The following is a 72,089-nucleotide window of genomic DNA, read 5'->3' as shown; positions in this document are numbered from 1 at the left end:
CGTACATGAGAAATATCTCATTTGACGGGGTCCTTGGTTGTTCCAACCAACCTTAATTAATAAATAATAAACAAATTTAAATTACAACAATATAGCTATTACTTCGGGATATTTGAGAGATTTCCGCAGCAGTTACAAATGATTCGGGTTGAAGCTGTTACTGAGGCTTTACAGAAGAGTATAGTTAACTGCTAAGATTCTGATCCGTCAATTGACCAAATTCATTCCCCGAAATGACTAGTCAGCCAAAGCCACCACTGGTCGGGCATGGCACATGATTGGTCGAGCATGACACATCACTGGTCAGCCAAAGCACACCACTGGTCGGGCATGGCACATCATTGGTGGGGCATGACACATCACTGGTCGGCCAAAGCACACCACTGGTCGGGCATGGCACATCACTGGTCGGCCAAAGCACACCACTGGTGGGGCATGTCACATCACTGGTCAAGCAAATCACTTCTAACCAGCTGAATTTATTTCCTGGCCAATAATATCACAACTCCCTATGTCAACTCTCAACCTTTTTATTTCTTTAAATAACACATTTATTGACTATTAATGTATCATTTACTGACCAGCCATTGCCACTTGTCTATTCGATTGTCACGTCATTGAACAAAATTTTGGGGATAACACTCTACACAAGTCAATGTCAGAAATTCATGAAAAGAATTTTGAGTGTAATTGAGCTTTGATAAAATCAAGTATTGTTTTATTTATTTCTTTATTTTCACTATATGTTGCTAATAGATTCACACGTTTGAAAATTATTATCAAATTACCCAATTAAGATCTCATTGATTGATCCAAATGATCTTTTATAACCATATCTTTATTGTACTATTTAATCTATCGTTTAGAGTAATCGTGTTAATTTTATCGTTTGGAGCCTAACCTAAACATTTGTGTTTCGTGTTGTACTAGTTACAGTGAATTACTACTAATTACATAGTGCAAATCCAATACAACATACTTAGCACACTTGAGAAACATAAATAGAAATAAACTAAGAATGAGAAAAACAAGAGAAAAAAAGTTAAGTGAAAGCTTGTGCTCACAAAGTCTTGGGTGTTATATTCAATATATATAAGAAAAGCTTATAAAACGAATTGTTACATAACTAACTTAACTGCTTAAAGAAACCTAGTTCTAAACCATTGTTAGAAATATATGTGTAATATTGTAAATAAAATAGAATATAACATAGTAATTATAATAACAAAAATTATGGGGTTTTATCTAAATATTAATTGCTATTAGTGAAGTTACTCATACTTTTATGAATGACTTAATATTATTATAATTGTTCTATGTGCATATCATACTCCAATACTTTTTTTTTTTGCTAACTTTCGTTTTATCCTTTTCTATGGACTCTCTCTTACGTCGTTTGTACTTTGTAGTAATCTCCCCTTCTGTATTGTGTGGATGCCCCAATTTTTATGATAATCATCTATCTCTCTCTTCCTATGGATATTCCATTCTTACAGTAATCATCTATGTCTTCTATATTTTTCCTTCATTTTTCTATAATATAAAAATTAATATTTTTATTTTCAGGAACCTAAACCCAAGAATTTGATCTTTAATATTCATTCAGTTGGTTAATGGGTTTTTAATTTTGGTTTGGGTTCTTGCTGGTTCAAGCATTTCTTCCAATCTATTGCTCAACTTAATCACAAAGGCAGAATTCTCGTACTATGTTTGCCCCTATTTGTGGTTTGGCAGGTTTATTTAATGTTTTTCTAGTTTTGTGGCTTAGTGTGTAATTGTCGTTTTGTATTTCTACTATGATTAATTTTGGTTTTCTGTATTATTATTGCTATGGTTTGAATGATTTTGTGGTTTTGCATTGCATCTATGATTTGGGGTTTCGTAATATTAGCATTGAGAGAAACAGAGAAAAAGATTGTTTATTGATTGAATCAAGGCTTGCATTCCCGGTATTTATACAACTAGTAAAACATTGTAAATGGAAAATAATTGTTACACTAGCTGGATAAGTACCATAACAGATTAAACTAAGGTGTGAGTACTGTAATGACTACTTAGAGTCTATGTTTTTATTTATATTAAATAAAAAACTATGATCTAGAAACTAGCCCAAAATAAAGAGATTTGTCCTTTTGATTTAATGTTATGCCATACGTCAGTCTAAAAAGATAAAGGTTGTAATCAAGATCTCTGAATTCCAACGAAGAAAAAGTCGCACATAATCTGTTACGATATTTTGGGAGATATTTTTGAATCATAATATTAATTTGTGGGATACAATTGGGATACCAATTTGATATTAGGAGTGTCTCCTAATTTAGCATATATGTATCGTTGAATGATTCTTCCTTAGGTTGTATATATAAAATTATAACATCAATATACGACAACCTTTTTGGCTTAATCTTTGCATGGCACCAGAGTCGTTGATCCACAACCATGGTCGGTGATGACATGCCATTGTCACAGACCATAACCATGGCCGGCAACGAAACACCACTACAACCACCACCACCTAAAATCGAAATGAATTCCCCTTTTTTCCTTGGTCCTCAAGATCGTCTAGGCGATTTCATCACTCCCGCCCACTTTACCGGTGAGAATTATGACGATTGGGCAGGCGAAATCGAAACCACTCTTCAAGTGCGTCGTAAATTTGGTTTTATTGATGGCACAATCACCTCACCGGAGCCTCCTTGCACGCAAGATGATTGAATTACTATTGATGCTATGCTCGTTTCAAGAATTATGAACACCATTGCTCCCGAGGTAAAAAGTACTCTCTCAAAATACAAAGAAGCAAAACGTTTGTGGGATACTCTCCGAGAGAGATTTTCTCTTGTTAATGGTCCACGGATTCAATAATTAAAAACTGCCCTTGGTAGCTGTCGACAAAATAAAACTATGACGATTGCCACCTATTACAGAAAATTGACCGCTTTGTGGGAAGAATTGCATACCCACGAACCTTTGATTACTTTCTCTTGTTGTATACGATGTACCACTGGCCGAGACCATGAAATCCACCGTCAAAAAGATATGCTTCACCAATTTTTGATGGGATTATACATCGAGTATTACGGTCGATTGTGATCAAGTATTCTTGCTCAAGATCCGCTGCCTTCTCTTAATCGTGCTTACCAATTAGCGATTCAAGATGAGCATGTTCGAATGGCATCAGATGTACCTAATGAGAAGCCAAAAGTAGTCAGTTTTGCTGTTCGTCCCGTTGGAAGAGGACGAGGCAGATCCGAGAAGTCTGATAAATTGCATCTTTCTTGCACCCACTGTAAGAAAACCGGTCATGAAGTGACCACATGCTTCGAGAAAATCAGATATCCCGATTGGTGGGAGGATCGTACGAAGAATGATGGTGGGGCAGACCGAGGGAATTCAACCTCTTCCTTGGTTCCGGCTGGCCGTGGTCGAGGGGGACGGGGGGCAGTGGCGTTCATTATAATGCAGCAACGACTGAATGTCTTGGCGCACCCTCTTCTCAAGTGTTTTTCGCGGATCAATGGAAGGCACTTGCAAGTGTGTTCGGTAATATGACTATTTCTAACGATCGTTTGAGTGGTAAGTTTAATGGTAATTTGTGGATTATTGACAACGGTGCATCCAATCATATAACTGGCAATATTTCTCTCTTATGTGATGTGAAAAATATCTTGTGTCCCGTCGGCCTTCCTAATGGCAAGAAGGTTGTAGCAACCAAGGAGGGTTCAGTAAGATTGTCGGCTGCTACAACTCTTCAACATGTTCTTTATGCCCCTCAATTAACTTGCAACTTACTTGCCGTGTGGCAATTGTGTGACCATTTGAACAGTGTTGTCATTTTTAACTCTTATATGTGTGTTGTACAGGATCAAACGAGGAAGCTAATTGGAACGGGAAGTAAGCATGATGGACTCCACTACTTCAAGGAACCAAGCTCAATTCAGGCAGTCACAGTTCATGGAGAGACCTCTTCTTTGGCACTCTGGCATAATAGAATGGGGTATCCTTCTGAGAAAGTAGTAAAGTTGCTTCCTCCCATTCGTAATTTTAGGGGTAGTTTGAATAAAGCATGTGAAGTGTGCTTTCGTGCCAAACATCCTAGAGATAGATTTCCTTTGAGTGAAAAGAAAGCTAGTCGCATTTTTGAATTAATTCATGTTGATTTGTAGGGTTCTTATAGACATAAATCCTCTTGTGGTGCTCGATATTTTTTAATTATTGTGGATGATTTTTCTAGAGCTGTGTGGGTTTATTTGATGATTGATAAAACAGAGGATTTTTGAATTTTTTTATCCTTTGTCGCCATGGTTGAACGACAATTTTCTCAAACTATCAAAACAGTACGGAGTGATAACAAAACATAATTTAATTGTTTGCTCGATTATTTTTCTACTTCTGACATTTTGTTTCAAACTTCATGTGTCAAAACTCCTCAACAAAATGGAAGGGTTGAGAGAAAACACAAACACCTCTTAAACGTTGCACGTGCTTTACGATTTCAAGCAAATTTTCCAATTTATTTTTGGGGGAGAGTGTTTTGGCAGCCGCACACTTAATAAATAGAACCCCATTTGTCGTTCTTGATAACTTAACCCCCTTTGAAAAATTGTTTGCTCACACTCCATCTTATGATGAAATTCGTGTCTTTGGTTCCTTGGTGTTTTGCTCACAATCAACAATCTAAGGGAGATAAATTTGAAAGTCGTAGTCGTAAGTGTATCTTTGTTGGGTATGCGTTTGGCAAGAAGGATTGGAGACTTTATGATCTTGACAAGAATGAGTTTTTCTTAACGAGACATAAAAATTTTTGAAGAAACTTTTCCTTGTAGTGATACAGAGGCTCGTAATAATTTTGAGTTGGATGTGGATGTTGATTAAGATTTTGCGGAATTTCAATATGAAGTCCCTGACAACCAATACTCTACGACAGCCCAACCGACTGCCAAGCCCACTAGTACTGAGCCCATTTCTACCGAGCTCCTTGTGGTTAAGCCCACTGCAGCTGTTCCAGCGGACGCAGACCAGGAAGAATTTGAAACCGCAACAAACACGACTCCTTCTATTTCAGATGTGGTCTCTAGCTCTAATGGAAATACCCCTGCTATTGTTGATTTAGTTGACAATGGTTCAAAGGAAGTTCTAGGTCGTGGCATGAGACCTAAAATTCCTTTGGTGCTTCTACAAGATTATGTCACACACAATATTGTCAAAGAGAGTCCATCTACCATTGCTACTTCCCCTCCACAGCATACCTCAGGTACTCCTTTTCCTATAGCACATTATATAAATCGTGTCAATTTTTCTACGACATATCAAAAGTTTCTTGCAGCTATTATTGCTGGAGATGAACCCCGGTATTTTAAAGAGGCCATGAAGGATGAAGGGTGGAAGCAGGCTATGCAAGAAGAGATCAAAGCGTTGGAAGATAATGGCAATTAGACTCTCAAACATCTTCCTCCTGGAAAATGAGTTTTGGGTAACCAATGGATTTATAAAAGGAAATATCACTCCAATGGTGCTCTTGAGTGATTAAAGGCTCGACTAGTTGTTTGTGGTAATCATCAGATTGAAGGTTTGGATTACGTTGAGACTTTTGCTCCGGTTGCAAAGATGGCAACGGTTCGTGCTTTTCTCGCCATTGTTGCTTCAAAAAATTAGGACCTTCACCAAATGGATGTACACAATGCATTTCTTCATGGTGATCTTGATGAGGAGGTTTACATGAAATTACCCCCTGGGTTTGAATGTTTGGATCCTAATTTGGTTTGTCGACTTAGAAAATCTTTATATGGGTTGATACAAGCACCTCGTTGTTGGTTTGCAAAGCTAGTTACAACTTTGAAAGGGTATGGTTTTCTTTAGTATTATTCTGATTATTCCTTGTTTACTTACACCAAAGATGGAGTGCAGCTTAATGTGGTGGTGTATGTTGATAATTTGATTGTTTCTAGCAATAATTCCGATGCGTTACACGCTTTTAAAGCCTACTTGAGTGATTGGTTTCGTATGAAAGATTTTGGCACACTTAAGTACTTCCTTGGTATCGAGGTCGCTCGCAGTTCATCTGGTTTGTTTCTGTGTCAACGCAAGTATACTCTTGACATCATTACAGAGGCTAGCCTTTTAGGAACCAAACCGGCAGATTTTCCTATTGAGCAGAATCATATGCTCGACCTTGCAACAAGTGATAAACTTTCTGATCCAGAATCGTATCGGCATCTTGTAGGTCGTCTTGTATACTTTTCTGTCATGCACCCTTACTTGGCTTATTATGTTCATATATTATCACAATTTATGAAAGATCCTAGATGCAAGCACTGGGAGGCCGCTCTCCGCGTTGTGAGATATTTAAAAGGTACTCCGGATCAAGGCATTTTATTACGAGCAGGCAGTGACTTGTCGTTACAAGGGTGGTGCGATTCAGACTGGATCGCATGTGCTTTCAAATGTCGGTCATTGACAGGTGGGCTCGTCTTTCTCAGAAAATCACCTATTTCATGGAAAACAAAAAAGCAACACACCATCTCCAAGTCTTCGGCTGAGGCAGAATATCATTCTATGGCGGCCATCACTTGTGAACTTAAATGGCTCAAAGGCCTATTGTTGAGTTTAAGGGTTCACCATCCTAGAGCTATTCCATTGTTTTGTGATAGTCAGTTAGCTTTACATATTTCTCGGAATCTAGTTTATCATGAACGAACATAGCATAATGAAGTTGATTGTCATTTTGTTCGTGATGCTATTACAGAGGGATTGATTAATCCCTCCTATGTTCCAACAACAGTTCAATTGGCAGATATCTTTACAAAGGCTCTAGGCAAGAAAAAAATTGATTTTTTCCTTAGCAAGTTGGGCATCTTGAACCCACATGCTCCAACTTGAGGGGGGGTGTTACGATATTTTGGGAGATATTTTAGGATCATAATATTAATTTGTGGGATACAATTGGGATACCCATTTGATGTATATTAGGGGTGTTTCCTAATTTAGCAGATATGTATCATTGAATGATTCTTGCTTAGGTTGTATATATACAAAGTATAACATTAATATACGGCAACCTTTTTGGCTTAATCTTTGCATAATCTCTACTCTGCAAAGACACAAATTATACTTTTAAAGCTCTCTAATTTATTTGCTCTTCTCTTTGTAATCCACAGTATGCAGCCCCATCCATGGATTGTGGTTTTGAAAAGCTTTACACTAGTAATAATTCTTATACAACCAATATTATTGTTGAATAAAGACTTTATTTCAGGGCTGCCAAAATCGCAACCATTTTAGGGTAACCACTAGTCTATTTTCAACACTATTCAGGCTACATAATTGTGAATGTGAATTATGTAACTACGTTGTTGAAGCTGATGCTACCCTGGTCTGAATTCAAGGTACTGGTTTTATGGTCAAATGGAGGTAAAGTGTTTGCTCTCTTAATTTTTTTTTTCATCTGGCTAATTATCTAAGGTTGTAACTTCTACTTTCATAAGTTTGAGAAGATATTGAGTGGTAAACTAAGCCTTTTTTTTTTAAGTAAACTACTCTTTTTTTTCCAAGTAAATTATAAAGTTGTCATATATAGCTTTGTCTTAAAAACAATCAATTTCAGTTTTAAATGTTGTATGTGTTTCATTTTTAGATGATTGACGGTCAAGAATTCGTGCAGAGTTTGGAACTTGTATTTTCTTTTATATGTTTTCTAGTGAATTATAAACTCTTTGATCCGAATGGAAAGAAAGTGTTTCCGACAGCAATAGCTAGTACCAATTATGGTACTAGTGTTTCATTGCTAGAGGAACCATATCTGCAGATTGTTTTGTGCCATTCTTTTGGCTCTCTAAAGTTACAATTTCCATGAGTTTCCGGAAATAGGTTGGCTCACATATTTAGCTAGCTTAAGAGTATTTTATTTATTTTTATTTGTATCGATGATCCTTGTTCTAATAAATGTATTTTTTAATAAAGAAGAACAAACATTAGCTAAATTTTTAATTTAATCTTGCACTTATGGTTGAAAAACAGTTATAGTAGTGGATAAATAAATTTCATTTATCTGTTAGAGGTCAACCACAACATTCCCTAGATCCTCAACTACTCATTTGAAACAAATAATTTGCTAGTTGTCGGTACTTGTCATGAACTCCTTTAGCCAAATTGTGTAACTTAGATTATTAATTCATATTGGTTTACTTGTTATGTTATATGCCTTTTACTACATTCTATCAGACTGATATTTTATTGTTGTAAGATATATAGTATGACAGGTTTTGAAATTAGAATTTGGATTTAATTTAATGATAACTCTAGAATATAAAGTTATCTTAGGCACTTTAAGGCTTATAAAATAAAGAAATTAGAGTGATATTTGTTCTTTTTGTATTTAATTTAATTTAAATTTGTGTGTTACTTCATGTTGACTTGTTTAGTTTCTTCATGGGTCAAAATAATTGAGAGAGTTACTTTGTTGGCGTACGACTCTATTGCTTGTAAGTTTATGTAGCATCCTGAAAATTCAGAAAGAGAATTTTAGCTTTGGTTAGTGTGTCAGAGGGCAAGATTTAAATAATGGTGTATTATATGCTTAATTTTGAATATAAATATGATTATGTGAATTGAATTGTGTTATATGTGAATTTACTTGTGGTTAAAGCCCCATGCTTTGTGACCATGGACATTTCTGTAAATTGTACCCATTGAGGGTATGCCTTTTGAACTATGTACAGTGCTTTCGACATTGGGAGATCCTGTCTCGTGGTATTAGCGGAGAGTCACAAATATGGTATTTGTTATCTATTGAGATTGGTAACTATTACTAACTTGAGGTTAGAGTTGTTACTGAAATAAGAGTAAAACGGTGGCATTTTTTACAAAAGGGTGAGAGGACCTAGAAACCCTTAAGGGTTAGCCTAGAACTAAGTTAGATGGAGGGGTAGAATGGTATTTTGGGCATTAATTAGACAACCCTTAGCTGAAGGAAAGCCATACACATATAAACACTCTCCCATTCACAATCACTTAGTTCTTAAGAGCTCTAGAAGGAAAAAGGCCAAGAACAAGCTTTAAGATTCTGGTTGTTGAAGAATTTGTGAGCGAATTCAAGTTGTAGAAAGGGATTTACAACCATCTACACCGATGAATTATAGATTTTGGAGAAAGAGGTAAAGTTTCATTTTTCTGGTTTTAGGTCATTTTACTTGTTCTTGGGAGTTGATTTTGTTTGTTGAAAATTGGATTTTTTGGGTTGATGTTTGTGAAGATAAACTTGAGAATTTGAGGATTTGATGCTTGGGAATGGAATTATAGGCAGCCTAGGGTCGAATTTCTCTTTAAGGTAAGGATTCCTTTGAGTTTTTAAGAAAAGTTCTGGTTTGGTTTATGTTTTGTGAAATTTTAAACCATTGATTTAACTAGAGTTTATATGTGAGTTTGGGTTGATTTTTTATGCATATTTGTTATTTATGTTGTTTATTTGGAGTTTTGGGTTCAATTGGAACTTGGGTACACTTGGGGAATGGTTTGGGCAAGCTTAGGATTGGAAAAATAGTGTAAAAATCAGTGTTCTTTTCTGGGTTCTGGAAGGAGCGCTAAGCGCTGCTCCTTGGGCGCTACAACGCTAGTTGTTCTTTTGGGTTCTCAAAGTAGCGCTAGGCAAAATTTAGGAAGGCCAATTTTTCAATTTTGGAGAATTTAGTCCACTGGCTCGGGGGTTGATTCCACCACCTTGTTTGGTGGAATTGGAGGTCCCGATAGCATGGGATTGGCTTATGGAATCAAATTGTAATGAGGATGCTATTTATTGTTTGTGACTAGGTGAACGCTTGGGCTTCGGGGACAGGATCATGCACGAGGGTCATCTCTTGTAATCTAGTGCTTGAACAAAAGGTAAGAAAACTGTGTATGCACATAGAGCAGGGCTTGGCCCAAATACTTTTGATTTATTTATGCTAAGTTGATAGACTATGAATGCTAATTGTCATGATTATGCCTGAATTGCCTGTTATTGATTGGTGTGAGCCGGAATCGGCAATATGCATTATGAATGCGGTCGTAATGGCAGGGCCACCTTGGGTTACTGCTTACCCTTGCTCAGCTTAGGCCGGAATGAAACGCCCAGGATAACCAAGATCGTTACACTGTGTTCAAAATAGTGCAAGACTTGCTAATCAAGTCATAAACAGATTAGGATTAAAAGATTTTTGTCATAAACAAGTTATTTTCATTAAAATGAAATGTTTAGTACATGGGATTCCCAAATAGGGTTTAAAGGACATATTTACAGAATTTCCAGAAGCTATAAATAACCAAAGCCACTCTAATGGAAAAATATACGTTCTAGGTAACCGTCCCTGCACAATCCCTCAACCGTGGCGGCAAAGCAGCTGACAATGTACACCTCGCCCCCAGAGCACTCCAACTCATGGTTGAATCATCGTACTCTTGCCTTTACCTGCACCACGTAGCACCCGTGAGCTGAGGCCCAGCAAGAAAACCATAACATCATAGCATGATCAATATGAATAATCAAAATAATTCATTAAGCATAACCAAATATTCAGCAGTTCATAGCATTCACATAATCAGTGATAACAATCGATAATTCCACAATCTAACATCCAGATATTCAGCATATCATATCCATCAAATTAACAATAGCACACATAACATTCAACTACTAGGGTCGACGCCCTTAGGTCGCACCCTCTGATTAAGTCACTATCTTCAACTCACTTAGGCTGAGCCCAGTGTTCAACCCACTGACTCTGGCTCGCTTAGGCCAAGCTCAGTGATTATTTAATTAACCTCAACTTCCATTGGCCGAGCCGCGTCTTGTGCACACATATTGATTTCAGCACTCTTAGGTCGTTTATCACATGTCCCCATGGCATACTACCATCTTATGACATCACATACAAGTATAGGGACTCTTAGTCCTAACATAACCACATAACTGGGTCTAGTGTCTTACCATTGATTTCGAGCGGAGAAAGTGAACTGATTTTGAGCACGGTCCTTAGCTCCGAGCCTTAGCGATGAACCTAGTCACAATCCATAAATGGTACGTTGATGAGTTTAAATTCCAAAGGACAATCCCGGGACCAAACTGATGCTCTCGGGACCTCTAATTCCACTAAATGAAGTGGTGAAACCGTCCCCCCGAGCCCCCAAGTAAAACCCTAAAAGGTACCTAAAAACCCAGTTCTGGAGCCAGGGTAGCGCTATAGCGCCACCAGAGTGGCGCAAAAGTGCTACAAACAAAGACCTAAGCCTCCTAGAAACGCAGGCTAGCGCAGTAGCGCTCTAAACCTAGCGCTACAACACTAACACTAGAAATGACAAATTATTGGTTTCTTCCTTCGATCTTTCCCGAGCCAAAGCTCTACAAACCCACTCCAAACCTCAACTAAACTCAAAATTGATCCTACAATTCATTATAGCTCAACCAAACAGCCTAATGACATCAAAAGCTTAGCTAAAATCATCACTAAACATAGAAATCAAAATTGAGCCTTGAAGCTCAAGAACATCATCTGAAAACCAGAATTCCAGATAATAAAAGTCAGAAATTGTTACCTTTGAATACTGAATCTGACCCTAGGCTGCCTTCACTATTTCCCCCCCAGCTTTGATTCCTCCAATTCACAAGTTTAAAATCTTTAACTCAAATACAACCTTAAACTTTACCTTAAATTAGCAACTAATCCCAACTGAATTCTTTAGCTACTCTAGGGATCAAAGTCCCAAAACCAAGCCCAGGCTTTCCCTTGAGTTCTCAGTTTCAAATTTCTCAAGGCCGAGTGAGAGAAAGAAAATCGTGAAGGAGAGAGAAAGAGGTGAGTTGAGTGTTTCTGTTTTCTTCTTTACCTTCCTCTACTTCTATTACTTTCTACTAAAGTCTAAGGAACAACAGAGTAAATCCGTTTTCTTTCCTAATTACCAAAAGATTCTTTTACCCTCCCAATTAAAACTATGCCTTTTATTCAACCTAAGGGTATTTTGGTCATTTGCTCCCAATTCCCGCTAATCTCTCAAGTCTTCCTAATATTTATCACTTAATTCCTATCATCCAATTAATCTCCAATTATTTTTTTTCCCAATGTCCAAAAATCTCCAATATATTTCCCAAATTCCCAAAAATACCCCCAGGCTCTCCCGAGCCGGGTATAAATCCCCGCTGTGACTATTTCGCCAATCTGCTCACTAAGACCGTATCGAGCCACATGCTGCAAATATATCCACATAATAATGTGGTCTAAACAATTAATCACATATAATTACATTTATGCCCCTAACGGGCCAAAATTACAAATATGCCCCATCTAAGCAGAATAGGGCCAACATACATATTTAATACTCATAAACATGCATTTCACATATCAATATAATCATAGGATCATGCATATCACATAATATGCATTTTATCAGCAATTCACATAAATACCAATTATGCCCTCGTGGCACACTAATCAAGGTCCTTAAGTCTTAATAGTAATTTTGGGGCGTTACACGGAATCTTGGTGCTTGGTAATGCACCTCTCGACATAGGTCGCTCATTTGATTTAGTAACGACTATGATAATTTATTAATTTCTTTGGGTATTTAACTGAGTTGTTATCATATGTTATGCTTATACAATTTTCCTGTTGGGCCTTGGCTCACAGGTTCTCTATGGTGCAAGTAAGGGCAAAGAAAATGTCAACCAACCATGATTTCGAGGGCTTAGGAGCGGCGTGTACATGTCTGGCCTACCTGGCCGCCACAGTTGGGGCATTTTGAGGGACTTTACATTGATGTCCAATTTTGTCGCTTAGGTTGACTGTATTACGAGCTCTTTATTTTGTAAATATGTTCTAAACATCGTTTTGGGATCCCAATGTAAATTTTCGTACTCTAATGAAAGTTTAAGTCCTTTGTGAGAATTTTTTATCAAGTGTGTTTTAAGTTAAATTAATTACACTTTCGAATTTAATACCTCGATTAGAGAGTCGAGCACATTTTAAAATCACATGGTAACGACTCTAGGATAGTGGGCGTTATAACTTGGAATCAAAGCATGCCAAGGTTTATGGTTCCTGAAGATTGAGTGGACATGTACACTCAATGCCAAAGACAAGCTCGACTCACAGTTTGATTGGTAATAAGTGAATTACTTATTTCATTTCTTATTTGAGTTAAATGCCCTATTTGCACACTAATATAAGAGCATGATTAATATATATATGCATATATGATGCCAGGGCATGGCCCCTTTGATTGTTATATGTTTATGTGATGTGTGCATTATGTTTACTTGATGTTTGTGTTTGAAGGATTGGATTGGGAGGTGGTTTTCGGATGTTGTTATCGTGCCTGATGTGTGACATCATTGATTGTAGGCATATTCAAGTTATGCCTCGGTGATCGATTAGACTTTGCAGGAATACGACTGAAGTTGACAACCAGGGTCAGGACACTCCACCTGCCCCACAGATCTGACAACAAATGTTTGCCAAAATGCAAGTGAGACTTCACCAAACGGAAGACGGCCTTTGAGAACTGAGGAAACATGCCCCTCCTCGAAGTGTCGGGTTACAAATTCCACAGGTTGTGGCAGCAGTGTCAACCCAGCCTGTGAGGGAGAATAGGTGGGAGCCTTTGTATGAAAGTTTAAAAAAAAAAGCACCTTCCCACCATTGTGGGCAGTCTAGGCCCACTGCGGGCAGAGTAGTCGATGAATATGATTTCTTCCATATTGGACTTCATGAGGGTGGAAGGAAATGAAAAGGTGGTGTGTTCCAGCTACATGTTAAGAGATGACGCCCGCATCTTGTGGGAGGTAGTGTCACTAAGAGAAAATGTTGCTGCTATGACCCAGGATGAGTTCAGGGAAGTCTTTAATGAGAAACATTACTGTGTGGTAGTTCGAACTGCAAAGGCAGATGAATTTACTAATTTGGCTCAGAACAGAATGATCGTAACAGAATATACTCTGAAGTTTGATCGACTAGCGAAGTTTGCACCTAACCTTGTGCCCATTGATATGGCTGGAAGGGATCGTTTTGTGCGAGGGCTGAATGTGATGATGGCCTATGTGTTGGATAAGCTTATACAGGTTCTTTATTTATTTTCATGTATATCTAATATTAAAAAAATTAATACGAGATAGCCTAAAACATGTTTCTAAAATTGAATTCAAAGAGAAACAAATAATATCATACTTACAGTATACGCAGCAGAATTAAGAGTCCTTCCTTCAGTTTCTCTAACTCTTGTATCCTCTCTGTCGCAGAGTATTACCAAGAAACTGAAGCGATCTTCTATTTTCTTCACGATCTTCCAATGTATCCTTAGAACCACCTAGACTAGTGTGGGCAATTCTCAACACATGAGATAGATATAGAGAGAAGAAGAGAAAATAACAAAGTGGCTTAGAAAAGGACTTGTGTTTAGAGAGAATATAAAACTATCAGAAAATCTGACTTGTGACTTATCGGCCGTCTCTGAAATCTTCTCTCTAAGCACTCCTTTTATAGACTCAATTAGGCCATTTAATTTAATTAAAAAATCAATAAAATAACAGCCATTTTGAAGCCCTAGGTCGAAATTATCATGGGCTATAGGCCCGTGAAATTTCCCATTTGATTATAAGCCCATTGGACTTAAAATCAAGGCCTGTATTATTTTCTATTTATTTAATTAATTAAATAATTATTTAAATCCTTTATCAAATTAATTATTTATAATTTGAACCTTGATTTAAATTTATTTATTAATTTAGATACCAATTTATCTTAATTAATAAATCTGCCATAATTTCTCTTTTCTTCTCAAAATTACACATCTCTGTGAAACTATCCAAAATTGACCTGGTCAACTTTGATAATTCTAATTGATGATTAAATCAATTAATTGAGACTATCTAGATGATTTTATCCAAGGTACAATGGGGACCATGGGCCTATGAAATCAAACTCCAATAAGTTATCATAAATTTAACAAATAAATTTACTAACTTATTAATTCCTCGTGACTCCACTATAGACTTGGAATTGCACTCTTGAATTCATAGAACGCTCTATAACAAATATAGATACGCTATTAATTATCCATTGTTACAACCATAATTGTCACTCAATCCTCTATAGACGGTCTACAATGAGATAGGACTAAAATATCGTTTTACCCCTCATTGTATTTTATCCTTAAAACACTTAGTTCCTTGTAAATGATATTTCAGTAAACTAATTTAATTACTGAAATGAGATCTCTATCATTTAACACCTTGAACCAAACTAAAAGGAAACCATCATTTCACTTCTTCATTTGAAGCTATAGATGTTCATATCTATGATTAACACTCCCACTCAATTATACTACCGAGTTCCCATGATGTAAGTATGGGCTAGTCCGTAGGGTAAGCTGGTAACGAACAAGTCAAAGAACTCAAATAATACAATCAGTTAGAATACTAACCACTCAGAATTGAGATTGAATTGACCTATGGTCAACTATATGATATGACTAGAATAGATAATAACGGTATGTTTACTTATCTTATCAACTGTCAATATCGGTCCAGTCCGATGTAACAAATACATCCGATCTTATCTACTTTGCTAATGTTCTGGAAAGAACATAACACTATAATGTGTAAGTAGATCATATCGTAGATTGGCAAGTTAGTGTAAATCCAGTGCACTGACTAATCTTAGGACTAACTTATTTTGAACATATAATCATATTTATATTCCACTGTGATTACGTCACTATAAATAAGATTAGCTATATGCTCGGGATTTAATAGAATTTTATATTAAACAAATAATCATGAAAATAAAACATGTGTGCAAAGTGATTAACCAAGTCAAAAAATGATTTCTATTCTTTTATTGATAATAAAATGAGATTACAAAGAATTTGGGTTTTAATTAGGGCATAAAACCCCAACACTATGATGTTAAGATAACACTGGATCTGAGGACTACCAGTTATGCTCAGGTAGTGAAGAAAGCCCTTATAGCTAATGGGCCTGAAGATCAGATATGGAGAGAAGGCACCACAATGCGTGATGCTTCGAGGATGATGCCTCCTTTCACTAGTTCTAGCCGGGGTAGTGGCCCCAATGAGCAGAAGAGAAAGGCCCGAGATTCTTTTGTTCCGCCTGGTCCAGATAGGAGGGCATGGGGTGCTTTCAGTGGCCGTTAAGGTGGGGGAGAGAACTGGAGAAACTTCCTAGAGTGTCCACAGTTTAGGCGACGACATCTGGGGGATTGCAGAGTCAGAGCATGCTTCATCTGTGGGAGTGTCAGTCATTTGAGGAAGGACTGCCCACAAGCCAGAAAAGAAGAACTGAAGAAGGGTGATAGCCTCACTCTAGTCATAGTGTTTACCTTGACCCACACTAAGGATGAGGCTAGTCCCCCAATCGTGACAGGTCAGATTTCTAGTGCTGGTTCTTCATTTACTGCATTGATTGATTTAGGAGCTACTCATTTGTCTATATCTGCTAGAGTGATAGATCATTTGTGTAGACCTAGTGATTTGTATGTTAGGGGATTCAGGACTTTGTTGCCAACAAGGGAACTGGTAGTCTCTAAGAGATGGATTAGAGCCTTACCAATAGAGATTGACAGTAAGGAGTTATCGTTGGATCTGATTGAACTGGTAATGGATGACTTCCATATGATTCTGGGGATGCACTGGTTATCAAAGTATGGAGCGATGATAGACTGCAAGTGAAGAATGGTGGCCTTTGTACTAGAAGGGAAGGAACCCTTTGTGTTTGTGGGGACAGTGAGTGGGCCACGAGTACCTATGATCTCTGCACTGAAGGCTAGAGACCTAATGCAAGAAGGTTGCATAGGATTCCTAGCAAACATAGTGGATACCTCTAGAATCCTTTCAGTTGGACCGAATGAGACCAGACTAGTGTGTCAATTTCTTGATGTGTTTCCAGCAGACCTGCCAAGGTTTCCACCACATCGAGAGATTGAGTTCGTCATAGAGTTGGCGCCAGGGGCAGAGCCAGTATCTAGGACATCTTATAGAATTGCTCCAGCAGAGTTGAAGAAACTGAAGATCCAATTACAGGAGTTACTAGATCTAGGATTCATTAGACCCAATTTTTCGCCATAGGGTGCTCTAATGTTGTTCGTCAAGAAGAAGGATGGAACCTTAAGAATGTGCATCGACTACAGAGAGCTGAATAAGTTAACTATTAAGAATAAATATTCACTGCCTAGGATTGATTACTTGTTTGATCAGCTACAGGGGAAGACAGTGTTCTCTAAGATTGACCTTCCGTTTGGCTACCATTAGTTGAGGATTAAGGAGGAGGATGTACCTAAGACCGCATTTTGTACGAGGTATGGGCATTATGAATTCTTGGTCATCTCCTTTGGATTAACCTATGCCCCAGTAAATTTTATCGATTTGATGAATAGGGTCTTCAGAGATTATTTGGATAAGTTTGTGATCGTATTCATCGATGATATAGTAGTGTAATCCCAATCAGAGACAGAGCACGAGAAACATCTTCGTTTGGTACTAAAATAGTTGAGAGAGCATAGGCTATATGATAAGTTCAATAAATGTGAGTTTTGGTTACCCCAAGTAACATTTCTGGGCCACATTATTAGTAAGGAGGGGATTCTATTGGACCCAACAAAGATTGAGGCAGTGAGAGATTGGCCTAGGCTAAGTAGTGTACTAGAGGTTAGGAGATTTTTGGGATTAGAAAGGTACTATCAGCGGTTCGTTGAGTGATTCTTTAAAATAGCTACCCATTGACTGAGCTCATGCATAAGAAGAATAAGAATATCTGGACAGATAGATGTGAAAGTAGTTTCAAGGAGTTGAAGCGACGACTGATCATCGCTCTAGTACTGAGTCTTCCATCAGGCAATGAAAAGTTTGTAGTCTGCTACGATGCTTCAAAGGCAAGGTTTGGGGTGTGTATTGATGCAAACTGGAAAGGTGATAACCTACACGTCTAGACAGTTGAAGGAGTATGAGCAGAGGTATTCCACTCACGATCTAGAACTAGCAGCAGTGGTATTCGCACTGAAGCTATGGATGCATTATCTGTATGGATAGAAGTGTGAAATATACACCAACCATAAAAAATTAAAGTATTTCTTTAATCAGAAGGATTTGAATATGCTCCAAAAGTGTTGGCTAGAGTTGGTGAAGGACTACGATTGCCAGATCTTGTATCATCCAGGAAAGGCCAATGTGGTGGCTGATGCATTGAGTCGGAGGGGCCTAGGGCAGTTATTCAGTGTGAGATAGATATCAAGAGTTAGCTGAGGAGATGACCAGGGGAGGAATTGAATTGGTAGTTGGTCAGCTATCAAATATCACACTCTAGTCTACGCTCCTCGAGAGGATCAAGGAAGTGCAAGAGGAGGACACCCGGTTGAGGAAACACAGGGAGGATATCTTAGCTGGATTGGCTAAAGACTTTTCTATTTCAGAAGTGGGTTTAGTGAGGTATAAAGGTCAGATTTGCATTTCGACGGTGTCCATTATCAAACGAGAGATTGTAGAAGAGTCTCATACCACTCCCTATTCTCTACATCCACGTAGGATGAAGATGTACCAAGACTTGAGAACTTTGTATTGGTGGTGAGGGATGAAAAGGGACGTAGTGGATTATGTGGCCAAGTGTTTGACTTGCCAGCAGGTGATGGCTGAACATCAAAGGCCAGAAGGGTTGTTGCAGCCTTTAGGGATTACAGAGTGGAAGTAGGAGGGTATCACCATGGACTTCATGGCTGGATTGCTGAGGACGGTGGGGCAACAAGATTCTATGTGGGTGATTGTGGATAGGTACACCAAATCAGCCAACTTTTTGCATGTCCAGACAACTTACATGGTAGAGCAGTAAGTTGAGTTGTATGTAAAGGAGATTGTGTGACTCCATGGGGGTCCAAGGTCGATAGTATCCGACAGGGACCCCACCTTCACCTCTATGTTCTGGGAGAGCTTGCAGAAGGCTATGGGCATGCAACTTTTGTTTAGTACCGCCTATCATCCTCAGACGAATGGACAGTCTGAGAGGATGATTCAGATACTGGAGGACATGTTAGGGGCCTGTGTGCTGGATTTTGGGGGATCTTGGAGTAAGTATCTCCCTTTGATTTAGTTTCTATATAATAACAACTATTAGGAGACTATCGGAGTGGCTCTGTGTGAAATGTTGTATGGGAGGAAGTGTAGATCGTTCATCCATTGGAATGAGATGGGCGAAAGGAAGTACTTAGGTCCAGAGGTTGTCAGAGGACCAATGAGGCGATTGAAAAGATTAGAGCTCCAATGCTTGCCTTCCAGAGTAGACAGAAGAGTTACTCAAACTTGAGACACAGGAGTGTAGAGTTTCAACTTGTTGATTATGTGTTCCTTAGAGTTGCTCCTTTGAGAGGAGTGTAGCGATTTGGAATGAAAGGCAAGTTAAGTCCAAGGTTTGTTGGACCGTTTGAGATTCTGGAATGAATTAGAGATGTAGCTTATAGATTAGCTATGCCTCCAGCATTATCAGGATTCCATAACGTATTGCACATTATGAGAACCTGGAGTTGGATCAATATTTATCGTATGAAAATAAACAGGTTCAGATTTTGGACAGAAAAGATAAGGTCTTGCAGAACAAGACTATTGCCTTAGTAAAAGTACAATGGAGGAATAGCAAGGTGGAAAAGGATACATGGGAACTTGAATCAAACATGCGGGATCGGTACCACTAGTTGTTCAAATAAATTTTGTGGACAAAACTTCTATAAGGCAGGGATTGTTCTAGTGTCCCTAAAATTCAGAAAGAGAATTTTAGCTTTCCTTATTGTTCCAGGAGGGCAACAATGGTGTATTATATGCTTAATTATGAATATAAATGTGATTATGTGAATTTACTAGTGTTTAAAGCCCCATGCTTGGTCCAATTGGAACTTGGATACACTTAAGGATTGGTTTGGGGAAGCTTAGGTTTGGAGAAATGGTGGAAAAACTAGTGTTCTTTTCTGGGTTCTGGAAGGAGCGCTACAACACTACTCCTTAGGCGCTGCAGTGCTAGGTGTTCTTCTGGGTTCTGTAAGTAACACTACAACACTACTTCTTGGGCACTACAATGCTAGGAAAAATTCAGGAAGCCAAATTTTTAGTTTTAGAGAATTTGGTTCAGGGGCTTGGGGGTCGATTCCACCACCCCGTTTGGTGGAATTGGAGGTCCTGAGAGCATGGGATTGGTTTATGGAATCGAATTGTAATGAGGATGCTATTTATAGTTTGTTACTAGGTGACTACTTGGGCCTTGGGGACAGGATCATGCTCAGGGGTCGTCTTTTGTAATCTAGTGCTTGAATAAAAGGTAAGAAAACTATGTATGCACATAGAGCAGGGCTTAGCCCGAATACTTGTGATTTATTTATGCTAAGTTGATATACTATGCATGCTAATTGTAATGATTATGCCTGAATTTTCTGTGATTGATGAATGCATTATAATTGCAGTGCCACCTAGGGTTATCGCTTACCCTTGCTCGGCTAAGGCCGAAAACTTGGTGCCTGGTAATGCACCTCTTGGGATAGGCTGCTCGTTTCATTTAGTAACAACTTGTTATAGTTGTTTAATTGCTTTGGGTAATAAACTGAGTTGTTATCATATGCTATACTTGTATAGTTTTGTGGCTGGGCCTTGGCTCACAGGTGCTCTATGGTGTAGGTAAGGGCAAAGAAAAGGTCTACCAACCATAAGTTGGAGGGCTTACGAGCGGCGTGTACATGTCTTGCCTACCTGGAATCCACAGTCGGGGCATTTTGAGGGACATTGTACATATGTCTAGTTTTGTCGCTTAGGTCGACTGTATTACGAACTCTTTATTTTGTAAATATGTTCGAATTATCGTTTTGGGATCCCAATGTAACTTTTAGTACTTTAATGAAAGTTTAAGTCCTGCTAATTTTTTTATCAAGTGTGTTTTAAGTTAAATTAATTACACTTTTGAATTTAACACCTTGATTCGCGTGTCGAGCACATTTGAAAATCACATGGTAATGACTCTACGGTAGTAGGGCGTTACAGTTTAATTTCACTTGTCTTAGTTCCTCTAAGGCAGAAAAAAAAACCCAAGTATGGAGTTGCATTTGATTTTTGCAGCATTGGCTGGTGGCAAGTGAAGTTGATGTGGAATAGACTTAAGTGGGGCAGAGTCAAAGGTTGAGGTGGCGATTTTAAAGTGGAAATTTTGGCTTTATTTTATAACATCATATTTGGGTCCCTCAAGAGCCTTGAAGGTCAGAGAGAAGGAATTTTTCTCAAAAGAGATAAAAAAAAAACCCTAAAACGAAAAAAGGAATGAACTCATCTCATTCTCTCTTACCCTAAATTCACAATATACACAATTAGAGGAGAGAACCAGCCAGCTGGTACACAAAGTACAAACCTTTTTGGAGAATAAAACAAGAGTCGCAAAAGGAAAGGATAAAAATACAAGGAGGGGAGAAGGAGGATCACTTTGGGAGCAACTATGCTTGATTTATCTACTCTCTCTATTTGTGGGTAAATTTAATGGTTGAATTGATTACTGTTGTTATTTCTTTTAAGTTAGACTAAGGAGCCTAATATATAATTTATGGTATTTGTGGGTAAATTTAATGCTTAAAGTAATTTTGAGATTTTGTTGAAAGTGGAATAAAAGTGAATGCTTGCTTTTGTTTTGCCAACTTTAGTAGGTGATTAAATTAGTATTAATGATGGAAAGATTAATATATAATGGATGTAAAACTTGATTGATGCAAGTTCTAGGTTTTCAGACTTTGATTTGTGAGAAAATAGGAATGTAGGATCACCTTGCATAATTTAGAAGGATTAAGCTAAAATTGGTATTTTTGACATTAATTAGACATGGGAATATGTTAATTATTTAATTAGCATGTTTGTAACTACCCAAAAATGCTAATAGGGTTTAGTGCCTTGATTAGCGTGCAGGGAGGGCATAATTGGATATGTATGTGCTTACGTGATTTAAATGCGTGACAATGTGGCATGCATGATATATATGATGATGTGAATATGTTTATATGCATGTTTATGAGTATTATAATATGCATGTTGGCCCTTTATTGATTATAAGGGCATATCTATAATTTTGGCCCGTCAAGGGCATAAACGTGATTATATGTGTTAAATGGAAGACACCACAATATTATGTGGATATATTTGGAGTATATGGCTCGAGACGATCCTAGTGAGCGAATTAGCGAAATAGTCACATCAGGATATAATACCCGACTAGGGTGAGCTTAGGGGTATTTTGGGAAGTTAAGTGTATATTTGGGATCTATTGAGTAACGAGTAAGTATTTGGTGATTAATGGGGCATGTCGGGATTAATTGCAAATTGGTCGGATGACTTGAGAAATTAGCGGGAATCGAGAAAATGACTATTTTACCCATTAGAAGTAATTATAGGTTTGGGTTAGAGTCAAGGGCAGATTGGTCTTTTGGTTAGGGGATAAGGCTGATTAACTTAGTGGAAAACTTAGGATGAGACTAGAATTACCACAGAAAGACTCTCAACTCTCTCTCTCTCACACACTCACGATTTTTCTCTCTCTCTCTCTCTCTTTCCCCCTCTCTTATGCCTTAAAGATAAGGAAACTCAAGGAGTCAAACTGGAGGATTTGAGCTGGGAACTAGGGGGAATTAAAGCTAGGAAAAACTAAGTGATCACTGAAGATTGAGGCTTCAAATTGAGGTAAGGGTCCTATTTGTGTTTTGCTGGGAATTTAGATGAATAGGATGAATTTGACTAGGTTTTGAGTAATGATTTATAGCTAGAATGAGATGAGAGTTTCAGTAGATTTTTTGGGTGTTTTATGCCTAAGATATATGATGAAGAGTACTAGACTTTTATCTGAACCTATTTTTGGATAGGATGCATGTTATGGTTGGATTTTTGGGCCTGAAGGATGGGTAAACACACTGGAAACCCAGGGATTTCTGGGTACGCGGGGGCGCGTCGCGACCCAGTTCATGGGCACTGCGACCCTCGTACCTAGAAGGCCCTGGGAGGGCTTACTATTTTGAGGGCGCACCACGACCCTGGGGGGCAAGACGCAACTTTCCTCCCCACCCCCCCCCCTCCTAATGCAGAGGCTGTGCCTTTGACTTGAGATGCGTCGTGACCCCCAAGGCCAGGTCGCGACCTGCCTAGACAGTTTTGGCCTAGATTAGTTTTTAGGCTCAAGGATTTAAGCCTAAGTGCTCGGTACGAATTCTACTACCCAGATTAGTAGAATTCGAGGTCTTCGAGGCTAATACATTTTTCCAAAACATTTAATTGGATTAGAGTTTGATCGTTATCCATTGTTGATTGTAACTAGGATTACAGTTAAGGCTCAGGACTTAGGATAGTGCTCGGGACCGCTCTTTATCGATCGCTCAAGATTAAGGGTAAGAAAACTGCACTTGTGTGGTTGTTCTTGGGGCTGAGATTCCCTATAATTGAACAAATGTACTATGTAATTGTCTAGCTATTATGTGCAATATAAAAGTACTACCTAAAGGTGCCGGGGCTGATGATGAGCGTATTGAATGCAGCTCGGCCTAAGCGAGCCGAGATCAGCTAAATAACCAGATGGCTCAGCCTAAGGGCACCGACACCTAATTTCTTGTATTACTAATCAAGATATATGTTTGAAAGTATATTTTTTTCATTGTCTAACTTTATATCTGTATTCTGCTGATTAATTGAAATGATTGGATTGAAGTTGAATATATGCTCTTGTTGCTATCTATGCTTTTTTATTATGGTTTTCATGGTGGGCCTTGGCTCACGGGTGCTACGTGGTGCTGGTAAAGACAAAGGAAAGCTAGACCAAGCATTAGTTAGAGAGCTTTGGGGGCAGAGTGTACATTGTTTGCTGCTTGAGCACCACGGCTAAGGGAATTTTACAGGAATTAGAGCTCTTAAACTGTATTTTGCCGTTACACTGGCTTTTGTTATATCAGTCTTTAAGAGTTGTATTGCCATGTAAACCCTATTTTTGGGATACCACGTATCAAACATTTGTTTTAATGAAAATTAAACTTTTATGATCAAAATCATTTAACCCTAACCTATTAGTATACTTTAGAATCACATTTATGTTAAAACAACTTGATTAGCAAGTCCTTCACTATTTTAAACACACAATGTATCTGTTTGGGTTATCCAGGGCATTACAACTTGGTATCAGAGCCGTCTAGGTTTAAGGGTTCCTGAAGACTGGCTGGGCATGTACACTCACTGCTAAAGACCAGCTCGACTCAGGGTTGGGTAACCAAATATGTGACTATATGCTTAAATGATTAAATGAAATATAAATGCTTTATCTGTATGATTAATATGGAGCATGAGATATACTGATAGGGCCTAGCCCTTGACTCCTATGAGAATATGTTAAGGCGTGCTTATTAGCATTGCTACTGTATGTGAATAATTGTTATTTGTATCGTGATTGTGCATTGTGGCCTGGATATTTTTGTTGGACCATGGAATGAATATGAACATGTTATCATTGCCTTACCAGCCGAGTCATTGATTATAGATAAACTTGGATAGTTATGCGTCCAAGGTGATCAATACGACTAGCCGGCAACAGGGTCGAGGCTAGAGATGATGAGCAGGGCCAGAACCCTCCGCCAGTCCCTGAGAACTGGCAGCAATTGCTTGCTGATATGCAAGCCAGACTTTAGAGTCAAGAAGAGCAGATTCACCTTCTGAGGCAACAGGCTCCATCAGGGATTATTGTACCTAACTTGCCACCTGCTGTGGCACCGAATGTACAACAACCTGAGATTGGAAACAGGTGGGAGCCATTTTATGAATGATTCAGGAGACAGCATCCTCCAATCTTTGAGGGAGGACCAGATCCACTGAAGGCTGAACAGGGGATGAGTATGATCACCTCCTTCCTGGACTTTATGAGGGTGGAAGGTGGTGACAAGGTGACCTATGCCACCTACATTCTTAGAGAGGATGCCCGTATTTGGTGGGAGGTGGCATCACAAACTTGAGATGTTTCTACTATGAGTTGGGATGGGTTCAAAGATCTGTTCAACCAAAAATATTATAATGGTCGTCAGGGTTTCGAAGGTGAATGAGTTCATTGGGTTTGTTCAGGGCAACATGATAGTTACTGAGTATACCCTAAAGTTTAACAGGCGAGCAAAGTTTGCACCAGATTTAGTGCCTGCAGATGCAGCTAGGCAGGACAAGTTCGTTCGAGGGATTAATGCTATGATAGCCCGAGATGTGAGGATCACATCAGTACCTGGGGAGACGACTTATGGCCATGTGGTTGAGAAGGCCCTCATTGCTAAGGAGGCAGAGAGCAAGATTTGGAGGGAGAACCCTGTGAGATGGGATGTTGGCAGGGCAGTGCATCCATATACAGGGTTTGGTAGGGGCGGAGGCCCCAGTGATCAGAACAGGAAGATCCAAGACACATCGACCACTGCTGGGAGGGGCTGGGGTGTCCAGGGTGGTCACCAGGGTGGTCACCAGGGAGGCGGCGAGACGTGGAGGAATTATCCAGAGTGCACTAGATCCAGGATGCGCCATCTGGGTGAGTGTCGGCCCAAGGCTTGCTCCTTGTGCGGGGTGGTTGGACACCTAAAGAAAGATTCCCCGCCACTGAAAAAAGAGAAACCAGGGAAGGTGGACAGCTTGACTCCAGCTTGAGTGTTCACCTTGACGCAGGCAGAGGTCGAGGCTAGTCCCTCGGTAGTGACAGGTCAGCTTTCTAGCACTGGCTCTTCATATACTGTATTGATTGACTCTGGTGCCACAGATTCTATTATTTCTAGCAAGATGATTGATAGATTGTGTAGCCCCAGCGAGTATTATACTGCAGGGTTTAGGACTATATTGCCTATAGTGGAGCTGGTAGTTTCTAGGAGATGGATTATAGCACTGCCAGTGATGGTGCATAGTAGGGTTCCATGAGTAGATTTGATTGAGGTGAGTATGGGTGATTTCGATATGATTATGGGGATGGATTGGCTAGTCAGATACGGGGCCACTATAGATTGCAAGAAGAAGATGGTGAATTTTGAGCCTGAGGGTGAGGAACCCTTTGTCTTTGTGGGTGCTGTGCATGGACCCCGCGTTCTTATTATATCATGGTTGAGGGCTAGGGACCTACTTCAAGGAGGTTGTATATGTTTTCTTGCTAGCGTGGTGGATACCACTAGAGTTATGCCAGTGGGGTCGGAAGAGACTAGATTGGTATGCGAGTTTCTGCATGTGTCTCCTGAGGATTTACCAGGATTGTCGCCGCATAAGGAGATTCAATTTGTTATTGAGTTAACGCTAGGTACGGAGCCAGTATTGAGGGCACCATATAGGATGGCATTGTCAGAGTTAAAGGAATTGAAGATACAGTTGTAGGAGCTTCTAGACTTGGGATTTATCAGACCTAGCTTCTCGCCATGGGTTGCTCCAGTATTATTTGGGAAGAAGAATGATGGGACTTGAGAATATGTATAGACTATTGGGAGTTGAACAAGTTGACCATCAATAACAAGTACCCCCTACCGAGAATAGATGACCTGTTCGATCAGCTGCAGGGTAAGACGGTATTCTCAAAGATTGATCTTCGATCTGGTTATCACCAGCTGAGGATCAAGGACGAGGATATTTGAAAGACGGCCTTCCGTACAAGGTATGGGCATTATGATTTCTTGGTCATGTCATTTGGTCTGACCAATGCCCCAGTAGCATTTATGGATTTGATGAACAGGGTGTTCAAGGATTTCTTTGATCAGTTTATGTGATAGTCAGAATCTCGTGATCCATAAGGGGAAAGACTGAGTAAGCTGTGCAATCGCACACCGCCTGGGGAAGGTCAAGTGTGATGATTCTAATGCTGTGTAGGTATGGGACTACACAGTTGAAGATGGCTTAAATGGATTGATGGGTACTACCTATATCAACAAGATGCATCTTCTTTTCGGTAGCCGTCACTTGAGAACTCCAAAGTTAAGCGTGCTTGACTTGGAATAATCACAAGATGGGTGACCTCCTGGAAATTTTTCCCAGGAAGCGTGCGAGTGAGGACAAAGCACGCTAGAAAGACTCGTGTTGGTTTGTAGGGCCAGTCATCATTCCAGGAAGAAGCCATAGTGACGTGGGGCGTTACAATAACAAGCGCATAGAGCAGTGAATGGCTTGTTGCAGAAATGACTTCCTCTGTCACTAATAATTTCCCTTGGAGTACCGAACCTAGAAAACATATTTTTATGGAGAAATTTAAGTACCTCTTTACCATCACAAAACTGAGTTGCCTTACCTTCGACCCATTTAGAAACATAATCTATTGCCAACAAAATGTACTTGTTATTATAAGATGATGGGGAAGGTCCCATAGAATCTATTCCCCACACATCAAACAACTTAACTTTCATAATTCCAGTCATCGACATTTGATCTCTTCTTGATATTTTATCAGTCCTTTGGAAACGATCACAACTCTTGAAAAAGGCACTAGCATCTTTAAATAACGTAGGCTAATAAAACCCACATTGCAAAACTTTTTTTGTTGACCTTGTTCCTCAAAAGTGATCGCCACAATGTAAGTATGGAAATGAGTAATAATGGAAATCATCTCCTCTTCCAAGACACATCTTCTAATTACTAGATCAGCATAATGGCGAAAGAGAATGGGCTCATCCCAATAATAATGCTTGACTTCAGAATATAACATTTTAAGTTACTGCCTTGACATGTCCGGAGGCACAACTTTAGCTACCAAATAATTGACATAATCAACAAACCACATCAACTTTTCTTCACTTTCAATGGAAAATAATTGTTCATCCAGAAAGTTTTCATCGATTTGTTCCTCTTTCTCATTAGGCTCTTCTCCTTTTTCCAATCTAGATAAATGATCTACAACTAGATTTTCTGTCCCCTTTTTGTCACGAATTTCCATATCAAACTCTTCCAATAATAGAGCCATCGAATCAAACGGGGTTTAGCATCCTTCTTGGTCATAAGGTATTTAATAGCAAAATGATCTGTGTAGACAATCACCTTATTACCAATTAAATATGGCCTGAACTTATCGAACGCAAAGACAATTGCAAGTAATTCCTTCTCAATAGTTGCATAATTTAATTGAGCATCATTCAAGGTTCAACTAGCATAATAAATCGTTCGGAATACCTTGTCAACTCGTTGTCCCAAAACCGCTCCTAATGCATAATCGCTCACATCGCACATCAATTCAAAAGAAAGTTCCCAATTCAGAGATACAACAATCGGAGCAGATACCAATTTCTCCTTCAGCGTGTTAAATGCCCTTACATATTCAGCATCAAAATCTAACACCACACCATTCATAAGTAGAGTGGATAAGGGCTTCAAAATCTTCGAAAAATCCTTTATAAACCTCCTATAAAATCTAGCATGGCCCAAAAAACTACGAACCCCCTTAACAGACACCAGTGGAGGTAAGTTTTCTATTATAGATATCTTGGCCTTTTCTACCTCAATACCATAGTGTGAAATTTTGTGGCCCAAGACTATTCCTTCTGTCACCATAATGTGGCATTTCTCCCAATTTAATATAGCCAAACATCCATAAAAAGAGGCCCCAAAGACTGAAAAGTCACTCATAAAGATCTCTATACCTTTTTCAACCATGTCTGAGAAGATAGACATCATACATCACTGAAAAGTTGCTGGAGCATTACATAACCCAAACAGAATTCTTCGAATTGCAAATGTTCCATAAGGGCACATGAAGGTGGTCTTTTCTTGATCCTCTGGTGCAATGGGAATTTTATTGTAACCCGAATACCCATCCAAGAACCAGTAATCCGGATGGCCTGCCAATCTGTCCAACATCTGATCTACAAAAGGCAAGGGAAAATGGTCCTTCCTTGTTTCCTTATTCTGTTTACGGTAGTCTATACAAATTCTCCACCACGTCAACGTACGAGTTGGAATCAATTCATTATTATCGTTCTTAACCACCATCATGCCACCTTTCTTTGAAACTACCTAAACAGGACTAACTCATGCACTGTCATATATTGGGTAAATCACCCATGCATCCAACCATTTAAGGATTTCCTTCCTTATCACCTCCTTCATTAAAGGATTAAGCCTCCTCTGAGCATCAATACTAGGCTTACTATCCTCCTCCATTAATATACAGTGCATCATCTTTGAAGGGCTTATACCCTTGATATCTGCCAAAGTCCACCCAATTGCTAGCTTGTGAGCCCTCAACATCCTAAGTAACTTCTCTTCTTCTATCGGAGACAACGAAGCTAAAATAATAACCGGCAGTGTGTTGTTCTCACCCAAATATGCATACCGAAGGCGCTCAGGCAATGTCTTTAACTCAAGAACTGGTGGCTTCTTAATAGATGGGAGCGGTCTCTCAATCACTTGCCCTAATTCCTCATATTTCTTTTTATAAACTTGCCCCTCTGAGATCAACCACTTAACATATTCGTTGGCTTCAGTACCATCACACTCTTCTGGACTTACAACCAAACTTGTAACACCCTGGGTAGCCAAGACCACTACACTGTGTATTTATAAAGGTACAGGACTTGCTAATCAAGTCAATTGGTTAAAAACTTGTCACATAAACCATTAGTGTGCTAGGGTTAAAAGGTTTTGGTCTTAAAATGGTATATTTCATAAAACTAAACATTCTTACACATGGGATCCCAAAAGAAGTAGCGTTTAAAAGTCTGTTTACAAAATTTCCAGTGTACAGACAACCATTAGCCTTTCTAAAGGCAAAACAGATGTTTATGGTTCTCCTGTCCCAGTCTCCCCTCAACCGTGGCGGCTGAGCCGCTGTTCATGTACGTTCTGCTCCCAAAGCTCTCTAAATCAGGGCGGATCAACCTTGCCCTAGCCTTTACCTACACCACGAAGCACCCATGAGCCAAGGCCCAGCAAGAAAACATAGCATCATATATCGAGCAATGATAACAGTTGAATAACCCTTTAAGCATGATCATATACTTAACATATCACATTAATCACATAGCACGTATATACAATCAAAGATTCAGCTAATCAACACTCAAATATACAGTACAACTAACTCACCAACCAATAACAACAATCAAATCACATATTAATCAGGGTCGACACCTTAGGTCGCACCCTCGATTTACCCCACTGACTCCGGCCCGCTTAAACCGAGCTCAGTGCATAATAAGCTGTCTTCAGCTACCAATGGCCGAGCCGCGCCCTATGCGCTAATGTAAACTCCGGCACTCTTAGGCCGTTTGTTTACTATTTGCATGTCATAGTACCATCCTCTATAGAGGACACAGATTAGGGAACCCTTAGTCCCATAGTAAATCCACAACCGGGTGCAGTTTTCTTACCTTCAATTTCCAAGTTTACTGATTGCGAGCGACGCCTCTTGGGCACGATCCGCTTCACGAGCCCTAGCTTAATACCTAGTCACAACCAAGACAGGGAACACCATTAATAATCGCGTTAATATTTCCGGATGGAGTTCTAGCTTCCGGGACATCGAATTCCACCAAACACGGTGGTGGAATCAATCCCGAGCACCCTAGGTTAGGTTCCCGTGCTTAAAACCTCCAAAAGAACAAAAATACCCTTAAAGGCCGCAACCCTTGAAATCAATGCTGTGGCCTGCCCCTGAAACGATGGCTAGGCCTCTCTGAAGACAGACACGCGCCGCGGCCCTGCCCTGTGGTGCCGTGGCGCTTCCCCACTGCAGAGCCTCCTTGGCTCTTCTTTGCTTCGTAGGCCCACGACACTCTAGAACAGAGCTGTGGCCCAGCCCTTCGTGCCCAGAAAATCCACCATTCCTAACATCCTAACCTTGCTCAAAACCACCCCAAAGCAACCTAATTCCAAAATCCATTAATCACAAAACTTCTAGCATGATTCTAGAAATTTAATCCAGCATAAACCTAGTTTAAGAACTCATTAAAATCCCATTTTGATTTCTGAAACCCAGTAGCTCAAGAACATGAAAAACCAGCAATGAAACATCAGAATTCAACCATTAGATCATAGTTCCAAGCTTACCTCCACTGCAGAATTAACTCCCTTAATAATTTCTGAGCTAAACCCAAGCTTTCCAGCTTCAATTCAGTCCTTAAATTCCAAAACCATAAACACTTTAGAACCCAGTCAAAACACAGAATCCTAATGGTCAAGAGTGTAATTCAGTTCTTACCTTAGTTCTGATTGAATTCCCTTAGTTAGAACTGAGCTAATCCCTCAAAACTTCAGCTCACATCACAGAATTCCAACTGAATCTCCTTTGGTTTCAATAGTTTTCTTGAGAGAGAAAATAGAAGGAAGAAAGGAGAAAAAGGGTCGGTTTTGGGTTTTTTTTTTTGCTCTACTAGTTTCTATTTTACTTAGTCTAACCTTGACTAATTAAGGCAATCCCGAGGCTCGGGGTACTGGAAACGTCCTCGAGGGAAAAATGGTAAAATTCCCCAATATTCCTGCCTAAGCTTCCTAACCTCAAATATATCTCCAATTATTTATTTCCTTAAGCCGATAACCCAAATAATCATCTAATACCCTAAATACCCCTTGACTTGCCCTAAGTCAAGTATTAAGCCCCATTGTGACTTTCCCGCTAGCTAGCTCCCTAGGATCGCCTCAAGTCGCACGCTGCAGATTTACCGACATAATAATGTGGTTCTCACAATTAAAGCATATAACCACATTTATATTCATATAACCAAACTTGCATGCATATCATATAATCATCCATTTAAATTAATAAATTCACATATAAGCCAATTATGCCCTCCCGACACACTAATCAAGGCCCTTAAGCCATATTAGTGATTTTGGGTCGTTACAAAACTCAACTCAAGTGGATCCTCAATAAACTTGACCCCTTCCTCTTGTTCCTCCAATACACTAACACTAAAACAACTGTCACTAGCTGAAGGATATTTTAAGCCTTTAAAAACATTAAAAACTACTTCATCACGTTGTACTCTAAGCCTTAACTCACCCATCTGGACATCTATCAAAGCTTGCCCTGTGGCTAAAAAGGGTCTTCCCAATATAATAGGCACATCCTCATCTTCCTCCATATCTAATACAATGAAATTCACTAGAAAGATGAATTTATCTACCTTCACTAGAACGTCCTCTATAATACCTCGTGGGTGTGTTAACGAACGGTCAACCAATTGAAGAGTAACTATAGTGGGTCTAGCTTCCCCCAAACCAAATCTTCTAAATACGAACATCGACATTAAAATAATGCTTGCACCCAAATCACATAAGCCCTCTCACAATGAAAGTTTCCAATGGTGCAAGGTATAGTAAGCTACCTGGATCTCTTAACTTTTGAGGAAGTTTCTTTTGAATAATTGCACTACACTCTTCAGTCAATGTCAAAGTTTCATAATCCTCCATTTTTCTCTTATTAGACAATATCTCTTTCATAAACTTCACATAGTTAGGCATTTGTTCAAGAGCCTCTGCAAAAGGAATGTTAATGTGAAGTTTCTTAAATACTTCAAGAAATTTAAAGAATTATTTTTCAAGATTGGCCTTCTGAAAATGTTGAGGATAAGGAATCTTTGGTATAGGCTCAGTGTATTTTGGCTTCTCTTTCTTTGGAAGGTCTTCAGTAACCTCCTCTTGTCCTGGACTTATAGCATGTTGATCCTCTATATTTTTTTCCCTTTTCATCCACCGTAGGCCCATCATACTTAGTCCCACTCCTTAAAGTGACAGCTTGACATTGCTCTTTAGGATTTACCTCTGTGGAACTAGGCAAATTTCCTTGCAGTCTACTAGAAAGTAGTTTAGCCAACTGACCCATTTGTGTCTCCAAATTCATGATTGAAGACCTTGTCTCTGTCATGAATTGATTTAACTGGTCAGGTTGAGTTTCTGGTAAGTTCTTTGAAGGATGTGGTAGTGGATGAGATGGGAGTGGGTTTTGATCATAATAAGGTCTAGAGTGTAGTCCATAAGTCAGTTGATGAGGTGGGTGTTGAAGTGGATACTGTGGTTGTAAACCTTGGTTATTTTTTCAAGACAGGTTGAGGTGATTCTTCCACGCAGGAGTATATGTATTTGAGTAAGTGTTGAGTGCAGGTCTTGGAAAATTACCAATAGACAGTGCCTATTCCAAAGGCATACTATTCATGTCTATTGAGCAACTAGCAGTGCTCGGGCATTGTTCATAAGAATACGGACCCCCACAAATCTCACAACTCATTACATTCTATACTTTTATTGCTTGGGCGGCGAGGTTATTCTACCGCAATTGCTTGGTTAGAGATGCCACTTGAGCGGTCAATAAAGCAATAGGATTGACCTCTAAGACTTCTGCCACCTTCTTATTCTCACGCTCAGTGGGCCAATTGTAGTTATTCATGGCCATCTCTTCTAGCAATTCAAAATCTTCATTAGCATTTTTTCTCATAAACGCTCCTCCCAATACTGCATCAATAATTGTCCTTGTATTTCCCCCCAAACCATTGTAAAACGTGTGCACCAGCAGCCACTTCTCTATTCCATGATGTGGGCACTTCCTTTGCAACTCTTTAAATCGTTCCCAAGCATCATATAAAGACTCCCCGTCTAACTGATGAAAGTTATTAATGTCTCCTCTATATCAGGCTGACTTCGCAGGAGGAAAATATTTACCAAGGAATTTCTGAGCCAAGTCTTCCCAAATGACTATATAATTGGCTTGTAATGAATTCAACCAACTCTTAGCTGTCTCTTAACGAAAACAGGAATAATCTTAATCTGATAGCATCGTTACTCACCTCGTTCATTTTGAATGTTACACACAGCTCTAAAAAGATGGTGATGTGGAGATTTGGATCCACATTTGTTAATCCCCCGAATTGTACACAATTTTGTTCCATCTGAATGATCGAGGGTTTTATCTTAAAATTATTTTCCTCTACAGTAGGAGGACAAATACTTGAATGTATCCCCGTAATAGTAGGGAGTACATAATTTTTCAATGGCGGGTCAACCTCAGCTGCTGTGTTAACCTCGTTACCCATATTTATATTGTAGTTGACACTATTATTCGCATTCTCAGCCATGGCGAAATCCAGCCTTTTCTTTATCTTTCGGTTTTGTCTGCATGTTCTCTCAATTTCAAGATCTACCGATATGAGTTCCCTTTGTCTACTTCCCCACATATACCAATAAATCTTGAAACACGATACAATCACATCCAAATGAGTACTTAAAGTAAAAACACAACTAGAACAAAAAAGCAATTAATTTTGATATTGGATATTAGTCCCCAGCAACGACGCTAAAAACTTGATCAGTAAAATATGATGTGCAAGTATACGCAATCGATTCATGTAATATATATAGTAAATAAGAATCGTTCCCACTAAGACTATAGCCCAATTACCATTAATTGCTTTTTACTTTTGATTTGGCAAGTAAAATTAAGATGAATAAATCTAACTACAGACACAATTTAAATAATTGTAAACAAAACAATTAATTAAAGGATAAATATTAATATTAAGAAAAACTAGGGTATTAACTTCATCAACTTTTCATTCTGTTAATTTTACTAATCAGTTCTAAATCTCTTTTTCCTATTCTAATAGCACGTTAACAAAAATCGATTTCTATTCTTTTTCAAAATATTAGATATCAACCTATTTGCAAGTTTCTACATTTTTGTGATAAACTTGAACATAGCATCCATTAAGCATAGAAACCTAATTCCTACACAAGCCATACAGGTACATTCGTCCAATATGTAACCTATGTCTATATAACGATAGCATATTCAATTAGCATCTTTCGAATTTTGAATCAAAATCATAAATCAAGAAAATATTTATCAGATATTTACTACCATTAGGTAAACATTATATATATATTAGAATAAAGAAGAAGAATCAATAGAACTTCATATTAACAATAAATAAAAATTCAAGCGACTACATTAACCCCTAGATAGAGGATTTAGTTCTTATCAGACATGACTAAAATAACAAAATAATTATTCAAAAACATAAAATTCGAAAGCATGAAGAAGAAATATAAATATGAAAGTGCATAAAATAATGTCTCAAAATAAAAATTGCTCTTTAAATTTGTAATTAAAAATCTGACCACCCCCTAATTAAACCCTAAAATCTAAATTTATATAAAATAAACAACTGAATACCTCTTTTTTTCAAAGGCGGGCCACGACTTGGCCTTTCTTAAGTCGTGGCCCATGTCTTCTTTAAAACACTTCAAACAAGACCATGAAGGCGAGCATGAAGAAATGATTAGATGAAGCCAAGGGATTATGGCCAGAGCAACTATCGCAGGTACTCTTAGCCTATCGAACCTCACATCGAACCTCCACGGGACATACCTGTTTTACTCTAACCTTTGGAAGCGAGGCTATGCTCCCAATTGAGGCACCGGTGAAGACCCACAGACAGAAGACCTTTGATCAAGACCAGAACCATGAGCTACTCAATTCATCCCTTGATTGAATCTAGGAAAAACAAGAAGTGTCACAATTGTAGCTCGCTTATTATCAGCAAAAAATCACTCGTTACTTCAACTTGAAGGAAAAAGGACGCATACTCGGACTAGGTGATTTGGTTCTCCGGGTGTTTTTGGCAAGTAAAGATCCCATGGACGGTGTGCTAGGGCCGAACTGGGAAGGACCATACCAAATTGTGAAGATCCTACACAAAGGGACTTTCAAGCTAGCCCGGTTAAGTGGAGAAATAGTTCTACGGACATGGAATGCCCTACATCTCAAAAAGTACTATCAATAATTTTGTTGTCTTTAATGTTTTTGGAATTACTGTTTATGTAAGGCTAATCTATAAAATCCATTTCATTTTAATAGAAATCAGATTATTACGTAATCAATTTTATCATTTTACTATCGCTGGCTCACTTTGTAAAAGCAACATAGAACAGTTATAAGTTCTGGCTTCTTGGGGGGCACATAACCAAAGAGAGCTTTTAAAAGAGTTCATCCTATACGAATGAAATTTGAAACTTAGAGTTTGGAAAAATTGATTATTCAACGTCATTTTAAAGCTCAGATTTTCAAAATTTCGAACATGTACTAAGTTTGAGAAATTTCTAAAAATAAAACCCCTGTATACAACCAGGTCCGAGGCCTGATTCCTAACAGGTACAATGCTATTATGCCTACTAAAACCCCTGGATATGACCAGGTTCGAGGCCTGATTCCCAACAGGTATGACGTAATTAGGCAGGCAAAATCTTGGATACAACTAAGACATCGACTAAAATTAGTTAGTCGAGCCATCAAAAATCTATTCCGATCTAAAGACAACCCCTAAGATTTCGAATGTACAAGAATCTAAGAATTCACAAACATGAGAAAAAAATAGACTAAGGGGAACACGAATAGATCACAAGTTAAATATGTATTCAAAAACATATTGTTATCTCAAGGAAAGAAAATAAAAGAAAAAAAATCATTGAAGTCCATCAACTCACTCAGAGGAGGGCACTTCCTTCCCATCTCTTTCTGCAACATCAAAAGCCTCGACGGTCTTAGAGGGTTCTTGTGAGAATCAAATCTTGAACTTGGCAAGAAAAGGTTCTAGAAACCCTGGCTGCATGAAAGTGAAGTTTCCATCTTGGTTGAAAGCCCAGCACAAGTAAAGCTTCTCCTCCATTTTATTCGATGACTCTGCAATCTGTGACCTCACCTTTAACATCCCAAAAATGCTAATAGGGTTTAGTGCCTTGATTAACATGACAGGAGGGCATATCTGGATATATGTGTGATTAACTTATTAAATGTGTGACTATGTGGCATGCATGAAATATATGATTATATGCATGTTTATGCGTATTAAATATGCACGTGGGCCTGTTATTGTTTATAAGGGCATATTTGTAATATTGGCCTGTAGCAAGCATAAATGTGATTATATGTGTTAAATAATTGAGACCATATTATTATGTCGATGTAGTTGTAGTATACGGCTCGAGGCGATCCTAGTGAGTGGATTTGCAGAATAGTCACAGCAGGAATTAATACCCAGCTTAGGGCGAGCCTAGGGGTATTTTAGGAAGTTAATGTATATTTGAGGTTTATTGAGTAACGAGTAAGTATTTGGTGATGAAATGGGCATGTCAGGATTAATCGGGAATTTATAGGATGACTCGAGAAATTAACGGGAATTAGGGAGAATGACCATGTTGCCCTTAGGGGCAAATAGGAGAGGTTGTGTTGACTAAGGGGTATTTTAGTCTTTTCTAGTTAAAGGATGCACTCAGCTGAATCCCTGAGAGTAACTAGAGCCCTCTAGAATTAAGAGGATAACCTCAAACACTCTCTCTCTCTCTCTCCTTTTCTTCTTTCACATTCTCTCATTTTCCTTTCTAGAGCCTAAGGAAGCTTTGAGGTATTAGAGGAGAAGACTCAAGGAATTAAGCTGGAAATCTAGTTGGGAAGGTTTGGAGAATCAAAGCTAGAATCATTCAAGGATATCTGAGGTGGTTAGGCTAACAATTGAGTGTGACTAGGTTCTTACCGCAATGGCTTAGGAATTAAGGATCGTGCTCGAGGCAGCTATACACTTGCTATTCGGGATTCAAGGTAAGAAAACGACACCCATGTGGTAGTTGTTGGGACTAACACTACTACAAAAAAGGCTTTTTAGGACTCGCATTGCGAGTCCTCTATTTGAGAGCCTTAAAAACTGAGGTTTTTTATGACTTGCGTTACGAGTCCTAAAAGAGGTGTTTTAGGACCCGCAAAAGTTTTCACTACTACAAAAAAAAAATTTAAGGACTCGCAATGTGTTTCCTAAAATATTTCTTTGAGTACCTTTTAATTAATTATAATTTTATTTTATAAATCAATATTTTGGTAAAATGCCCTTTTTTTTTTAAATCCCATTATTGCTGAATGAGTAATAAATATATACTTATATATTTAAAATAAATAAATTATAGAAAATATTACAAATATTGTTATGATTAGTTGAATGAATATATTAAAGATGCACAAAAACAAAATCAAAGCAAACATTGTTGAGATAACTACAAGCATATGCAAACATTAGTCTACACCAATAATATTATACAATTATATACAATCAACCTGAATAACATATGCTTAGTTAACTAATTCTCAAACAAAACTTTTCCATGTCAAAGTAATAAAGATCCAAACAAATACAAATCAGAAATAGAAGATCCAAGACCTAAAAATCCAAACAAACACAACCTGCCAGCCACCACCTGAAAATGAAGACCCGCCTACGAGCCACCGCCTCTGTGAGCCACCGTTGCGGCGAGCGACTCTGCCAGCCACCGTTGCAGCGAGCCACTGTTGCAACGAGCCCTCCGCGAGCCACCACCTCATTGTGAGCCACCGGCATTTATGTGCCACATCTGCTTGAGCGAGCCGCGGATCTCCTCAACGACATCCATGTGCGGCCATGTGGTTGGTCTTGGAAAGGCTGAGGGAGACGAGGAGATGCAGGGGTCGGTAGGGGAGAAAAGGGTCGAGAGGGTGAAACATTTTAGGGTTAGGATTTAGTTTTAGGTCTTTTTTTTTAATATAATATTCGAGTATAACCCCAAATAAATAAAATTAAATTTTCTTTTCTTTTTTTAAAAAATAAAAATAAAAGAAATCTGTTTTTTTAAATTAGTTATTAAAATAAAGCTTTAATTTATTCATTTATTTGTCATTTTTTACATAAAAATTTTTAGGACACCCAAAGTGAGCCCTTAAAAGTCACCACTAATATTACACTTAAATTTTCTATTAAGGTTTTTAGGACCCACATATTTTTTTTAGGACACTCATTGCGAGGGAATTTGAATTTTTTTAAAATTTAAACTTTTAGGATACACATATGTTTTTAGGACTCGCAACGTGAGTCCTAAAAAGTCCAGGAGATGTTTGTTTTAAAAAAAAACTCACACTTTTAGGACACACATAGATTTTAGGACTCGCGGAAACAAATTCTTTAAGGACTCGCATTTAGGTGAGTGTCCTAAATATGTGTTTTTGTAGTAGTGTGAGATTCCCTGTAATTGAATATATGCATTCTATGAGATATATGTATGTTATATGGGATATGAAAGTATAGCCTAAGGGTGTCGAGGCTGATAATAAGCGTTATGGACGCAGCTCGGCCAATGCGAGCTGGGGTTAGGTAAATAATCAAAGGACTCCGCCTAAGCGAGCTAGGGTCAGCTGAGTAAACAGAGGGCCTGGCCTAAGGGTGTCGACCCTTAATATTTGTATTACTGATTGAAATTCAAGCTTGAGAATATATGTTTTTCCCATTGTTTAGCATAATGCTTGTACTCTGTTGAATAATTGGACTGGTTGGGTCAAGGCTGACTAAATGCTACTGTTGAGATTTTTGCCTATAATCTATTATCAGTTGAATCTGGTTAATTATATTTATTGTCTTTATACTGTTGCCTAGTTGTGCATGTTGTTTTAAGTTTTCTTGCAGGGCCTTGGCTCACAGATGCTACGTGGTGCAGGTAAGGGAGTTGATAGCTAGACTAGCAATGAGTTGGAGAGCTTCAGGGGCAATGTGTACATATGCAGCCTGGTCGATCGCCATGGTTGGGGTAGCTTGGGAGGAACTAGGGTTAAACCCTATTTTTTCCACTTAGGACGGCTAAATTGTATCGTTTATCTTGTACCAATCTGTAAACTAACTTTTGGGATCCTGTGTATGAACATAATATTTTAATGAAAAATAATCATTTTGTTGAGAAAATCTTTCATTACTTGATCTTGACATAGCCTTTAATTACACATTTAAGTTCAAACGACTTGCTTAGCAAGTTAAGCACTATTTTCAACACACATTGTAACGATCTTGGTTATCCAGGGCGTTACATCACCCTCTCGGCCTCCTCCTTGGATTTGGCCTCGACCTCATCAAGTTTCTTTTTGAGCCCCTCATTCTCGACCTGCAGCTGGTCCAGGCGACGACTCACTTCCACGACTTGGTTCTTAGCAATCTGCTCGCCTTCCTTTACAGATCGTTCGCTCTCCTGGGAGGAAACCAAGGCGGCATTAGCGAACCGCTCGCTCTCTTGGGCGGTGTTCAGGGCTACTAGGAGCTCGTCATTCCTAGCTCAAACCCTAGCAATTTCGTGGAATTGAGCCAGGATAGACTGCAAAAGGAGAAGGCAAGACAAGATTAGTTTAAAAAAAAGAAAAAGAAATACTAAAAGAATGAAAATGGCTCACAGTGAAGTTCATCCCTATGGTGGACTCGAGAACGTCTTCAGGAGTACGCTCTTCCATGGCCCTCATATCCTTGGCATTGACTCTATAGGCATGGCCCACCATATGGCTCACCATCTTCTATACAGTCCTCCGAAATACCTTGGGGATCCTTGCCAGATCAAGTGGCTATACTAGATTCTGAACGAAGGGAACTTCTCCTTGGATCACTTGACGAACCAAAGGAGGTACATGTCGAGGAAGAGGAGGCGGAGCCTGGAGATCTGTGACTATTGTCACCGGAGTTGGGGGTTGAGTCTTTTGTTGTTGTTCCAGAGTGGAGCTGGCACCTTTGTCTTTGACTGGAGACTCGGTGGAAGACCCAGTCTTGGAGGCGTGCTTCTGTGACAATCTAGAGCTCTTCACCATGGGACCAGCTCGGGCCCCGTCAGCCTTGAAGGCACCCTTAAACCCAAGGCAGCTAGCAAGTCTGTAACGCCCTGGATAGCCAAGACTGTTACACTGTGTGTTTATAAAGTGTTGGACTTGCTAATCAAGTCATTTAATTATAAACATGCTATTGAAACTATAAAGGAACTAGGGTTAAAATGTTTCGGTCTCAAAAGTCACATTTTTCATTAAGAAATGTTATCTGTTTGCACGGGATCCCAAAAATAATAAGTTTAAAGACTGTTTACAAAAGTCATAAGGTTTAGATACAATAACAAGCCATATAAGGCAAAACAGACAGTTAGGCAATCCCTGTCCTGATCCACTCCTCGACCATGGCGATCGAACAGCTGTCTATGTACATTCAACCCCGCAGCACTCCACCTCAGGATTTGTCCAGCTTGCCTTTGCCTTTACCTGCACCACAAAGCACCCGTGAGCCAAGGCCCAACAAGAAAACACAACAACAGAGCATAAGAAATAAACAGACAAATTAATATCTCATATCGCATCACAAATTCTCAACCATATAATCATTCAGTATAATCAAGTACTCAACATACTAAACATGTCATCTCACATCATATATCAGTTCATAAATGAAAACTAGGGCTAGCGCCCTCAGGTTGCTCCCTCTGTTATCCCACTGACTCCGGCCCGCTTAAACCGAGCTTAGTGAATATTAAGCTATCCTCGGCTACCAATGGCCAAGTCGCGCCCTATGCGGAAATATTGTGTACGACACCCTTAGGCCGCTAACACATGTCCCATGCCATAATACCATCATTGACACGATATAAATATCGGGAGCACTTAGTCCCATCACAAACATATAACTAGGTGCAGTTTTCTTACCTTTCAATTTGCTAGCTTTGATCACTCGACTCCTTGAGCACGATCCCTTTTGAGCCCTAGTGCTCACCTATACACAACCATAGGCAAAAATCATCATCAATCCTCAAGTCCAAAACCTAGCCTCGGGTCCAATCCCGAGTCCCCAGGAAGTCCTAGTTCCACCAGACAAGGTGGTGGAATCAAACCCCAAACCCTTGGTCAAAAACCTTTGCAAACAACCCTAAAATCCTCTTCAAAAGACAGGGTAGCACTACAGCGCTCATGGGAGGGCGCTACAGCGCTACAAAAAGAAGCAAAATCCCCTCAGCATGCATGTAACGACCCAAATTCGCTAATAAGGCTTAAGGGCCTTGATTAGTGTGCCAGGAGGGCAGGTTGGGATTTATGTGTGGTTTTATGAATTAAATGCATGATTATGATTTAAAGCATGTTATGTGACTATTCGATTATTTGATTATTTGAGATGCATGACTATGTATATTAGTATGCATGTAGGCCCGGATTGTGTTTGAAGGGCATAATTGTAATTTTGGCCATGTTGGGCATAACTGTATTAATATGTGATGATTGTTGAGACCACAGTGGTATGTGGGTATTTCCGTGATTGGTAACTTTCGGCACGAGGTGATCCTAGAGCTGAATAGCGAGGAAAGTCACAACGGGGCATTATAATTTACTTTGGGCAAGTCAAGGAGTATTTTTGATATTGGGTTATGAAAATAAATAATTGGAGATATATTTGAGGTTAGGATGTCTAGGCGGGAATACTGGGGGATTTTACCATTTTTGCCTCGGGGATATTTTGGTAGCCCGAACCTTGAGGTAACCAACTTAAGTTATAAAAACAAAACAAATAAACCATTTGGAGACTTAGAGAAACCGACCCAGCCTCCACCCTCTCCTCTTCTTCTTTCTTTCCTCTTTCTTTCATGAAATCCACAGAAATCTTAGGAGAAATCAAGCTTGAATTTCTGAAAATTGATGGTGGGATTTGGAGGTTTAGCTCAAGAGTTAACCAAGAACAAATCAGGGTAAAGGTAAGCAATTAATTCTTTTTCTCAAGTTAAATTTCTGAGATTTTGTTGGGTTGTGAATGTTTATGGGTTTTTGATATTCAAGGTGGAGTTTGAGGCTTGAAACTTTGAAGATAGGTCATGGGATCCTTTGGGAAACGATTCTACAACTGAGGTAAGGTTTAAATTAAAGTTTGATGGTTGAAATTGAGAATTTCTATGGTTGGTTTTGAGTTTTAGGTTTGAAATTTCAGAAATTTGGAATTTGGATCTTGGTGAGTGTTAGGTTGGATTTTTGGTGGAATTGTGTTGTTTAAACCATCCTAATGTTGTGATTATTAATTGGTTTTGAATTGGGAGCTTTGGGATGGCTTTAGGTGAGGTTTTAAGCTTGAAAATGGTGGGTTTTTCTGGGTTCGAAGGGTCGGGCCGCGGCATAGTTCTTGGAGGGCCGCGGCCCTTGAAGGCTAAGTTGTGCTGAGGATGGAGGGCGGGCCGCGGCATGGTCCTTGTAGGGCCGCGGCCCTTACCTGTTTCTGGGCGTTTTTGTGGCCCTGTTTGGGGGCCATGCCGGGGCGCTTAAGGAATTTTGGGATTTTGAGAATTTGGGCTTGGGAATTTAACCTAGGGTGCTCGGGGTTGAGTCTTTTACAATGTTTGGTGAATTTCAACGTTCCGAGTACTAGAACTTGGTTTAGAAACTCATTGGAGATTAATCTTATTGGTATCCATTATCTTGGTTGTGACTAGGTGTTAAGCTAGTGCTCGGGAAGTGGATCGTGCTCGGGGGCCGTCATTTTCTATTTAAAGCATTTGGAACTAAGGTAAGAAAACTATAACACCCGTAGGATAGGGCGTGGGCCCATAGTGTGATTGCGGGGCACGGCCCTATATTGCATGTTGCATGATGAAATGATTGCCGGGCATGGCCCTCTATTGCATTACATGTTAGGGTGCAGATTTAAATGAATTGATATTTGTTTGAATGTGTTTGATTTATGCTATATATGATTATAGTGAATTGCACGGCTATGGCCGAGGGCGGCAAGGCCGAGAACGGCAGCGGGGCCGGAAGTAACACCTAGCACATGGGATGCTATGGTCAGGGCAGGGCCCGGGACCCACAGGATATGTGTGAGATCCTGCGGTGAAGACCGAGACCCCAGGCTTCGGTAAGGCTTCGGGGACGGCATGGCCGTGTTTGCTTAGTCTATGGTTGACTTGTTTATGTGTGGATTATCTGTTATGATAAATTGTATAATTTGCATATGTTATGTTCTGCATGAGTTTTCTTGCTGGGCTTCGGCTCACGGGTGCTCCGTGTTGCAGGTAGGGCAAAGACTGAGTCAACCAACCATGAGTACGGAGAGCGTGAAGCGACGCGTACATGTTTGGCCTGCCCGACTGCTTTGGTTGGGGGTTTATTCGAAAATGGCTGTAATAATCTATGATTTTTATGATCAATCAACTGTAAACTCATTTCAAGATGTAAACAGTTTTCAAACCTTCTTTTGGGATCCCAAATGTTTAATACTAGAAGTTTTATTGAAACGACGCATTTTTCTAAGATTACAGCCTTAACTTTTATTTAGTCACACTTTTGTTTAAAAACTTCGGTTAGCGAGCTCATTGCACACTGTTTTGTCTTAAAACTCACTTAGTAACGGCTCTAAGGAAGTAGGGCGTTACAATGCATGGCCTAGCGCTATAGCACCCAAAGGCTAGCGCTGTAGCGCTAGTCACAGACAGACAAACACCAGTTTTCCCTTCCTGCGATTTCCTCTGGCCAAACTCAACCAAAACCTCTCCAAACCTTTTCCAAAGTCAAAAACAACCCTATGAACATACTCCATTCATCTCAAGCACCCCAAATACTCAAAACCCAATCACATGCATCTCTAATCCCAAAATTCACCATAGCTGTCCCTAAGCTCAGAAACTCAGCAAAACCAGTCAAAACATCAGAGTTTGAAGCTTAGAATTCTTACCTTTAATTGGGTTTCGTTTTCAAGACAACCTCTACACCTCTTTGGCTTGCTCTCCCCCAACTCTTTGCCTGAATTCCCATCAAACTCAACTTTATGCACCATAGTTCAAAAACCAAAACCAGAAATTGAATAAACTTTTTAACCTTACCTCAAGTGTTAGGATGTTCTTGCTAAACCTCTGCCAATTTTCCAAACCTAGCCTAGGATCCTTGATGCTCAGCCTAACTCAGCTCTCCTCCCTGAGCTTTGCTCCAAAGTTTCTCAAGAAATTGATGAAGAAGACACAAACCGACCCTAGAGAAAACCAGCTCTGTTTTCTCTCTTTCCTTTTTCTTCCTTTTCCTTCTTTTCTCCCTTTCCTCAGACTTCTATATTTCTCTACAATTTCCACTAGCATAAAGCCTTAGTAACACTTAACTCCTGTAAGCCAAATGACTATTATGCCCTCCCCTTTAACTCTAACCCTTTAATCTACTTAAGGGCACTCTAGTTATTTTACCTAATTCCCGCTAATTCCTCGAGTGTCTCAAATATTTACCGCTTAATTCCTGATACCTAACTAGTCTCCAATTATATTCCTCGATATTAAAATAGATCCCAATATACTCACCAAACTCACATTTATACCCCTAGACTCACCCCGAGCCGGGTATAAATCCCCGCTATGACTTTTTCGCTACTTTGCTCACTAGGATCATCTCGAGTCACAGATCACAGATATATCCACATAATAATGTGGTCTTAACAATTATCACATATATCAATACAGTTACGCTCGTAATGGCCAAAATTACAATTATGCCCTTCTAACCTAATCAGGGCCTACATGCATACTAATACACATAGTCATGCATCTCAGATATTCAAATAGTCATATAACATGCTTTAAATCATAATCATGCATCTTAATCATGAAAGTCACACATAATTCCCATTATGTCCTCCAGGCACACTAATCAAGGCCCTTAAGCCTTATTAGCAATTTTGGGTCGTTACAACTATCCCCTCCTAATGAGAATTTCGTCCTCGAATTTTACTTAAACAACTCGGGATACTGATCCCGCATCGCTGTCTCAATCTCCCAGGTCGCCTCCTCGACCTTACTATTCCTCCACATCACTTTAACAAGAGGAATCATCTTATTCTGCAATACTTTATCTTTCCGATCCAAGTTCTGAACTGGTTGCTCCTCATAAGCCAAATCTGCCTGTAACTCCAGATCTTCATACCTCAACACATGAGTCACATCTGAGACATACTTTCGAAGCATGGAGACATGAAATATGTCATAAACTCCAGATAACGATGGTGGCAAAGCTAAACTGTAAGCCACCTGACCAACCCTTTCCAGGATCTCGAATGGTCCAATGAATCTAAGGCTTAGCTTGCCCTTCTTTCCAAACCTCCTCACCCCTCGTAATGGTGAAACTCTGAGAAAGACGTGGTCCCCAACTTGGAACTCCACGTCCCTACGCTTAGGATCAGCGTAGCTTTTCTGTCTACTCTGAGATGCGAGCATCCTAGCTCAGATCTTCTCTATAGCTTCACTTGTCCTCTGAACCATATCTGGCCCCAAATATCTCCTATCACCCATCTCGTCCCAATGAATGGGTGACTTACACTTCCTCCCATACAACATCTCATAGGGAGCCACTCCAATCGTTGATTGATAACTATTGTTATACAAAAATTCAATCAACGGAAGATACTTACTCCATGAACCCTCAAAATCAATCACACGTGCTCTGCGCATATCCTCCAATACCTGGATCGTCCTCTCAGACTGTATGTCAGTCTGAGGATGAAAGGCTATACTGAACTTCAACTGAGTTCCCAAAGCTTTCTGCAAACCACCCCAAAACTTAGAAGTGAAAATAGGATCCCAGTCTGACACTATAGACTTAGGAACCCCATGGAGACGTACGATCTCCCTCACATACAACTCAGCGTACTAATCCACAGTATAAGTCGACCTCACTGGAAGAAAATGGGCTGACTTGGTGTATCTATCCACTATCACCCACACCGAGTCATGAAGTCCTACTATCCTGGGTGATCCTCCCACAAAATCCATAGTAATATCCTCCTATTTCCTTTCAGGAATACCCAAAGGATGAAGTAACCCTGCTGGTCGCTGATGCTCAGCTTTCACCTGCTGATAGGTTAAGCATCTTACAACGTACTCTACCACATCCCTCTTCATCGCGGGCCACCAATACAAAGTCCGCAGATCCTGATACATCTTCGTGGTACCCAGATGAAGTGAGTACGGTGTCGTATAAGACTCATCCAGTATCTCTCGTCTGATCCCCTCATTAGCTGTAACACAAATCTGTCCCTGATACCGAAGCAATCCAAACTCAGAAATAGAATAATCCTTAGCTACTCCCGCTAAGACATCCTCTCTAACCCTCTGTAATTGAGCATCTACCAACTGCCCTTCTCTCATCTGCTCTAGCAGGGTCGACTGTAGAGTAATATTAGCCAACCAGCCTACCACCAACTCTATCCCTGCTCTAACCATCTCATCAGCTAACTCCCTTGAGATCTAAACAGAACTATACAACTGACCTGGACCTCTGCGGCTCAATGCATCCACCACCACATTGGCTTTCCCCGGATGGTAAAGAATATCACAATCATAACCCTTTACCAACTCCAGCCAACGCCTCTGTCTCATGTTCAGGTCCTTCTGTGTAAAGAAATACTTCAGGCTCTTATGGTCAGTGTATACCTCACACTTCTCCCTATATAAGTAGTGTCGCCAAATCTTCAATGCAAAAACCACCGCTGCCAACTCCAAGTCATGAGTAGGATACCACTGCTCATACTCCTTCAGCTGACGTGATGCATAAGCTATAACCTTCTCATTCTGCATCAACACACAGCCTAAGCCTAACCTCGATGCATCGCAGTAAACAACAAACTTCCCTTCCCCCGAAGGAAGACTCAACATTGGCGTTGTAATAAGTCGTCGCTTCAACTCCTGGAAACTGTCTTCACACTTGTCTGACCAGATAAACTTCAGATTCTTTCGTGTCAATTCTGTCATCGGTGCTGCTATCTTCGAGAAACCCTCTACAAACCGTCTGTAGTAACCTGCTAACCCAAGGAAACTCCGCACCTTCGAGGCGTTCCTTGGCCTCGTCCAATCCCTAACCGCCTCTATCTTAGATGGATCCACCTTAATCCCATCTGCACCTACGATATGTCCAAGGAATGTCACTTCGGGTAACCAGAACTCACACTTCTTAAACTTAGCGTACAACTGATGCTCCCTCAACCTCTGAAGAACCTGTCGAAGATGAAGCTCGTGCTCTGCCTCTGAACTGGAATACACCAAGATGTCGTCGATGAAGACTATAACAAACTGATCTAGAAAATCCTTGAACACCCTGTTCATTAGATCCATAAAAGCTGCTAGGGCATTGGTCAAACCAAAAGACATGACCAAGAATTCATAGTGCCCATACCGCGTTCGGAAGGCCGTCTTAGGGATGTCCTCATCCTTGATCCTCAGCTGGTGATAACCAGATCGAAGATCAATCTTTGAGAAGACTGTCTTACCTTGAAGCTGATCGAACAAGTCATCAATCCTTGGTAGGGGATACTTATTCTTGATAGTCAACTTGTTCAATTCTCGGTAGTCGATGCACATTCTCAAAGTCCCGTCCTTCTTCTTAACAAACAAAATTGGAGCATCCCATGGCGAGTAACTAGGCCTGATGAACCACAAATCCAGAAGCTCCTGTAGCTGTATCTTTAACTCTTTCAGTTCCGCCGGTGCCATTCTATATGGTGCCCTTGACAGTGGCTCTGTCCCTGGCGCCAACTCAATGACAAATTAAATCTCTCTACGTGGCGGCAACCCAGGCAAATCCTCAGGAAATACATCCAAGAACTCGCAAACCAATCTGGTCTCCTCCGGTCCTACTGGTGAAACTCTGGTGGTATCCACCACACTGGCCAGAAAGCCTATACAACCACCCTGTAACAAGTCTCTGGCTCTCAATGCAGATATCCTGGGTATACGGGGTCCCTGCACCGCTCCCACAAAAACAAAGGGATCCTCGCCCTCTAGTTCAAAAGTCACCATCTTCTTCCTGCAGTCAATGGTAGCTCCATATCTAGCCTACCAATCCATACCTAAAATCATATCAAAGTCCTCCATACTCAACTCAATCAAGTCTACCGATAACTCCCTACCATCAACTATCACTGGCAGTGCTCTAATCCACCTCCTAGATAATACCAGTTCTCTTGTAGGCAAAACAATCCCAAACCCTGAAGTACTATACTCACTAGGTCTACACAGTCTACCAATCACCTTATCAGATACAAATGAATGTGTAGCACCAAAATCAATCAACACAGTAAAAGAAGTGCCAACACTAGAAAGCTGACCTGTCACTACCGAGGGACTAGCCTCAGCCTCTGCCTGCGTCAGGGTGAACACTCAAGCTGGAGTCAAGCTGTCCACCTTCCCTGTCTCTCCCTCTTCACTGTCAGGAAATCCGTCCTGAGGTGTCCCACCACCCCGCACACATAGCAAGCCTTAGCCCGTCACTTGCCCGGATGGCATCTCTTGCATCTCGTGCACTCCGGATAAGTCCTCCATGAATCACCGCCTCCCTGACGGCCACCCTGAGTACCCCGACCTCTCCTATCAGGACCAGGAGCTGTCGGAGCATCAGGAATCTTTCTCTTCAAATCATTGGGGCCTCCGCCCCTACCAGAACCAGAATATGGAGGCACCGCCCTGCGGCCCTCCCTTCTCACCGCATTCTCTCTCCATATCTTGTTCTCTGCTTCCTCAGCGGTAAGAGCCTTCTCCACAGCCTGGGCATAAGTTGTCCCTCCAGGAACCGTGGTAATCCTTACATCTCAGGCTATCATAGCATTCGGCCCTCTAATAAATCTGTCCTGCCTAGCTGCATCAATAGGCAAAAGATCTGGTGCGAGCTTCGCAAGTCTATCGAACTTCAGGGCATATTCTGTAACTGTCATACTGCCCTGAACCAGCCCCATGAACTCATTCACTTTCGATGCCCTGATGGCAACATTATAATACTTCTGATTAAACAAGTCCTTAAACCCTTCCCAAGTCACTACAGAAACATCTCTGCTCTGTGATCCCACCTCCCACCAGATTTGGGCATCCTCCCTCAGCATATAAGTGGCACAGGCCACCCTGTCATGTCCTTCCACTCTCATAAAATCAAGTATAGTAGTGATCACAGTCATCCACTGCTCAGCCTTCAATGGATCAGGTCCCCCCTCAAAGATTGGGGGCTGTTGCTTCCTGAACCGCTCATACAACGGTTCCCACTTATTCCCAACCTCAACTGGCTGCACTACAGGTACCACTGCCAGTGGCACAATAGGGGCAACACTCCCAGATGGAGCCTGCCGCAGAATTCAAATTTGTTCATCTTGGCTCTGAAGCCAAGCTTGCATGTCTGCCATTAACTGATGCCAGTTCTCAGGGACTGGTGGAGGAGTCTGTCCCTGGTCATCATCTCTAGCCCCAAACCTGACGGCTAGTCGCGTGGATTTTCTTGGACGCATAACTATTCAAGTCAATCTACAATTAATGACTCGACAATTAGGCTATGATGACAGGGTAATAATCTTTCCATGATCCATCACACTAGAACTCCAATCATTCACAAACAATCAAAGTATAGCAATTTATCCAGATATTCATTCACATACACAGCAGTGCTAATAAGCACGCCTCAATAGCATCATGCAATAGTCAAGGGCCAGGCCCTATCAGTAACTCATGCTCCCTATTCATCAAACAGATATCAACAATCATATCTCACTCAAATCATTTAAACACATAGTCATGTATAAACAATTACCAAACCCTGAGTTGAGCTTGTCTCTAGCGGCGAATGTACATATCCAGCCAGTCTTCAAGACCCTTAAACCTAGGACGCTCTGATACCAAGTTGTAACGCCCTGGATAGCCAAGACCATTACAATATGTGTTTATAAAGTGCTGGACTTGCTAATCACGTCATTTAATTAAAAAACAAGCTATGGAATCTATAAAGGAACTAGGGTTAAAATGTTTCAGTCTCAAAAGTCACATTTTTCATTAAGAAACGTTATCTGTTTGCACGGGATCCCAAAAATAATAAGTTTAAAGACTGTTTACAAAATTCATAAGGTTTAGATACAATAACAAGCCATATAAGGCAAAACAGACAGTTAGGCAATCCCTGTCCTGATCCACTCCTCGACCATGGCGATCAAACAGCTGTCTATGTACATTCAACCCCGCAGCTCTCTACCTCAGGATCGGTCCAGCTTGCCTTTGCCTTTACCTGCACCACGAAACACCCGTGAACCAAGGCCCAGCAAGAAAATACAATAATAGAGCATAAGCAATCAAGAGACAAATCAATATCTCATATCGCATCACAAATTCTCAACCATATAATCATTCAATATAATCAAGTACTCAACATACTAAACATGTCATCTCACATCATATATCATTTCACAAGTGATAACTAGGGCTGGCGCCCTCAGGCTGCTCCCTCTGTTATCCCACTGACCCCGGCCCACTTAAACCAAGCTTAGTGAATATTAAGCTGTCCTCGGCTACCAGTGGCCAAGCCGCGCCCTATGCGCAAATATTGTGTACGACACCCTTAGGCCGCTAACACATGTCCCATGGAATAAAACCATCATTTACACGATATAAATATCGGGAGCACTTAGTCCCATCACAAACATATAACCGAGTGCAGTTTTCTTACCTTTCGATTTGCTAGCTTTGATCACTCGACTCCTTGAGCACGATCCCTTTCGAGCCCTAGCGCTCACCTATACACAACCATAGGCCAAAGTCATCATCAATCCTCAAGTCCAAAACCTAGCCTCGGAGACAATCCCGAGCCCCCGGGAAGTCCTAGTTCCACCAGACAAGGTGGTGGAATCAAACCCCAAACCCTTGGTCAAAAGCCTTTGCAAACAACCCTAAAATCCTCTTCAGAAGACAGGGTAGCGCTACAGCGCTCATGGGAGGGCGCTACAGCGCTACAAACAGAAGCAAAATCCCCTCAGCATGCATTGCCTAGCGCTACAGCGCCCAAAGGCTAGCGTTGTAGCGCTAGTCACAGACAGACAAACAACAGTTTTCCCTTCCTGCGATTTCCTCTGGCCAAACTCAACCAAAACCTCTCCAAACCTTTACCAAACTCAAAAACAACCCTATGACCATACTCCACTCATCCCAAGCACCCCAAATACTCAAAACCCAATCACATGCATCTCTAATCCCAAAATTCACCATAGCTGACCCTAAGCTCAGAAACTCAGCAAAACCAGTCAAAACATCAGAGTTAGAAGCTTAGAATTCTTACCTTTAATGGGGTTTCCATTTCAAGACAACCTCTCCACCTATTTGGCTTGCTCTCCCCCAACTCTTGGCCTGAATTCCCATCAAACTCAGCTTTATGCACCATAGTTCAAAAACCAAAACCAGAAACTGAAGAAACTTTTTAACCTTACCTCAAGTGTTAGGGTGTTCCTGCTAAACCTCTGCCAATTTTCCAAACCTAGCCTAGGATCCTTGATGCTCAGCCTAACTCAGCTCTCCTCCCTGAGCTTTGCTCCAAAGTTTCTCAAGAAATTGATGAAGAAGACACAAACCGACCTTAGAGAAAACCAGCTCTGTTTTCTTTCTTTCCCTTTTCTTCCTTTTCCTTCTTTTCTCCCTTTCCTCAGAATTCTATTTTTCTCTACAATTTCCACTAGCATATAGCCTTAGTAACGCTTAACTCCTGTAAGCCAAATGACTATTATGCCCTCCCCTTTAACTCTAACCCTTTAATCCACTTAAGGGCATTCTAGTCATTTTACCCAATTCACGCTAATTCCTCGAGTGTCTCAAATATTTACCGCTTAGTTCCCGATACCTAACTAGTCTCCAATTATATTCCTCGATATTAAAATAGATCCCAATATACTCACCAAACTCACATTTATACCCCTAGACTCACCCCGAGCCGGGTATAAATCCCGCTATGACTTTTTCACTACTTTGCTCACTAGGATCGTCTCGAGTCACAGATCATAGATATATCCACATAATAATGTGGTCTCAACAATTATCACATATATCAATACAGTTACGCCCGTAATGGCAAAAATTACAAGTATGCCCTTCTAACCTAATCAGGGCCTACATGCATACTAATACACATAGTCATGCATCTCATATATTCAAATAGGCATATAACATGCTTTAAATCATAATCATGCATCTTAATCATTAAAGTAACACATAATTCCCATTATGCCCTCCAGGCACACTAATCAAGGCCCTTAAGCCTTATTAGCGATTTTGGGTCGTTACAAAGTCCATCTCTTCACCTAAAAAAAGAATGAGCAGAAGATTCAGATACAAGGGATAATTAGTCAAACTAATGGAAAAGACAAGAACAAGAGCAAGAACCCTACCCTCCGAGCTAGGGGGAATCTACTATGATAAGCTCAAAGTTATGGACTGAACTAGGTATAATCTCTAACTCCTAGACTACCGGAGGTGGGGGAGAGTCTAGAATCATTACATCCTAGGGCCTAGGGGGTTCAAGTTCTTCTTCTTCTACGCTAGACTCATCTACATACTGCCTAAAGCCGAGGGAGAATACACCATGACGTAAGGAAGGCCATGTCCTACGATTTGTCCCATATTCCTAAAAAATGGAGGACCTAAAGTGGAGGGTGTTGTCAATCACAATGGTGCATCTGGGATAGCTATGGTCATAGTGTATCACCAGTTGATCCACACACTAAAGGAGTGTTGTGTTCAGGTCCGGGTCAGTAGGATGGCGACTAACGAGCTGGTGGGGGTTAAAGCGAATTAGCCTAAAGCTGGCAGCAGCCCGATCTAATTCTCTATATGGTTTACCTTGGCTAGAGGGGCCAGATGCTACCCCGGACGCAGCTCACTCTGGATGAAGACCCTGATCATCTTCAGGAACTCTCCTCTTATGCACCAGTGGTGCCACATCTTCCTCCTCCTCAGTGTCTTCAATGGCTAGCAGGACTTCTTGATAAGGGGGAACACAGGAAGAACGAGAGGTGGACCACAAGTCCTGATAGCCAGTGTCTAGCCTTTGCTGATCAGGTTCTAGGCCACCATGGTAGCATCATTCACTACCTGATGGAAGTCCTTCTCTTTTAAAGGAAGATGAGACATTGTCTCGTATTGACCTCCATGGGTCTCATACTGCTCTATCCTCGTGAATATAGTTGCATATGGAACAAACTCAGTTAGAATGATTAAACAAAAAAATGAAAATGATAAGAGAGTTCACGTACAAAATTCATAAAGTTAGAGGACTTACGAGGGTGGTTGAAGTATCGTTGATCGCAGTTCTTGAACCCATTTGACATCAAGAACTTGTCTTTATAGTATTTGGGTGGCTAGGGAGGTCAATGATGAATGTCGAGTTGGGGAATCGAGTGAGGTAGTAAAAGCCATCACATGGCCCCTTCTGATTAGGACTGGCCTGGAGGTAGAAAAAGTACATAATATCTTCCGGGGTGGGGACCTCCCACTCATGCCTCAAAAGCAGATATTTTAACCCTGCCAAAAGTCGATACGAGTTCGGGGGGGAGATGGAACGGAGCTAGTTCAATGTAGTTCAGAAAATCCACTAAGTACTAGTCTAAGGGGAGGAAGGCACCTACCTTCAGGTGCTCATCACTCCAAGCCCCAAAGTCATCTTGCAGAGGAGTGCAACTCCACTCTCCTCCCAATGGTGGTCGGGTGAGGAGGCCATCGATTCCCATCTCGATCCCATGGCTTAGCAGTATTTTGTTCACTTTCCCCTGCGACGTTATTTGGGACACGATGTGCTTGGCCTCGAAAAAAGTGCTGGGGTTGACAACAAGTTCCTTCTCCATCACTAGACCAAAATGAGGAATTGGAGATTTGCACACAATCTCCTTGTCTTTGTTCTTGTTCTCAGTAGAGGAGCTCGCTACGGTTTTCTTTGGTGGGGCCATGATCTAGCTCACTTGACGACAAAGCGAACTATTAGTAGAAACCTAAGACAATTACTAGCTATGGCGATAAAGGTACGGTGATCTGATTGTTTAAGTAGTTTAATTTTGGTGATTCAAAATTTACATGAGCTAAGATGTGTCCTAGCATCAACGCGTGGTTCAATGGGTAGTCCTAGGCCACGCGCTGTGAATTCGTAGAATTTCATGATACTTCGGGGTTCGTGTGTCAGACTCGTCAGACCCACTAATTTTCTTTTGAAAGCAGTTTAATGCAAAACCGCTTAAGGAATCGTGACCCTTAAGCTACCCAGAGCCAAACCTAAAATCCTTTCAACTTCTACGTCCAAATAGGTATCCAAATCGATTTACTAGTGACATTTTCTTTGTAAAACCTAGAAAATTTGCAAACTTTTTTAATACCTTATTTCTAAGCAAGTCTAGTACCTTTCATTTATCCTAAACCAAACCCTATTTAAACTCACACATGGCCAGAACACGAAACGATATTGAATAAAGAATGTTTTTCGAAGTAAAAAAAAACCTCACTGGAAAATAAAGAAATGGAAGATTTAAACCAGATGAGGGAATGCTTACAGTTTGTACGTTTGTTCAATGAGAATGTCGATGCATCCACAGGCAGAATCTTGAGAGCTTGTGAGAGACTGAAGGGCAATGAAAGTTTTTGGAAAAAATTTAAGAGAAAAAGGGAACTTTTGTTTCTGAAAGGAAATTTTTTTAATGCAAAGGTGGTAAGGTTCAGGTCTGATCTTCCTATTCATATGTAAACTTTGGGGATTAATTTTGGCAATTCGATTTGGTCAACTCGAGATCCAAAGGCCAAGATTAAATGACCCGAGCGGCGGCAAAAAGTTTGAAGAAGAATTATCATAGTCCTTGAAACCCGAATAGACACCAATTACAGACGGCCACGTGTTCAACACTCGAGTAGTAGGCAAGCATGATTTAACATGATAGAAACCTAAAAGCCCCTACTATGCATATCAAAAAGTGATGACGTCAGGCACGAGCAGGAGCTTGGGGGAAAATGTGGTACCCTAAAAATTAGCGCAAGTTTAATTACTCAGCTAGGGATACAGTTGATAGATGAATATATGGAAAAGCAGGCCAGTAGAACATCTAGCTAATGATGATGTGAGCAGCTCGAGTTAGGACTTGGCAACACAACATTCAAGTAATTATCAGGTCATCGCTTAGGATGATGATCCCGTTCGAGACATATAGTGTCCAGATCCCCCTTAGGGTGCTCTGAAGTTAATCCAAACTAATGTTCGGATAATCTTCGATCACCAACTCGATGAAGATGTTCAGCTCGTGGAAATGGGAATTATACACTCATTAATGCCCAGACTATATTGCACATTTATCATTTATTATCCGAGATAGCAGGAGTATATTCTGTTCTGCAATCATATCCCAATGTAAATAGGAATTATCTGTATTAAATATATACCATATTTATGCATTCGGTTACCCACTCCTATCCAGGAAATTCCACTATAAGTATCAAGGATAATGGACAGGAAAGGAGAGGGCCTTTTTTGTATTACTGAAACTATGCATAAATTGTGAGAGAAGAGCAATAATATTGTCTCATGGACTAGGTGAATTTTAACCACTGAACCACGTAAAATTGTGTGAGTACGGAAGGGTTGTTATAAGTTCATTACCGTTTACAAATAAGAACTAGTACTCTTATTAGATTTCTAAATCTAGCGTTGGCAAAAAAACCACATCAACAAATTAAATATTTAAATGGGTTATAACTGATCAATTTTATTTTAATAAAATAAAAATTAATTAATTAATTTAATTATCTTTATAAAACTGAAAGAAACGATACTTTCATGACTAAGAAAAATAAGTGATTAAGGTATTTTAAAAGTTTTGACTATCAGACTTTCTGTTAGAAAGAAACGATAGAATTTCCCTAAACCTGAAATTCTATACACAACATCCCCTATCTACTCAAACCTCTCTAGATCTCATGTGTTGAGTACATCTAGAGAGTTCTAATTCAACATTTTGAATCCTACGTGCCCACACACATCCTTGTGTGTTTGAGGATTGGTCTGAAAGATCAAGGCGTGAACTTTTAGAATAAGGGTAGGAAGATCGTTGATTTATACAAAAAGATTCGTGGCCTCTTGATATGCTACAAGAGGTAATCTATAATCTATTTGTGTTTGATTAAATATATCTATATATGTATGATCCTGGCTGGTATTGATAAATTTTTAAAAGAACCATTCCATTGTGTATCCTGATTTATCATATTTAATACTAACAATTGATACCAGAGCAGTCTACACATATATATATTTATATATTAAATACTCTGTGAGTTTCTTGCATTTTCTATATGCATATTGATATATATATATTTTCATTGATGGATATGTTTTTTAATTGATGGATAGTTAATCATATGATGCTATTGGATTAGGAATTTAAATTTCTAGAACTTGTGTAAGCCATAAATGGCATAGGATTTTTGTAATCTTTAGGTTTTGAAATTTGAGTTTAAAAAATCTATACACAAGAAAAAGAAGAAACAGAAACTGAGCCATGCACCTAGGAGGCACATGGCCCAAGCCTCCAGCCACACGTACCAGCCACTCGCATGCCCTGCGGTCCATGCTTCCTGCGCTCATCAACCCACAACTCCCCCGCTGCATGTGTGAGCCCTACGGCCTAGCTCCCCTGTTGCATGCATGGTCCCACGGTCCAAGCCCCTGCCTGCTATGTGCGCCAACCCCTCGGCTCCCCGCGCCCATACACTAGCCCCTGCGCTGCACCACCATGTCGAGTCCTAGTGGCTCCACATTGCTGTTGGCCCTAGTGATCTAGGTCACCAATCTTGGTGCCTAAGTTAGATCCTATTTTTGTGCTATTAATATTTTATTTAATTATTTATTAAATTGAAAAGATTAATTATCTTGTTTTATTTTTGTTAGAAAAATAAAATATTTTTTAGTTGATTAAGATTTAATCTTAACTTTAAATAATTATTAGAATTTGATTCTTTAATTATTTAAAGCCAACTAAATAAAAAACATGAGAAGATGGTTATTTAATTAAAAGTTACCTTTAATTAATTAGTTCCTCTTAAAAAATTCCTAAAAATTATAAAGAGAGGAGGAGCATTATTGGAGTCTTCCAAACAACTTAAGGCAAATTTTATAATTTTATTTCTATTTTTTCAAAGGGTTGTAAATTTAGAAATACCCAATAGTACTCGGTTCATCATTTATTGTTTATTAATTTATTTAAATAAATATTAATGAATGTTTGATTGATTGATAACATGGTCATGAATTTAGTCAATTACATGTCATTCATTAATCATGCATCTTTTAGAAACGTGATTATTTAGGATTGTCCTAATTGTTTATATGAATTGGTTTGGAGAAATTAATTGCATGTAAACTACTAAGTATTAAATTAGTTAGAACTTGGCAATTCACACCATAATAAAGGCAATAGTTGTTATAGGCTCTTAAGATGAACAACTTTATTTAAAAAGTATTTTAGTAAAGCTAGATGAATGTAATGGGTAATTATTTAGATCACATTAATTGTAGAAACAAGCTCTTTTATAATTAAATATATTTTGTAATTAATTACTATTGTACCCTAATCTTCGCACGAGTTCATTCACTCAGCTCGGGTACATCTGGCAGATAAATACGTGGAAAAGTAATCAAGTAGAATATCTAATTATTATTTATACGGATAGCTCGAGGTTCATAATGGTCAAACCTAGTGTTAGGCGTCCTAACTTTACCAGGAACTATGAATAAGATAAGTTATCAACGCTCTAGCTGGGGGTCGGATAGCTGTCAGATTAAAGGCCCATGAAAGATACGCAGCTCGGGTGATTCAGATATAACGCATACTGCAAACTAAAAGATTCTCAAAGATTCAGGATTTGCTTATACGCTTATTCATGACCAGGCTGTCATATTTATTATCCAAGATAACGGGACATATTTACTTTGTGATCAAATCATATCCCAATATAAATGGGAATTATTTGTATTGAATGTAGACATTAGGTAAATGCGTGATTGACTCACACGGTTACCCAAACCTGTCCATGGAATTTCTCTATAAATGCTAGGAATATTGGACAGGAAAAGGGGGGATTGATTCTGTTATACCGAAACTCTGCCAAAGTAGAGAGAAAAACAGCAATAATATTGACTCGTGGACTAGGTGGATTATAACCAATGAACCACGTAAAAGTTTTCTGTTCTTGAGTGAATTATGATTATTTTACATTATGGTTTACTATAAAGCACTAATCTACCTTATTATTTCTTAATACTCTATTGGCAAAAAACTGCGTCAATAGTTTGGTTCTTTCATTGAGAGCAAATTAGTGTTTTATCAAAATCCCAGTCGATTCTCATCATGGTGCTCTCACTAGCTCTGTTATCCCAAAAACCAGAAGTGAATGACGTGGTAGGAATTAATTGCACATGGCTGACACCTGGCAAAACCTGTGTTTGACTATCGACCAGGAAGATGTTCGGAGTTACGCGGTCGATCTCTTCATACGACCAGTCTGGACATATGCACGTAACACGCGGAGGAAATCTTAGGCAGATATGATGGAATCCGAAATTCTCTCCCATGATTTCCTGAGTATCCGATTATTTAGGAAATAATATCTGTAACAAATCAATGTAAATCTTCCCTGAGCTTATAAATAGAAGAAGAGGGCTCAGGGAAGGGGATTCGACCTTCTTTCTCTTTTTCTGACTGCTAAATCACTGGAGTTTAGAGTTATCATATCAATCACATTGTATTGTTCCTCAGAGGTTAGTGAAATTGAACCTTAGTTCTTTGATCACTCCTTTGACTCTCATATCAATAACAATCTAAGTGGACGTAGGTTATTACCAAATTCTAGGGCTGAACCACTATAAAATACCGTGTTCTTATTATTTTCGCTATTACCTTCTTTTCAACGCATTCATCCACGTCAAGCGTATTTTGACTCCGTGTCAGTTGCCCAAAATCAGGGTCAACATTCTGGTGCTTTCATTGAGAGCTTGATTTATCACCGTTGAAAAAACCAATGGCGAAAACTGCAAGGAAAACTTGACAGGCAGCCGCCGCTGCACCATCAAACCCGCCTCCTCCTCCTCCTCCTGCAAGTATGGCTGAGGATGAGCCACACTTGGACTTTGCGGAAGAAGAAATGGATGACGCAACGCTAAAGAGTACTCTGGGGGTGTTGCATGAAGAGCTGGCCAATCTGAGGGCCAATCAAGAAATTGCTGCCGAAATCATGGCGCGGCAGCAGCAAGAGATTGAACGGCAGCGCGCAGAGTTAAGTGAGAGGCAGGCGGAGATGGACCGACGCCAGAGCGAAGACATGGCAGCGCTTAAGGCAGCCTTGCAATTGGCTAGGAATCAGGCTGCACCTGTCTCGCAGCCTGATCAACCTGCGAATGGGCCACCCCACAGGGGTCCCAATCCTAGTCCGCCTATCAAACCCTCGAGCCCGCAAAGGCCCGAACAGCCTCAAGTGCCTCATGACGATACCCCACAGGACCCTGAGGCACAACCTCCATCCCAAGCTGGTCGCAGCAATCCCCCGCATCAGAGGCAGAATAGGGCCTAGCGTCAGCCTCGCAGTCCTATACGCCATAGGGGCGACGAGCCGAACCTTCCAAATAGAGGTCAGAATCCTCCTGGAAACAGGAGGAACTCAGAGTTAGGCTCTGTGGTTCGAGGTCCCCCACGGCATGATAATGGACGGGGACACAACGACCAGCGCAGGCCACCCTCTAACGTTCGGGACGCTTCAGCCCGGGATGGAAATCAAGGGAACAGTCGATCCCACCATAGCCAATCAAGATTCAGAGATGGCCATGGGTATAATGAGGCCGACTCAGGCAAAGGCAATGCCGGTCGGAGGAATGAAGAAAGAGGTGGAGGCAAGAGCCAAACACCTCATGATGACCAACCCAATAGACGGGATGCTGGGGGGCAGCCCAGGCAAAATAATGTCTTCAACCGGCTCGGAGCTAGCGAGCAGCGGAGAAGAGAGGAGGACTTGAGAGATGTGCTCAACGATCGCCACGAGTGACATGGCAAGAACATCCCCCCAGCAACAGAGGCCACAGCGATTCCTGCCGCTGTGCAGGCCCAGATAGATGCCCTCAACCAAGCAGTGCAACAGCTGGTCGGGGGAAGAACATCTCATATCGACCACGACAGGAGGAAAGGTACTCCTTTTGTCCAGAGGATAGCTATGGCAGAGACTCCTAGCAAGTTTAAAATGCCTACGCTTCTGAACTTTGATGGTTAGGTGACCTGGTATCTCACGTCAATAAGTTTGAGATACAAATGGACATTCAGAAAGTGTCCGTAGATGCTCGGTGCAGGATTTTCCCTGCAACACTTTCTAATGCCGCACAAAAGTGGTTTTTTAAGTTCCCTCCTGCCAGCTTAGTTTCCTGGGAGATGTTCGTAAGGGAGTTTTACGGACAATTCTACGCTGGTCGCGTGCATCCGACTTAGGCAAACCAGTTGGTTGAGATTCGCCAGCAGGATGGAGAATCGCTTAAGGACTACATCCATCGCTTTATGCGAGTAGCAGCAGGAGCTAAAACAGTGGGGGACAAAGGCAAAATGATGGCCATAACCGCAGGGGTTAGGCATCGCTCCCCCTCCGCAAAGATGGGGTTAGAACTACCCAGGAATTCTTGGATCAGGCTGATCGTTACATCAAGCTCGAAGATGCCATAGCCGACGATGGAAAGCCTTCAAGCAAGGATAAGAAGGCTGCCGAGCCCGCCAAAGCCGCCAATGGGTCCAAACCCAACGGCAACGGCAAAGGCAACGGGAACGGTAACGGCAATGGCAAGAATGGTGGAAAACGGCCACACAATGAGCCTTCCACCTCCGACAATAAACGAGCCAAGGGTAACCGTTATGAACCTCGGTTCACTAACTACACTGCCCTTGTTGTGTCTCAGGGAGAGGTTTATCAGGCCACGAGTTCCAGTGTGCCTTATAAAAATCCTGCCCCCATTCGAAAGGATATTTCGAAAAGAGCACTACCAAGTTATGTCGTTAGCATAACGACTACGGACATGATACCAACGAATGCAACCAGCTGAAGGATGAAATCGAGTTCCTTATTAGACAAGGAAACTTGAGAAGATACGTACAGGCCTCGGGAAATTCCCAACAAGAAGCTCCAGGTGGCAACGAGCAAGCGCCAACACACCAATGCTCGCCACCTTTGCAGCCTGCCCCCGTGACTGGCACGCTGTTAACCATCTGTGGAGGCCCGCACCTCGCAGGAAATAGCGGAAAGGCCAGGGAACGATATGTTCGGACTCTGCGCCACGACCAGGACATCGAGATGATGACTGTGGAGGACCGCGCACCAAAAAAGGCTCGGTCAGAAAAGGGCAAGATAACCTTCTCTGATAGCGATGCCTAACATGTCCGGTTCCCACATTCCGATCCGCTGGTCGTGGATATCCAAATGGCCAACATGATGGTAAAGAGAGTGCTGGTCGATACAGGAAGTTCGGTGAATATCCTGTATAAATCTTCGCTGGAACGCATGAAATTGTCCGTCAAGGACCTGGAGCCCTGCAACCAGACAATATACGGCTTCTCTGGTGAGGGACTCACCCCCTCCGGATCAATCAGACTACCAGTGACGACAGGTACAGCGCCTGCAACCAAGACATTACTCGCTACTTTTGTAGTAGTCGATTGTCCTTCGGCGTACAATGCCGTCATTGGGAGGCCTATACTGGTTGATCTACGGGCCGTCATCTCTATGTGGCACTTAGCCATGAAGTTCCCGACAGACACAGGGGTAGGACACGTGTTGGGGAACCAGAGGGAAGCCAGAGAGTGCTATAACGCTTCAGTCACAAAGGCAAAAAAGGGAACATCGAAGAGCACTACCTCAGATAGGTTGCAAATGGCAGTTGATACACAAGCCCAATCCGGTGATGAGGTCACCAAATAGGGTGTTTCCCAAAGGGAGGATAGAGATCTAGATCCTCGCTTTGGGGATTTTGAAGAGAACATTGGACCCGTCGAGGACCTGGAAGAGGTCCAACTCGACGAAAAAGACCCAACCAGAGTCGTAAAGGTCAGGAAAAATCTAGAACCAACCACGAAGCATACACTGGTGGAATTTTTGCGAAGGAACCAGGAAGTCTTTGCCTGGTCGCACAAAGACATGGCTGGGATAGACCCTGCAGTTATCAGCCATGTCCTGGACATAGACAAGACTTTTCCACCCGTGCAACAAAAAAGAAGGCTGCTCGATAAGGATCGATCGAGTGCCTTAAAAGAAGAAGTTGAAAGATTAAAGGAGAATGGGTTCATTAGGGTGGCATTTTATCCATCATGGGTCTCCAATCAAGTGCTGGTTCCCAAGCCTAACGGCAAATAGCGAACGTGTGTGGATTTCACAAATCTCAATAAAGCCTGCCCAAAGGATTGCTTCCCACTCCCAAGAATCGACCAGTTGGTCGATGCTACTGCATGACACGAGATCCTCACGTTCATGGATGCATATTCGGGCTACAATCAGATTAGCATGCATCCCCCTGACGAGGATCACACCAGCTTTCGGACTAATACGGGCTTATACTGTTATAAAGTAATGCCCTTCGAACTGAAAAACGCAGGTGCGACTTACCAGCGGCTAGTCAATCACATGTTTAAAGAGCCGATCGGAGTAAACATGGAGGTATACGTGGACAACATGCTGGTAAAGTCTAAAAAGGTAGAAGGACATGTGAAGGATTTACAAGAATGTTTTGAACTAAACAAGTACCAGATGAAATTAAATCCTCTCAAATGTTCCTTTGGAGTTGGATCAGGGAAGTTTTTGGGGTTCATTGTAAATTCAAGAGGGATCGAGGCCAACCCCGACAAGATAAAAGCCCTGATCGACATGAAATCGCCAGAGAAAATTAAAGATGTACAAAGTCTAACCGGAAGAATCACAGCCCTGAGTAGATTTATTTCGAAGTCAACGGACAAATGTGTCCCTTTTTTCAATCTACTTAGAGGCAATAAGAAATTTGAATGGACAAGAGATTGGGAACAAGCTTTTCAGGCCTTGAAGGTGCATATGGCACAGCCTCCCATTTTATCCAAGCCGATCGAGGGGGAAACTTTGTTCATTTACCTGGCGATCACGGAAGTTGCTGCTAGTGCGGTTCTAGTACACGAGGAAGAAGGCATACAAAAAGCGGTCTACTATGTTAGCAAGAGGCTGATTGGGGCAAAACTAAGATATCCGCCCATTGAAAGGTTAGCATATTTCTTAATCCTGGCCTCAAGGAAGCTACGTCCTTACTTTCAGGCCCATCCTATCACACTGCTAACCGACCAGCCCCTTCGGGAAGTCCTCCAAAAGCCAGAGGCGGCTGGGTGCTTATTAAAATGGGCAGTAGAACTAGGGCAGTTCGATATCACATATTCACCATGAGCAGCAGTAAAAGGACAAGTCTTGGCTGATCTTATTGCAGAGTTCACCGAACTCCCAGACAACGAACAGTGCGAACAGCCTAGTGCGCCTGAGCCTCAAGAGAAAGCTCCTTCATGGAAGTTATTCACGGATGGATCATCCAATGAATCCCACGCAGGAGCGGGAGTGATATTGATAACACTGGAAGGGCATCGATTTCACTGCACCATTAGGTTCGACTTCACCGCATCAAATAATGAATCTGAATACGAAGCCCTCCTCGCTGGACTGAGAATGGCCAAAGACATGGGCATAAAGACGCTTAATATTTACAGCGATTCACAACTGGTGGTGAATCAAGTTCTAGGGGAATATCAAGCGCGGGGCTTAAAATTGGTGGCCTACTTGAATAAAACCAAAGACCTGCTAGCCCAGCTCACAAAGTATACCCTCCAGCAAATACCGCGGGATCAGAATTCAAATGCAGATGCCTTAGCTAAACTCACAAGCGCGAAAGATGCTGACACTTTGAACATTGTGCCAGTAGAAAGATTGAGTGAGCCAAGCATACGGGCAATAGAAGCCAGTATGGAAATTCGAATGGAGGATACATGGATGGCGCCTTACTTGGAGTATCTGACAAAAGGTGTATTACCAACAGATAGAAACAAAGCCAGAACTCTGCAAAGGCAGGCCGCTAGGTACATACTGGTTGATGGTGTCATGTACAGAAGAGGATATTCCATGCCACTACTCAGGTGTATTACACCAGAAAAAGCTAAGGAGCTAATGAGAGAGGTACATGAAGGTTTCTACGGGGATCACGCTGGGGGGCAGAGTTTGGAAAAAAAGATTCTAAGGCAAGGATACTTCTGGCCAACTATGAACGAGGATTCGATGGAATTTGTACGAAGATGTGATAAATGTCAAAGGTTCTCCAAAATTCCACGAGCAGCTCCAAATGAGTTGAAACAGATGCAGAGCCCGTGGCCTTTTGCGGTATGGGGGATAGATTTGATTGGATCCCTACCAACGGGAAAAGGCGAAGTAAAGTACGCAGTCATGGCAGTTGATTACTTCACCAAATGGGCCGAAGCTGAACCACTCGCTACCATAACGACCAAGAAATTTCTTGAATTTGTCATCAAGAACATTGTTTGCCAGTATGGTTTGCCCTGAAAGATAGTTTCAGACAACGGAACCCAATTTGACAGCGACTTGTTTACCGACACCTGTGAAAGGCACGGAGTTATCAAAAGCTTTTCTTCAGTTGCGCATCCCCAAGCAAACGGGCAGGTCAAAGCCGTGAATAAGACTCTTAAGGACACCCTAAAAAAAAGGCTTGAAGACACTAAAGGAGCATGGCCAGAGCAGCTGCCTGAAGTCCTCTGGTCGTATAGAATGTCTCACCGAACAGCGACAGGTCATACCCCATTTTCCTTAGCCTACGGATATGAGGCTATGTTACCTGTGAGCTAGATCCCCCCTCACATCAACGCTTAACATACGATCAGGACCAGAACAGCCAATTGATGATGGAGTCCCTAGACTCAATTGATGAGATACGAGAAAAAGCCCAACTCCGAGTTGCTGCGTACCAGCAAAAGGTCGCCCGGTACTTTAACTCAAAAGTAAAAGAAAGAAAATTCAACGTCGGTGACTTGGTGCTATGACGAGTTTTCTTGAATACCTGCGACCCCACTGTTGGAGTACTCGGACTTAATTGGGAAGGACCTTACCAGATTGAAGAAGTCCTTCACCCGGGCACCTACAAACTTGCACACCTAAACGGAGATCTCGTTCCACGTTATTGGAATGGAGAACACCTGCACAAGTATTATCAGTGAACAATCCATTTTAAAGAACTGGCTTGTATTAAAATTCTACTTACAAGTTTTGCAAAAAGGGTTAGCCACGTTGTATGGCTAATCGCTTATAAATGTAAGATCTTTTTTTAAGATCACTCGTAAAGACATGTTTAGTCCATTTTTAATACGAGATTATAAGGGACTGTGCGCAGCCAGTCATTCTTGCCAACTATTGTAAATTTATTTTTACAAGTATTTGTTCATTACGTGTATTGTTTTGCTATATTACAAGTGTTAAATTTTGCAACGAGCAGTAATGTTCGCACAGGTCGTGGTCAAGGCAAGTGACCCAGGACCTAAAGCTCCTCGATCACTTGGGGGGCATATAAGGTAAATTGATAGCAAAGCATACCACGAGGTATGTAAACACATGAACAAAATAAGTGAAAGCATGCTACGATACTTAGAGTATTTTTCAAAATTTATGATTTTGTTAAATCAAACCAAAGTACTATGCTAAGTTCGGTCATGCGAACAGGTATTATAATAAAAGATTATAATATCAAAGGCAAACATTTACACCGCGAGCATTAGCGCTCGGATGTAAAAATAGAATTAAAAGGAATAAAAACCTTTACACCGCGAGCAGTATTGCTCGGATGTAATTGTTCAAGCATAAGAAAAAGAGCTGCCCTTGCAGCAATAAAATTAAAAAAAGGATTGTCTTTACAAAAAGACCCGTGGGCCATAAAGCAAAAAAAAGAAAAAAAGAAATATTAATTTTGATGGGGGGCAGGAGGGTCTTCTGGATTAGGAGCGTTTGGACCAGCCGGAGGTTTAGCCACAGCTGCAGCAGCAGGAGTTTGGGCCTTGGCTTTCTCTTCTGCTTCCAGCCGAGCAACACACTGCGTCATCAGCGTCCCTTGCAACTGCTCGGAGAGATAGCTAATGTCTGCCTCCCGATTTTGCTTCCAGAAGTCGTAGAAGCAGAGGAAGGTGGCTTCCTTATACTTCTTCAGAGTTTTAACTCTGTCCTCCTCGAGCTCGCGCACCCGTTCCTCAAGCTTCTTTACCTCATCCCTGCTGGCGGTCAGGTCGAGTGTGAGCTGCTTGCACTCTTGGGTGTTGAGTTTGCAGTTCTCCTTCCATTTGTGCCGCTCGTCGATGGCCTTGTTCTGGGCCGCTTCGCTCTCCTGAAGCTCTCGGGTAAGAGTGGATTGATCCTCGTATAGCTGCTCGTTCAGCTTAACCAGCTCCTTGTTCTCCTCGAGCAGCTTAGCCTTCTCATCCTCAAGCGCTAGCGTGGCCTGGGAAAGCCTGGAGTCAAAGTTCCTCTCTCGAGAAACCATCGCCCCAGCTTGACGCCAGCTGGCAGTCAAGGACAAAAACCCCTGAAGAAAAAACTGAGTTAACAAAGGAAGTTTAGCATAAATGACAAAGCAGCGAAAGACGACTTACACTGGCAGTCTCGTTCAGCCCCTGTTAATGATTTCGTTGATGTCCATCGTGGCAGTGTCAATGATGGCGACCTGGGCGCGCTTATGCTTGGAGAGCCGATATAATCTCTTCCTGGCCTTGCCAACTATGTGGCTGGGCAGGGAGCCTTCGGACAATTGGTCCGTGGTCTCTTTGTCTGCGGCCTTTGAGGAAGGCCGAGGGTCGGCAGGCGTGGGAGTTTGCTGCTTGGGGGCAGGCGGATGTGTTAAGTTCTCTTTGGAGGGCGCGTCGGTGGGAGTGTCTTCTGTTTGGGATTTCTTTGAAGGGGTATTGCTACTTTCCCCACGAGCTCTTTTGCTGTCCTTCTTCGGGACAGAAGCTTCGGCAGCAGCTTGGTAATGGGCAAAGAAGTCCCCAGGGTCCATGCCTGCACAAAGAATGACATTTCAAACGATAAGATTAAAGGGTTGCGGACAGACAAAAGATAGAATATAAGAGATGCAAAAGTAAGGTACCCGAGCTACACCTACTGGTTGTCACATTATCTACTAAACTACCTAGTTCCTGGAAGAAATCTGAATTTAAAGAAGGAGCGTTCCTAAAGTTACCGTCCCCATCAAACAAGTGGATGGGAATGGGCAAGTTATTTAAAAATGAGAATGGTGTACTGTATACATCCGACGAGTCGTCAGACTGTTCGGCAGGCTCAGCAGCCTTTTGTTTCCCCTTGCCCTTGGGGACCGACGATTCTACTGCTCGGTGGGGAGCAGCGGGTTCCCTGATTGTAACCCCAGTTGGCCTCCTCCTAAGAGGGGGTGACTGAGGCTGCTGCTCGGGACCCTGCTCGAGTCCCACGCCAGCATGGATACCACCCGCCGCAGGTTCGCTGGTCGCAGGAGGGGAGCCCTTAAGGCTACCAACCTAAGGTTAGCCTCATTAATCAAGTTTTTCACGCTCTTAGCAACATTGGACATGCTGGCTAAGAGTGCTGCCCTCGACTCCATTCCTGGAGTGGGGGTCGGGCGCAACCATGGACCTGGAGTACAGTGGAACAGTAGAGTATTATGACAAGAAAAAATTTAAAGGGCAAGAACTACTGGTTTAAGGTTCATTATTCCCCTTACCTCCTCGGGTGAATGCCAGGTTGTCTGCAGCAATGTCAGGTGTGAGAAAGTATTCCAGGTGATACTACCCCACATTGGAGATATGGGTGGTCTCGGACAGAAACGTGCGTCCAGTCTCCTGATGGCAAAAATGGAAGAACCCTGTGCCGTCCTAGTTGGGGTTGGACTTAAGGTCAAAAAGATAATTGACCTCATGAGGAGAGGGGGATGGCCATTTCTTGAGTTTGTAAAGGATATAGAGCGCGGTCAGCATCCTATATCCGTTCGGGGTAATCTGAAAAGGGGCCACCCCGAAGTAATTAGCCACCCCTTGGAAAAATGAATGCAGAGGCAGGGTGGCATCCGCCTCGATATGGTATCTCGACCAGGCACTATAAGCCCCCCCTGGAAGGTTGGCTCACTGGTCGATGGAAAGTCTGACTAGGGTCACCCCCGTCAGATTGTACTTAGTTAAATAATTGGAGACCATGCGAATGGTCACCGTGCTCAGAGATACCACGTGCCACTCGATAGCCGGCTAGTCGGCATGACGAGGACGGGAACGCGCCTGAACTTCGATCTCAGAAGGAAAATCTCGTCGACCACTGGTCGAAGAGGCATCAGCAGGAGGCTGACTTGGAGAAGGGTTGCATCTTTTTCTGGCCTCTGTTTTTGTTATGGCCATTTTCTAGGTAGGAGTTGGTGGAGGATTTGGGTTAGAGCGTGAGAATGGAATTTCTGGAATTAACATTGATGGATTCTCTTCGCCTTCGAGCAGTTGGGCTAAGAGATCGTCTTCGATAGGTCTTTCTCCTCCCCAAGGGTCTTGCATATGAACTGCAAACAGACAATGGAGGAGATAAGACAATCCGCGAAGTAGTGAGGGGAAGCTGGGATAACGTTGCTCGTGCCTAAATAGCCAGCAGCATCCTAATCCTGCGCTAACTTCAATGCGGGTAAATAAAAAAAAAGAGCAGGGAAAGAAGAACGTTTTCTGAAAAGAACCTTTTTTCAACTCCCAAAGGGCGGGAAAAAATTTCAGTTTTTTCGTCTAGCTTAAAGGTTGAATCTTTTGACAACCTAACGTCCCAAATCAGAAACTCTATTCAAAGTACTGATCTAACCCATACAAGGCATGACGATGCACTTCTACAGAATATTAGGTGATTTATACCAAAAACCCTAAAAACCCTATTCAAGAACGCAGACATATCAGAGCAAGAAAATAGCATGCATGGCGTAGTACAGAGCTTAAAGGATGGAATCCTTACCTGAGAGGAAGAGGGGATTCACAAGAAAATGATAACTTGAGGCAGAAGACCTGTGGCACAACGTCGGACTGGTTTTCGAAGCTCTGAACATTGGTGCAAGTTCTTGAAAATTTTGGCGAAAATGACGAGTAGAAGTTTCTTGAAAAAGAAGAAAGGCTACTTATAGAAGATCAAAGGGGTAGCCAAAAGGCGGTAATCATCACTTCCCACTTTCAAAACGTGGGGAAGTGGACAAGCCGTCAGATTGCCTTTTTGGAAACCGAAAAGACTTGATTAGACATAATTATGTCACAGTTTTCGAAAATGCACGAGGATTCTGATAGACGTAGGAAGACGAATGCCTGTTCCCTTAAGTTTCTTTATTACTGGTCGCACTAAACAAACTTGGGGGACAAATGTTATCCCAAAAATCAGAAGTGAATGATGTGGCAGGAATTAATTGCACGTGACTGACACCTAGCAAAACCTGTGTTCGACTATCGACCAGGAAGATGTTCGGAGTTATGCGGTCGATCTCTTCATACGACCAGTCTGGTCGTATGCATGTAACACGCAGAGGAAATCTTAGGCAGTTATGATGGAATCCAAAATTCTCTCCCATGATTTCCTGAGTATCCGATTATTTAGGAAATAATATCTGTAACAAATCAATGTAAATCTTCCCTGAGCTTATAAATAGAAGAAGAGGGCTCAGGGAAGGGGATCCGACCTTTTTTCTCTTTTTCTGACTGCTAAATCGCTAGAGTTTAGAGTTATCATATCAATCACATTGTATTGTTCCTCAGAGGTTAGTGAAACTCATTGAACCCTAGTTCTTTGATCACTCCTTTGACTCTCATATCAATAATAATCTAAGTGGACGTAGGTTATTACCAGATTCTGGGGCCGAACCACTATAAAATACCGTATTCTTATTATTTTTGCTATTACCTTCTTTTCAACGCATTCATCCACGTCAAGCGTATTTTGACTCCGTGTCAGTTGCCCAAAATCAGGGTCAACACGTTCAATGCATGATAATGAGATAGAACAGCCCAATGGGTAGGAGGTCCATCATACCGCCGTCTCGAATGAACATGGCCCTGAGATTCAGCAACGTCCGAGAAAGCAACTGGCAGGACAAGGCAACACTGGGAGTTCAGTGTCATTGCTGCCGAATCCAAATCCAGACTACCTAACTGTCGTCGAGTTGGAAAACATGGAATTGAGGAGCCATCTCACTAAGGTAAACAGGAAAATTGAGGAGGTTTTGGCTTGGTTACCCCTCTAGCAACTGACGTTAATGTCGAAAAGAGGAAGAGTGGGTCTCATAAGTCCCATAGGAATAACCGATCCAAACCGAGTCGATCAGTCAGAACCGCAACTCCAAGTTCTCTACATACGGGCCAAGATTGCCAGAATGCTCGACCCAGCGATCATCATAGGGGTCGTCATCATGTCAATCGGTCGGTTAGGACTGCAACCCAAAGTTCAGTGCCTTCTTCACCGGCTCCCAGGAATGCCCATGAAAATCCACGAGGGGTGGTTAGGACAGGCTCATGTAGACAAAATGCTCCAACAAACCCTCATACACCGCGATCGGATCACCAGGCACAGAGAACTAGAGACAATGGAGTAGAACATAGGCAGGCTAATTTAGTCTACCCTAATGGAACGAGGATAACCTCACCAATAAGGCATCCCCCGTCACCTATAAGACATCCAACACCACCTCATCCCCAATGGGACATTCTAGCTTATGGAGACAGTAGGAGAAATCCTCCCCCATCTACCAATACTTACGTCCCACGAACACATGTTGAAAATCCAGATCCTCGGCCCCAAAGGTGAGTTTTAAGCTTCACAAATGGGAGTTACTAGACCGAAATTCGTCATAGCGGTAGGTCTGACAGTGACTGAGAAATAAGTTGAGTTCAGCACAGAGCCCTCGGTACGATCCGCAACCTGATTTGTGCGATCATTTGAATTCGTAGAGAAGGAATGAAGATATTAGCTATACTCGAAAAGAAGGAGGTCTGTCCTTAGTACGAGATAATGGCCTTGATTAGTGTGTCAAGAGGGCATAATTGTTGACATCGAAGAAGTCAATATATGTAACGACCCAAAATCACTAATAAGGCTTAAGGCCTTGATTAGTGTGTCAAGAGGGCATAATTGGTTTTTGTGTGATTTAATGATTATATGATATGCATGATTAAATAATTATATGGATATGTGAAATGCATGTTTATGAGTATTAGATATGCATGCGGGCTCTGTTTAGCTTATAACGACATATTTGTAATTTGAACCAGTTGAGGGTATGATTTTGAGTTATGTGTGGTGTTTCCGACATGAGGAGATCCTGTCCCACGATGTTAGCAGGAAGTTACGAAATTGGCATTTAGTTGTGAAACTGGTAACTATTAGTAACCTTGGTGTTAGTGGTGTTAGTGAAATAAGAACAGAAA

General features: G+C 41.1%; 1 protein-coding gene and 1 non-coding gene across 2 annotated transcripts; one reads left to right on the top strand and one right to left on the bottom strand.

Moving 5' to 3' along the window:
• Nucleotides 1–28,677: 28,677 nt before the first annotated feature.
• LOC133825147 (uncharacterized) lies at nucleotides 28,678–32,081 on the bottom strand. The gene is made up of 3 exons (XM_062258131.1): nucleotides 31,842–32,081; nucleotides 29,098–29,526; nucleotides 28,678–29,013 (listed from the first exon to the last, which is right to left on the bottom strand). The coding sequence occupies exons 1-3, from the start codon at nucleotides 32,079–32,081 to the stop codon at nucleotides 28,678–28,680; spliced, it is 1,005 nt and encodes a 334-aa protein (XP_062114115.1).
• Nucleotides 32,082–33,518: 1,437 nt separating this feature from the next.
• LOC133828233 (small nucleolar RNA R71) lies at nucleotides 33,519–33,624 on the top strand. Its single transcript, XR_009890864.1, has one exon. It is a non-coding gene; the product is annotated as a small nucleolar RNA R71 (small nucleolar RNA).
• Nucleotides 33,625–72,089: the final 38,465 nt, after the last annotated feature.

The sequence above is a fragment of the Humulus lupulus genome, chromosome 3 (genome assembly GCF_963169125.1).
Source record: "Humulus lupulus chromosome 3, drHumLupu1.1, whole genome shotgun sequence".
Classification (NCBI taxonomy): domain Eukaryota; kingdom Viridiplantae; phylum Streptophyta; class Magnoliopsida; order Rosales; family Cannabaceae; genus Humulus; species Humulus lupulus.
Note: the sequence above shows the minus strand (reverse complement) of the source record. Positions and strands in the feature narration are given on the sequence as shown.

Bases quoted from the DNA above. Each gene is read 5' to 3' on its own strand.
- LOC133825147 (XM_062258131.1), bottom strand. From the start codon at position 32,081: ATGGAGGAAGATGAGGATGTGCCTATTATATTGGGAAGACCCTTTTTA. The intron at 29,527-31,841 runs GTAACGACCCAA...TTGGCTACCCAG, and splicing joins ATCCACTTGAGTTGAGTTTT to GGTGTTACAAGTTTGGTTGT. The intron at 29,014-29,097 runs GTGATAAGGAAG...AGTCCTGTTTAG, and splicing joins TTAATCCTTTAATGAAGGAG to GTAGTTTCAAAGAAAGGTGG.